At 41.5% G+C, this 72089-nt stretch overlaps 2 protein-coding genes and 1 non-coding gene across 4 annotated transcripts; 1 reads left to right on the forward strand and 2 right to left on the reverse strand.

Annotated features, from left to right (window-relative positions):
* Window positions 1-14461: 14461 nt before the first annotated feature.
* Window positions 14462-46523, forward strand: LOC128572719 (zinc finger protein 679-like). 2 transcript variants are annotated; one of them, XM_053572780.1, is made up of 4 exons: window positions 14462-14599; window positions 21638-21764; window positions 23106-23201; window positions 45479-46523. In XM_053572780.1, exons 1-4 carry the CDS (start codon window positions 14597-14599, stop codon window positions 45628-45630), a joined length of 378 nt encoding a protein of 125 aa, XP_053428755.1. In that variant the 5' UTR covers window positions 14462-14596; the 3' UTR covers window positions 45631-46523. The 2 variants fall into 2 exon arrangements, with proteins under 2 accessions (XP_053428755.1, XP_053428756.1); XM_053572781.1 differs by lacking the exon at window positions 45479-46523 and adding an exon at window positions 24468-24521.
* On the reverse strand, window positions 29305-31025 carry LOC128572718 (serine/threonine-protein kinase pim-1-like). The gene has a single exon (XM_053572779.1). It carries the CDS (start codon window positions 30776-30778, stop codon window positions 29840-29842), a length of 939 nt encoding a protein of 312 aa, XP_053428754.1. The 5' UTR covers window positions 30779-31025; the 3' UTR covers window positions 29305-29839.
* Window positions 46524-48696: 2173 nt separating the features above from the next.
* Window positions 48697-48800, reverse strand: LOC128573168 (U6 spliceosomal RNA). Its single transcript, XR_008376337.1, has one exon. It is a non-coding gene; the product is annotated as a U6 spliceosomal RNA (small nuclear RNA).
* Window positions 48801-72089: the final 23289 nt, after the last annotated feature.

The following is a 72089-nucleotide window of genomic DNA, read 5'->3' on the forward strand; positions in this document are numbered from 1 at the left end:
TTGGGTTTTAGGAGTTGTTTATATACATATTTTACTTATATACATATGTATTCTGAATATTATCTCTTATTATACATCTGATTTACAAGTATTTTTACTTATTTCTAAGGTGAGCTTTTGACTAGTGAATTTTTTCTTTGATATGTGAAAATGCTAGAATTTGATGAAATTTCACTGTTCTGTTTTTTGGATTTTTTTTTTTTTTTTTTTTTTGAAAAAGAGTCTCACTATGTCACCCTCAGTAGAATGCTGGGGCATTACAGCTCAGAGCAAGATAAAACTCTTGTGCTTAAGTGCTTCTCTTGCCTCAGCCTCCCAAGTAGCTGGGAGTACAGGTGCCTGCTGCAATGCCCAGCTATATTTTTGTTGTAGTTGTTTTTATTGTTTGGCAGGCCTGGGTCAGATTTGAACGTGCCAGTCTGGTGTATGTGTGTGGTACCCTAGCCACTGAGCTACAGGCACTAAGCCTGCCAAGATGAATGTTACGATCTAGTTTTCTATTTGTCCGTCTAACAGTTTTATTAGTTATATTTCTTCTGTTATACATATTTAATCTATTTAACTTTTTTTGTAAGTGATGCAAGGTGTGAGTTGAAATGTTTTGTTATGTAAATATGCAGTTCTCTCCTCTCCTCTCCTCTCCTCTCCTCTCCTCTCCTCTCCTCTCCTCCCCTCTCCTCCCCTCTTCTCCCCTCCCCTCTCCTCTCCTCCCCTCTCCTCCCCTCCCCTCCCCTCCCCTCCTCTCCTCTCCTCTCCTCTTTTATTTTTGAGGCAGAGTCTCACTTTGTCACCCCCAGTCAAGTGCCCTTGCTCACAGCAACATTATACTCTTTGGCGAGTCAATTGCCTCAGCCTCCCAAGTAGCTGGTAATACAGGCACCCTGGCTATTTTTAGAGATGGGCTCTCCCTCTAGCTCAGGCTGGTCTGGCACCTGTGAGCTGAGGCAGTCTCCCCCCTCAGCCTCCCAAAGTGCTGGGATTACAGGCGTGAGCCACCATACCTGCCCTCGCATTGTTTCTTGAAGAAACTCTTCTCCATTATGTGTTCATGACTACCTTATCGAAGATACATAAGAATTTATCTGTGGTCACCCTATCATTTTCCATCATGTACTTACCTGTCTTTGTGCCCGTACCACATTGGTTTTATTTTTGTAGCTCTGCAATATATTTTGAAATGCTGACATATATTGTTTTTTTTTTTTTACATTTGTTTAATAATTATATGATTGTCTATTTATTTTTGCTTTTCTTGAGACAGAGTCTCACTTGGTTGACCTCCTTAGTGTGTTCTGGCTCACAGCAACCTCAGACTCTTGGGGTCAAGTGATTCTCTTGCCTCAGCCTCCCAAGTAGCTGGGACTACAGGCACCCACCACAAAGCCCAGATATTTTTTGGAGAGGAGATCTCACTCTTGGTCAGGCTCATCTCAAACTCTCCTGAGCTCAAGCAATCCACTTGTTTCAGCCTCTAAGAGTGGTAGGATTATAGCCCTGAGCCACCGTGGTCAGCCATATTTTGCTACTTTTGACTAGAGAGTTCTGTCATGCTTGTTTTGTCTAAGTAATACAGAATGTTCAGGTTGTCTGTTTTCTTATTAATCTTTCTCTTTTTCTTTCTTTCTTTTTTTAGAGACAGAGTCTCACTTTATCGCCTTCGGTAGAGTGCCATAGCATCATGGCTGATAGCAACCTCCAACTCCTGGGCTTAGGTGATTCACTTTTTTTTTTTCTGTGGCCCTGGGTAGAGTGTTCTGGTGTCACAGCTCACAGCAACCTCCAATTCCTGGGCTTAAGTGATTCTCTTGCCTCAGCCTCCCAAATAGCTGGGACTACAGGTGCCTGCCATAATGCCCAGCTATTTTTTGGTTGCAGTCGTCATTGTTATTTGGCAGGCCCAGGCTGGATTCGAACCCACCGGCTCTGGTGTGTGTGGCTGGTGCCTTAGCCACTTGAGTTACAGGCGCCGAGCCATTAGCTGATTTTCTTGGCTCAGCCTCCCCAGTAGCTGGGACTACAGGTGCCCTCCAGAAGGCCGGGCTATTTTTTTGTTGCAGTTTGGCTGGGGTGGGTTCAAACATGCCACCCTTGGTATATGGGGCCCATGCCCTACTAACTGAGCTACAGGAGCCTATTAATCTTTTTCTAATCTTTTGATTGACTATTGAAACGGTAACTTAGGTAAGAATATATGGCATACCTCCTGGGTGAGGGACACAACTACAAGCGCAACTTGACCTAACATATACAAGCATTGTAACCTAATTGTTTGTTCCCTCTTATTTTTTTTATTTTATTTTTTTTTTTGTAGAGACAGAATCTCACTGTGTTCCCTCTTATTAATCTGAAATTTTTAAAAAGGGAAGAAAAGTTGGGTATTAAATTAAACGATGTTGCTGTTTATTCTTTTACTTCTGTTATGATTTATTTCATATATTTGGAAGCAATGAGGTTATATATATGTTGTAGTTGATTGCATCTAATAGTAGCTTTTTCACCTATTGTTATCACTTTTTTCAAGATATGTAATATAATCCACCTAAATGAGATGGGGAGTCTCACTTTTACAAGATGTATAATATAATATGCTTAAATGAGGTTTGTGAGTATATAAAGATGTTGAGGATTCTGGGTAAAGGGGCCTCTTTTATTACTACATTTTTCTCCTGGCTGTTTAGGCCACAGGTGTATATTGTCTCATATAATTATAGCTACTCCACCAAATTTCAGTTATTATTTGCTTGGCATATGGGTTTTTTGTCTTTTTACTTTAGCCTATTTTAGTCCTGAAATCTAAAGGAGTCTTCTCTAGGCCTAATATTGTAGAAACTCATTTATTGTAAGTCTATTCAGCCATATCGTCTTTTTAGATTAATGAGTTAATTACATTAAATATAAATGAGTTAAAGTTACTATTACTTTATTTCTTCGAGATGTGTTATTCTCATTTCTTTTCTTGCTACCTTTATTTCTGTTTTATTGATTTTTGTAATTAATTAGTCTGATTTCCTTCTTAGTTTAATGAATCATATAGATATTTTCTTTCTGCACACCTTGAAGAATGGAAATTATAAAAAGTTATTTAAAAATATAACAATATAATTCAGTCTCATATGAAGCTAACTTCAATCGAATGCAAAAATTATAACTTTATAGTCTTTATTTTGTTATTCTATATGCTTTTTTCTATTTTTTATATAGACATGTGTTTATTAGTTTTCCACTTTTTGCCTTCACAGAATTAAATAGGCTTAAAGTTTAATAACAATAACAATGTTTAAGATAAGGACTAGAAACAAAAACCTTGTAAAGAATGAACGAAGATAAATACATTCAGAAAAGAAATCAGACAATTGCTGCATCAAAATATTAAGCAATAATAATAATAATGCAAAGAAAGTAACATTCACATTGTCAGATAAGAGTATGTCTATTTTAGAATGCTTTGACTCTGAGGTTCAGTATGGAGTTATCAGTTAACTTCTTATTTTTTTCCAAAGTCTCAAAAAATTAGATAACTAATATTTATAAATAAAAGTAAAAGATAATTTCAAAAAACAGATCATGCCAAATCTTATAGACAATAGAAAAGGAAGAAATACTTCAAAATTATTCTACTTAATCTGGATACACCTGATTAAAATTGGAGAAAATATGTTATTATGAAGGGGAAATTACAAACATATTTCACTTATAAATGAAGATGCAATATCCTAAACAACATATTAACAAGTTGAATTAAAAATTAATTTTTAAGTAATGTACTTTTGGTCAAAATTAAATCCAATTTATCTGAGAATTAGTCAGTATTTTTTTTTTCTTCTTTTCCTTTCTCTCACCCCCTCCCTCCTTCTCTGTCTGGTCTCCTCTTCCTACATGCCCCACCATGTCATTAATTGTCCTGATATCAAAGTTGAATACATAGGATTCAAACTTCTCCATTTCTGCGATACTTCACTAAGGATAATGTGCTGCAAAATCTCAATTTTTGATGGCTGAATAATATTCCATGGTATACATATTCCATAGCTTACCAATGCATTCCTGGGTTGAAGGACATTTAGGCTATTTCCATATTTTAGCTATTGTAGATTGGGCTGTGATACACAGCCTAGGACAAATATCTTTATAATAAAAGGGTTTTTTTTTTTCTGGATAGATGCCCCGAGATTGCAGGATGAAATGGGAGGTCTAGGTTGAGTTCTTTGAGGTTTCTCCATACTTCCTTCTGAAAATGTTGTATTGGTTTACAGTCCCACCAGCAGTGTAAAAGTGATTCTTTCCCTCCACATCCATGCCAGCATCTGCAGTTTTAAGATTTTGTGATATAGGCAATTCTCGCTGGGGTTAGATGATATCTGAGGGTAGTTTTTTTTTTTTAGAGACAGAGTCTCACTGTACCGCCCTCGGTAGAGTGCCGTGGCGTCACATGGCTCACAGCAACCTCTAACTCTTGGGCTTACGCGATTCTCTTGCCTCAGCCTCCCAAGCAGCTGGGACTACAGGCGCCGGCCACAACGCCCGGCTATTTTTTGTTGTTGTTGTTGTTGCAGTTTGGCCGGGGCTGGGTTTGAACCTGCCACCCTCGGCATATGGGGCCGGCGCCCTACTCACTGAGCCACAGGCGCCACCCTCTGAGGGTAGTTTTAATTTGCATTTCTCTAATAATTAGGGATGATGAGCATTTTTTCATGTGTTTGCTAGCCATTCATCTGTGTTCTTTACAGAAGATTCTATTCATCTCTCTTCCCCATTGATGTATGGGATTGTTGGTTTTTTTCTTGTGGATTAATTGAAGTTCTGTATAGATCCTGGTTATTAAGCTTTTGTCTGATTCAAAATATGCAAATATCCTTTCCCATTGAGTAGGTTGTCTATTTGCTTTGATGGTTGTCTCCTTGGCTGTACAGAATCTTTTCAGTTTAATTAAATCCCATATATATATATATATATATATTTTTTTTTTTTTTTGGTCACAGAATCTCACTCTGTGTCCTTGAGTAGAGTGCTGTGGCATCATCATAGCTCTCAGAAACCTCAAAGTCTTGCACTCAAGAGATCCTCTTGCTTCAGCCTCTCCAATAGATGGAAGTACAAGTACCCACCACAATGCCTGGCTAGTTTATGTGTTTGTTTGTTTGGTTTGGTTTCTTTTCTTTTTGGGGGGGTGTCTTTTTTTTTTTTTGCAGTTTTTGGCCAGGGCTGGGTTTGAACACCCCACCTCCAGTATATGGGACCAGTGCCCTACTCCTTGAGCCATAGGCGCTGCTGTGTTTTGTTCTGTTTCATGAGACAGAGTCTAAATATGTTGCTGTAAGTAGACTGCTGTGGCATCAGAGGTCACAGCTACCTCAAACGCTTGGGCTTAAGCGATTCTCCTGCCTCAGCCTCCCAAGTAGCTGGGACTACAGGCACCCACAACAACGCCCGGCTATTTTTTGGTTGTAGTTGTTGTTGTAATTTGGCAGGCCCGGGCTGAGTTCAAACCTCCCACCTCTGATGTATGTGGCTGGCACCCCAGCCACTGAGCTATAAGTGCCCTACCTTTGTTTTATTTTCTTGAGACAGAGTCTCACTTTTGTCACCCTTGGTAGAGTGTGGTGGCATCATAACTCACAGCCACCTCCAACTCTGGGCTCAAGCGATTCTCTTGCTTCAGCCTCCCAAGTAGATAATACTATAGGCGACCACCCCAATGCCCTGCTATTTTTAGAGACAGAGTGTGGGTCTAGCTCATGCTGGTCTCCAACCTCTGAGCTCAGGCAATCCACAGGATTCGGCCTTCCAGAGTACTAGGATTGCAGGCTTGAGCCACCTTGCCTGGCCCTGTTTTTAGCAGAGATGGGGGTCTCACTTTTCTCAGGCTGGTCTTGAACTTCTGAGCTTAAGCAGTCTATCCTCCTCAGCCTCCCAGAGTTCTAGGAATACAGACATTGGCCACCAAGTCCAGCCTTTACTTTGTTATAGATGTGACAAATTATATCATTTTAGATTGTGCATGTGTTAATAGGGACATTTCAATAGTTCTGAAATAATATACTTGAAGGCACATGATTTATAAAAACTTAATTAGATAATAGTATGCAGCCCATGTGTTTTATAATGATTGGTTTTGTATGTTTTAGTTTATTGCATCAAATAGTAGCTTTTTCATCTTCTGTTATCAACTTTTAACTGAATGATAATATCATTTATTTCTTTTCTTTATTTATTCTTTTTGTAGATACAGAGTCTCACTTTATGGCCCTCGGTAGAGTGCCGTGGCCTCACACAGCTCACAGCAACCTCCAACTCCTGGGCTTAAGCAATTCTCTTGCCTCAGGCTCCCGAGTAGCTGGGACTACAGGCACCCGCCACAACACCTGGCTATTTTTTGGTTGCAGTTTGGCCGGGGCTGGGTTGGAACCCACCACCCTTGGTATATGGGGCTGGCGCCTTACCGACTGAGCCACAGGCGCCACCAATATCATTTATTTCTAATTGTTCATTTCATACACCAGTTTCACACCATTTATTACATTATCCATGTTTTCCTTTATTTGCAAAACTTTTCTTTGCTTCTGAAAGCTAAATTACAGCCTTTCTTTTTTGTGTAAGGAGAGCACCAATATATCGATCACATTAAAATGATGTTTTTCTAGTGTTAAGCCCCAATACTTAATATTTTCTTATCAAACCTTTTTATCAATGATTTTCATGCATTTAAAATGTTATTGCCTTAACTGAATACTAAAGATTCAGAATTATTGCTTCTCATAGATTTACATGTTATCCTTGTAAATGTCAGTTAGGGGCTGGGTGTGGTGGCTTGTGACTGTAAACCTAGCACTCTGGGAGCAGAGGTGTGTGTATCACATGAGTTCGGAAATTCTAGACCAGCCTAAATGAGAGTGAGACCTCATCCCTGCTAACAAAATAGAAAAATGAGGTGGGTGGAGGGCAGGGGCAAGATGGCTGACTGGAGCCAGGTTTCCACAGAGGCTCCCATCCAGAAGGAGACTTAAAGGACAGAAGTTTAGCAAGTAAGCTGATGGTTTGGAGCTGAGCCAAGAGAGAAGGTTGAAGAATGCACATCAATTCTGCTGAGGCAAGCTGCAACCACAAGGAAACAAACAATAGGTACAAAATCCATCACCAAGCATATGGGAGTCTCCTCCCCCATGAGAACGGTTCACAGTATACTCTATACAAAAAAGTAGGCAGAGTTCAGATACCCTCCTGTTTTATCCCAGGGGAGAGACCCTCTAAAAACTGGAACTCTTTCCCTAGAGAGTATTTACGAATGTGCTGTGTCACTCTCCTGCCAGGCATAAAACTATAAAATTGTATATACTTTCTACCTGCAATTCTGAACTACCACCACTCCCCTCCACTCTCATGTAGAGGTCTGAAAGCCTGTGCCCTATTGAGTCCAAATTCTTGGGCATTTTCTAAAGAGGTGTGGACAGGACATGGGCTGTTGCTGGTCTATGCTGATTCTGTGGCATGGGAATAGGAGAATACGGTGGACTGAGGCTAAGGGAACCCTTCGGGAGAAGGAGAGGTTGTACTCCGCAGCACAGAGCAGCAGCACTGGTGGTGGGAAAAATAGAGCTCACACTGCTGGGGATATTTTGAAGAAACACTCACTGATTCACTGGGCAACCATAGGAAGCTGGACATCTTCTCCAGGGGCAGCCACTGGTGGAACAGATCCGGGACGGAAATACAGGCCCCGTGAGTAAAGGGTATGCATGAGGCTGCACCTGCCTTGGCAGGGTGCGGAGGGAATGGAGAAGAGAAGATGTGTGTGCAGAGATGGCATACTCCCAGGGCAAGGGTGAGCAGAAGGACTGCTTTCATGAGCCTAAGACACACCCGGCACTCAGGGGACCATAGCTAAGACAAAGGCAGGCAGGAAGAGGCAGATACTGAAAGCTGGGTGTGAGCTCTAACCACCACCAGCCCAACACAGACTGCAGAAGAGTCAGACACACCAGCTGTGGGCAGTGGCACAGACAGGGGCTGAGTCACACTTTCTGTGAACTCAAAGAGCGTCTGATCTGCAGGGTAATATAGCTGGGACAGAAACAAATTCTGCAAAATTGTTCTGTTCTGTTGCAACATCAATCAGGGGCGGGGCTGGAACTGAGTGAACCACCCCAGCCTCCCTTAAGCACCTGAGGTTGTCAGGCCTCAGATCCCCCTATTGGATGGCATCAAGTGTGTGGAGGCTTGGCTGAGGAGACATAGATCTCCCGGTGACTTGGGCATATGAAAACCCCTGGAGTATCTTCTCATTGGAGAGAAATGGGTCATAGCCCTGTGGGGATACCAATGACTTGGTGTGACAGAGTTGCAAGGTGGGGAAGGAGGCACCAACCTTCCCAGACTAATTCATTTGCTGAGTAGGTCTTTCTGACCTTATGGAGCACCAAAGCAAGTCATACTTGAGCTGCCAGCAGACCCCTGCTATCTAGTTGCCAGAGACCTTTTGAAATCTCCCATCTGAGACCGGTGCTGACTGTGACAATTGATTTGGACTTATTGAACTGGGCCAATCACCCCAGAACTATTCAAAGTAGTGCCCTTGGTGTGTGGTTTTGGGAAGATGTGATTTTCCTTTTTCAGTTCTAGCCTGTGGTGGGCAGGGTGACATAATTGTTTATATTTTTCCACAGCTGCGCCTTCAACCCAGAGAAACTTATTCACTAGGGTAGGACAGAGAACACATGAAAATAAGACAGAGCTTACTCCCACCAGACCAAGCAGGTCCCCAGTTTCTCAGGTCCTAGCACTGTACAGGTCTTTGACCAAGCTCTAGGCGAAAAGGTACAGACACCAGTCCCAGCTATTGGGCAAAGGGCTGGTTAAACACTACTCCTAGAGCCCCTAAACCAACTTCTCTTTTTCTGCTCATCTGGTCAAATGGTGTAAAATAATCATGGGGAAGAATCAGTGGAAAAACTCTGGGAACATGAATAACGAGAGTAGATCAACCCCTGCCCCCAAGGATAGATTTGGGTACACAACGGAAGATCCCATTCATAAACACATGGATGACATGTCAGAAATCGAATTCAGAATTTGGATTGCAAACAAGATTAATAGAATAGAGAAAAAGTTGGACTTAGAAATTCAAGGAGCATTTCAAAAGTTGTCTCAAGAATTCAACGAATTGAAAAACAAAATCACAAAGATTTTGACACATTGAGATAAGAACTTGCAGCCCTCAAAGATCTGAAAAATACAGTAGAATCCCTCAGTAACAGAATGGAGCAAGCAGAAAAAAGGATTTCTGACATTGAAGACAAAGATTTTGAATGCTCCCACATTCTCAAAGAGGAAGAGAAATGGAGAGCAAAAACGGATCATTCTCTCAGAGAGCTCCGGAATAATTCTAAGAAAACTGATACTTGCCTCATAGGAATCCCTGAAGGCAATGAAGTGGCTTTGCAAGGCCCAGAGGCTCTTCTTCATGAGGTTATGAAAGAGAACTTTCCAGACATGCCAAGAGATTCTGAAATTTAGATAGCAGTTTCAGAACTCCAGCACAACTCAACCTGACTAAGACATCCCCCAGGCACATCATAATTAACTTCACTAAAGTTAACATGAAGGAGAAAATTCTGAAAGCAGTCAGATATGGAAACCATAACCTACAAGGGGAAGAGTATTAGAATGACTGCAGATCTCTCTGCTGAAACCTTTTAAGCTAGAAGAGGGTGGTCATCGACTTTTAATCTCCTAAAACAAAATAACTTCCAACCCAGGATCCTGTATCCAGTGAAATTGAGTTTCATGTATGATGGAGAAATTAAATACTTTAATGACATTCACATGTTGAAGAAATTTGCCATAACTAAACCAGTTCTCCAGGATATTCTCAGACCTATCCTCCATAATGACCAGCACAATCCTCTACCACAAAAGTAAACTCACTCAGAAACTTTCAATCAAACTCCAACTCCACAGTGGCAAAAGGATTAAAAATGTCCACTGGATTTTCAAAAACTCAATACCCAAAATTCTACCACAGTTATCAACATTCTCCATTAATGTGAATGGCGTAAATTCTCCTCCAAAGAGGCACAGGTTGGCTGACTGCATACAAAAATTCAGGCCAGATATCTGCTCCATACAAGAATCTTATCTTACCTTAAAAGATAAACTCAGGGAGAAGAGATGGTCGTCTACATTTCAGGCAAATGGAAATCAGAAAAAAGCAGGTGTTGCAAATCTATTTGCAGATACAATAGGCTTAAAACCAACAAAAGTAAGGAAGGATAAGAATGATCACTTTATATTTGTTAAGGGTAATACTCAATATGATGAGATTTCAATTATTAATATTTATGCACCCAACCAAAATGCACCTCAATTTATAAGACAAACTCTAACAGACATGAGCAACTTGATTTCCTCCAGCTCCATAGTAGTCAGGGATTTTAACACTCCATTAGCAGTGTTGGATAGATCCTCCAATAAGAAGCTGAGCAAAGAAATTTTAGGTTTAAATGTAACTATTCAACACTTGGATTTAACAGATATCTACAGAACATTTAATCCTAACAAAACTGAATATTCATTCTTGTCGTCAGCCCATGGAACATACTCCAAAACCAATCACATCTTAGATCACAAGTCTAACTTTAGTGAATTTAAAGGAATAGAAATTATTCCCTGCATCTTCTCGACCACCGTGGAATAAAGGTTGAACTCAGTAACAATAGGAATCTGCATACTCATACAAAAACATGGAAGCTAAATAACCTCATCCTGAATGATAGCTGGGTCATAGTTGAGATTAAGTAGAAAACTACCAATTTTTGGAACAGAATGATAATGAAGACACGAATTGTCAGAACCTCTGGGATACTGCAAAGGCAGTCCTAAGAGGGAAATTTGTAGCACTGCAAGCTTTCCTCAAGAGAACAGAAAGAGAGGAAGAGACAATCTATGAAGCAAACATCATCTTGATCCCCAAACCAGGAAAAGACTAAACAAGAAAACCATAGACCAATAACACTAATGAATATCAATGCAAAAATATTCAACAAGGTCCTAACAAACAGAATCCAGCAACACATCAAACAAATTATACACCATGACCAAGTGGGTTTTATCCCAGGGTCTCAAGGCTGGTTCAATATACATAAATCTATAAATATAATTCAGCACATAAACAAATTAAAAAACAAAGACTATAGGATTCTCCCAATTGATGCAGAAGAAGCTTTTGATAATATCCAGCATCCCTTCATGATCAGAACACTTATGAAAATCGGTATAGAAGGGACATTTCTTAAACTGATAGAGGCCATCTACAGCAAACCCATAGCCAATATCGTATTGAATGGAGTTAAATTGAAATCATTTGCACTCAGATCAGGAACCAGGCAAGGTTCCCCATTGTCTCCACTCCTCTTTAACATTGTAATGGAAGTTTTAGCCATCGCAATTAGGGAAAAAAAGGTGATCAAGCCTATCCATATAGGGTCAGAAGAGATCAAACTTTCCCTCTGCGCAGATGATATGATAATATTTGTAGAAAACACCAGGGATTCTACTACAAAACTCTTGGAAGTGATCAAGGAATACAGCAGCATCTCAGGTTACAAAATCAACACTCATAAATCTGTAGCCTTTATATATACCATCAACAGTCAAGCTGAAGAAACAGTTAAGGACTCTATTCCATTCACACTAGTGCTAAAGAAAATGAAATATTTGGGAAGGACGTGAAAGATGTCTATAAAGAGAACTATGAAACTCCTAACTAAGGACGTGAACTATAAAGAGAACTATGAAACTCTTAAGAAAAGAAAGAGCTGAAGAAAACAAATGGAAAAACATACCCTGCTCATGGCTGGGAAGAATCAACATTCTTAAAATGTCCATATTATCCAATGCCATATACAATTTTAATGCAATCCCTATTACAGCTCCACTGTCATATTTTAAAGATCTTTCAAAAATAATACTTTGTTTTATATGTAGTCAGAAAAAACCTCAAATAGCCAAGACATTACTTAGAACTAAAAGCAAAGCAGGAGGAATCATGCTACCAGACCACAGACTATACTATAAATAGACAGTGATCAAAAGAACATGGTACTGGCACAGAAACAGAGAGGTGGCTGTCTGGAACAGAATAGAGAACCAAGAGATGAACCCAGCAACCTACCGTTATTTGATCTTTCACAAGCCAGTTAAAAACATTCAGTGGGTAAAAGACTCCCTATTAAACAAATGGTGCTGTGTGAACTGGCTGGCGACCTATAGAAGACTGAAACTGGACCCACACCTTTCACCATTAACCAAGATAGACTCTTACTGGATTAAAGATTTAAACTTAAGACATGAAACTATAAAAATCCCAGAAGAAAGTACAGGGAAAAGTCTTGAAGAAATTGGCTTGGGCGAATATTTTATGAGGAGGACCCCCCAGGCAATTGAAGCAGCATCAAAAATACACTACTGGGACCTGATCAAACTAAAAAGCTTCTGCACAGCCAAGAACACAGTAAGTAAAGCAAGCAGACAGCCCTCAGGATGGGAGAAGATATTTGCAAGTTGTGTCTCCAACAAAGGTTTAATAACCAGAATCCATATAGAACTCAAACGTGTTAGCAAGGAAAGAACAAGTGATCCCATCTCAAGTTGGGCAAGGGACTTGAAGAGAAACATCTCTTAAGAAAACAGGCCCACAGCCTACAGACATACGAAAAAATGCTCATCATCCTTAATCATCAGAGAAATGCAAATCAAAACTACTTTGAGATATCATCTAACTCCAATAAGATTAGCCCATATCACAAAATCCCAAAACCAGAAATGTTGGCATGGATGTGGAGAAAAGGGCACACTTCTACACTGCTGGTGGAAATGCAAACTAATATGTTCTTTTTGGAAAGGTGTTTGCAGAACACTTAGAGATCTAAAAATAGACCTGCCATTCGATCCTACAATTCCTCTATTAGGTATATACCTAGAAGACCAAAAATCACATGACAACAAAGATATTTGTACCAGAATGTTTATTCCAGCCCAATTCATAATTGCTAAATCATGGAAGAAGCCCAAGTGCCCATCCATCCATGAATTGATTAATAAATTGTGGTAATGTACACCATGGAATATCATGTAGCCTTAAAGAAAGATGGAGACTTTACCTCTTTCATGTTTACATTCATGGAGCTGGAACATATTCTTCTGAGTAAAGTATCTAAAGAATAGGAAAAAAGTGTCCAATGTACTCAGCCCTACTATGAAACTAATTTATAGCTTTCAAATGAAAGCTATAACCCAATTGTAGCCTAAGAACATGGAGAAAAGGGAAAGGGAGGGGAAGGGGGAAGATGGGAGTAGGGATGGTAATTAGTGGGACCACCACTACCGTGCATCTTACAAGGGTACATGTGAAACTTACTAAATGTAGAATATAAATGTTTTAACACAATAGCTAAGAAAAAGCTAGAAAGGCTGTTAACCTGTGTGATGAAAATATTTCAAATTGTATATAAAACCAGCGCAGGGTACCCCAAGATTTCATTAATGTACACAGCTATGATTTAATAAGAAACAATAATAATTACATAGGTCAGTGCCTGTAGCTTAGCAGTTAGGGCGCGGGCCACATACACAGGGGCTGGCGGTTCGAACCTAGCTGGGGCCTGCTAAACAGCCATGAAAACTACAACAAAAAATTAGTGTGCATTTTTGCAGGGATTGCCTACAAAATGGGAATCCCAGATACTAGGGAAGCTGAGGCAAGAGAATCACTTAAGCCCAAGGATCTGAGAGCAGAGAGCTGTGGCGCCAGGGCATTCTACCCAGGGCCACACAGTGACATTCTGTAGCAAAAAAAAATGAATTAATTAAATAAATGGTAATTACAACTAATTTCACCTACTTTTCTTTTTTGTGGCAACTGTAAAATTTGATATGACACAGGTGCTTCACATTTTATTTCTATTGGACATTGCTTTCTTAGAAGACTGTTTCTTCTTTTCAGAAGAAACTTCTGAAAAGACAAGATTACAAGAAAATTAGAAAAAAATCATCCTTTAATATAATTGTTAATATGTTGTTTCCATTTGTGAAAAAAATATTTGCAGTGTGTGTGCGTGTATGAGAGTTACAAATATGTCTGTATATGTACGTCTATATAAGTAAAATGTATAGAAAGGATATAATTTATATTCCATGTTAAATACAAATGTTGCCCAGGAAATACAGAGTCCCAGAGCAGGTATAAAGCCCTGTCTGTGCAGGGCTCCAGCCCAGAAACTGTTAGCGTTCTGGCCTCATTCAGACTCAGGTTTGGGCATATTTCCTGTCAGTCAGGACCAGAGGGGTGGACCCTGAGGCCCTATCCAATCAGGGATGCTCCAGTAGAAACCGTCCAACCAAAATGCACAACCGGAAAAAAGGAGGCAGCTTCCGGAACTGGCGTGGCTTTGGTCTCTTGTGCTGGGAAGTGAGCAGAGTTCGGTTTTCACTGTTGCATCTTCAGGAGGCCCTAGGCGTCTTTGCTGCAGCCTCTGCCCTCCTGTGATTTGCAGGTACTGGAACATTTGTAGAGAGGACCCCAGGACACCCCGGAATCTGGGAAATGGTGAGTATGTGGGATCGGGTGTAATGAGGGGGGAGGGCTGTGGTTGGAGAAGGAAGTGGCTGTGGCGGCACCACGCTATTTCGCTTTAGTTGGGGAGTCTAAAGACCAGAGTTTGTCACTGGGACCCTTTGGTGCTCAGATTCCTCTGGGCAAAGGTTGGGTTTCGGTAGGCTCTTCTTTATTGTAAGGAAATATTGCTTTGTAAAAACACAAAGTATAATATCTGCAAGCATCACAAACGAGGGCTTTCTTTCATAGGGAGGAGCAAACAAGTTTTGGGGAAAAAGTGGGAGATGGGGGCAGAAAAATAATCTGCTATATCAGAAAATGTTTCATCCTGAAGTCAACGTGTTCTTAGGAGAGGCATAAAGAGGGGTAACATGTTGAAGTCAGAATTGGCCAAAGTTGAGGATCCTAGGAGAAAGAAACTTTAGAAATATTTCATGAAGAAGCAATTTGTTGTGACTCCTGAAGAAAGAACCGTTTAGTTGATTGTTCATGAGCAATAAATGGGAATTTGCAGAGCCTGTGTCTGCCCTTGTCATAGGAGAAACAGGGAGTAGCACCTAAATTACAATGGGAAGGGTTGTTTCTTGCAGTGTGTTGCTCCTGAGAACACAGAGGGTGGGGAATTTCTTTAATCACATCTACTTACCAGGATGAGTTACACACCCTTTCATCTCGCACCACTTTCCCTTGCCCTATCCATGACTTTGGTCTACTTTGTATGAAATTGCTGAATGTAAGTAATGTGGTTTGCTGAGTTCTGTGAGTACGTGTATTAAATGATTATACTTGTAGAGAAATTTATTTGCGCTCCTGCTTTATAGGCAGTTGCTCAAAATCATCGAAGGGCCTGTGGGGCTTGCCCCTGGCATCTGCAGTGAGAGCAGTGTGGTGGGACTGATCCTTGAACTTGTGAGATCTATGTTAACTCTGTGTGGTGTCAAAATTAAATTTTGCAGATGGAGTTTGTATTGGAATATTGGTAGAATATTGTTCTGCAAACTGCATGTATTTGGTATGAGAAGTGTTGTCAAAGAAAAACATGGTAGAGGCCTGGGCTAGAGGGAGATTCTAACTGTCCCAAAAAGGAAGGGTGTGTTCTCCTGTACATATGCTGTCACAGCACAAACTGTGCAGTGATTCCACATCACCTCCTGGGTTGAGAGGGGACTGAGGTTTTGGAAGGGAAATTTACATTTTTGCATAGGATTATGTGAATGTCTGAATAAAAACACAGAGCAGAAGCTCTGGGGTCAGATTTCTTCCCCACATTCTGCTGCCACCATGTGATGATACGCAACATTTTAAGCACATGCACACTAGATAGTGATGTAGTCACAGCCCATCCACGCAGTGCTCCACCATCTGGAATCAAACTCATAGCTCCTTTACTCTTACCGTGTCTCAGCAACACTCCACACCAGTGCCCAGAAGACTCCTGCTTTCTCCCCACCCCAAGATCCTGTATGTGTAGCAATAACCCGGCCCTTCATTTCCGAGGCTTTTATTTCACCCAATGATAATCTCATCTGTCTCCATGGAACAGAAATAAGCGCTAGCATATCCCAGCCTGGACTGTTACGTCTAGCACTGGAACAGCAAAACAAGTGACTGAAGCAAAGATATGTACCTTTTGTTATTTTCTTCCCCATAAACCTTCTTTTGGGTACACAGTATGGCTTATGTTACTTCTCTGGTAACTTAACTCTGTCTCCTGGAATTATGGAGTTCAAGAAAGTGGCCCAACACCTGTCTGTTGCAAGAGTAAATACAAAATAGAAATGCCAGACTGACTACTCCAAGTTGAATATGAAGAGAAAGATTTTACTCTCTTCCTTTTGCTTAAAGATTTTAATTTAGAATATTTTCTGTGTAAATGTTTACTCTGCCTCTTTGAAATATATGTAAATAATTCTACCAGATAAGTAGACTTTTGTCTTCTTTGATATTTCAGGACTGTCTTTTTCTAGGACAAAGGTGTTATGATTTTGGCCCTATCCAATGATTTTGAATGATTTTGAATTATAAATACTTGAAAAGATTTCAACCTTTGCCAAAGTTTCTGATGTGGTGTAAGACCTGCCTTTAGAAGGCACCTGGCTCCATCTCTTCCATCATGTAGACATAAACTTCCTTTCTTCTTCTTAATATCATCAACTAGCAAACACAAATGTGCTTTCCAATTAAAAGGTGAATTTAGGGTGAACTATATAGAGAAATGGTGCTGTCAGGGCTTGGCACCCCTACCTTAGTGAGTAGGGCTACACTGAGGCTGGCGGGTTTGAGCCTCGCCCAGGCCTGCTAAACAACAATGACAACGGCTACAACAACAACAAAATAGCTGGGCGTTATGGAAGGCACTTGTAGTCCCAGGTACTTGGGAGGCTGAGGCAAGAGAATCAGTTGCTTAAGCCCAAGAGTTTGAGGTTGCTGTGAGCTGTGATTCCATAGCACTCTACCAAGGGCGACATAGTGAGACTCTGTTTTGAGAGTGTTCTGACTCTCTCTCAAAAAAAAAAAAAATTGTAATGAATATTTTGTAAAGTTCCATTTAGCTTCCTTTTCCCATTTTCGCTATGTATAGTGACTTTAGGGATGACTTTGAGTACAACTTGTGGATTTCTATAGAAGTATCTTTGTAGGGCCACAGTCAGCCATTTTATCTCTGTCTTTCAGTTATCCTAATGTCTTTAGACCTAAAACCGACCCAGAGACTATGGGGCCCAAAATCTCAACTTGAATCACAGATGTACATTGAGTACACCTGAGAAATTTCCACTTTTCTCATTTTTCTTTTTCCCTAATTCCCATGAATGTACAGAGGGAACAGGCTACATAACCATGTTTCCAAGAAGTTCTAAATTCTGAATCCAGGTTTTACCTCAGACACTGCTGCCTTCTGTAGCATCTGGAAACTTTGAGGGGCCAGCAGACAATGCCAAGTTTAAAGATTGTGATTTTTGGTCTTCCTTGAACCAAAGGTATTTGTGTTAAAATTGTGTTGAGCAGATGGGTGGCGCCTATGGCTCAGTGAGTAGGGCGCCGGCCCCATATGCCAAGGGTGGCGGGTTCAAACCCAGCCCCGGCCAAACTGCAACAACAAAACACATAGCCGGGCGTTGTGGCGGGCGCCTGTAGTCCCAGCTGCTCGGGAGGCTGAGGCAAGAGAATCGTGTAAGCCCAAGAGTTAGAGGTTGCTGTGAGCCGTGTGACGCCACGGCACTCTACCTGAGGGTGGTACAGTGAGACTCTGTCTCTACAAAAAAAAAAAAATTGTGTTGAGCAGAAAGGACTCTGCTGTGTTTGCTTTCTCTAGCTGAGTGCTGCTCTCGTCTAGAAGGAGTAACCCCAACTTCAAGTAATACATGAAATTGTTAAGCCACTTCATAGACACTTAAAACCTGTGAAATCGGCAGCACCCCGTAGCTCGGTGAGTCTGGTGCTGGCCACATACACCAAGGCTGGTGTGTTTGAACCCAGCGTTGGCCAGCTAAACAACACTGACAAGTGCAACAACAACAACAACAGAAAAAATGGCCGGGAGTTGTGGCAGGTGCCTGTAGTCCCAGCTATTTGACAAGCTGAGGCAGGAGAATCACTTAAATCCAAGAGTTTGAGGTTGCTGTGAGCTGTGACGCTTCAGCACTCAACTGAGTGTGACTGAGTGTGACTCAACTTAGTGAGACTCTGTCTCAAAAAACAAAAACAAACAAATGAAAAAAACGTAACATGAGAAGATGGCAGACTAATGTTGCAAGGACCACCTCATTTTCCTTAGCTGAGCAAAAGGTAATGAAAGGGGAAAGGAGCTTGGGAGAACTATGTGTAGGGGCTTTCTATGTGTAGGTCACCCTGTCTTGTTACAGTAGTTTCTTGCCATTTGGCAGTCTGGCTGACATCAGCTAGACCACAACAGAAATGGTCACTAACTGCTCAGCATTTTCCTTTGTGGGGAGTTCTGCAATCTTAGTTCTATAGTTAATGGCCCAAAGAGAAAAATGAGAAAATAGAGCTCCTCAGGTGTACTCAATGTACAGAAATTCATAAGCAAGGATATACATAGCGGTTATAATAAACAAATGGTTACTGGCTTCAAGACAGAGTAACTTCTGGTCTTGCAGGATCACATACTTAGAGTGGCCAGGAGTACCCATATGGGTACTCACATATGAAAGCCTGGGAGGCAATGCTTAGCCAAGTGGTTCTCTGCTCAGGCTTTCCTGTTAGGGTTTCAGGGCCAGGTTGATGAAGTCCCATCAACAGTGATTCTGCCTTCCCAAAGATTGTAGTAGTCTTTGTTGTGTAATCTATGTGGTTTTAATTGTCTTCATGTGATGCTTAGGTTAGGCTAGTGTCAAGCATGAGGGCTTCCAGATACATTTATTTATTTATTTATTCATTCCTTTCTTTCTTTATTTTTTGAGACAGAGTCTTATTATGTCGCCCTCAGTAGAGTGCAGTGGCGTCACAGCTCACAGCAACCTCAAACTCTTGGCTCAAGCTATTCCCTTACCTCAGCTTCCCAAGTAGCTGGGACTTCAGGACCCACCACAATGCCCGGCTATTTTTTTTGTTGCAGTTGTCATTGTTCAGCCGGTGAACCCGCCAGCCTTGGTCTATGTGGCCACCACCATAACATTGTGCTACGGGTGCAAGCCATCCAGATGTAATTGTGAAAGTTGAATTTAGTCTTTTTTCCAGAAGGAGGTCACAGGGCCTGCTCATCTTGAGTTTTAATATGGATAAGACAGCATGACCCACATTCGCATTGCCATAGTGGACATTACTGGCAGGGTAGGGTACCTAAGGTCATGAAATAAGAAACTCACACTTTGCACTGTATTCAGAACCCCCTTGTTCCAGACTGTCTCCATTGATAAAGAACAGGAAAGGGTCAGTATTTTTCCCTACTTCATCCTTCTGCCTGTGGATATCGTAGTAGCAGGCGAAGGCTGCAAGCTGATTGTTTTTTTTTGAGACAGAGCCTCAAGCTGTTGCCTTGGGTAGAGTGCTGTGGCATCACAACTCACATCAACCTCCAACTCCTGGGCTCAAGAGATTCTCCTGCCTCTGCCTCCCAAGTAGCTGAGACTACAGGTGCCTGTAACAATGCCCGGCTATTTTTTGGTTGCAACTGTCATTGTTGTTTGGTGGGCCCGAGCTGGATTGAACCAGCCAGCCCATGTGTACGTGCCTGACACCTTAGCTGCTTGAGCTACAGGCGCCAAGTCCAGGCTGATGTTTTTAAAGGCATACTGTACAGGTGCAGCTGTAATATATCCAGATAATCTCATCTGAGAAGGAAATGAAAAAGAGTAAAAGAGAAAGAAACGATTGCTTCTCAGGTAAATGTGTCCCAGGTCCACTTCTTCTACTGCAGTGTCATGTATTTAGAACTTGCAAACCTTTTCTTCTCTACTTGTGATGTTCTTGCCTAATGAGTTTGTTTTAAATACTCTTTTGCCCTATTCTTACAATATTCAAGAGGCTCTGAACACTTCTCCTCCCTTACCTATATAGCATAGTTATATTGGCATTCTCTCCATCCGGCTTCTCATGTTCCCTGAAAACTTTTAACTGTAGATTTATGTTCTACCAAAAAAAAGAAAAATACATATATACATTTATATATTTATACACACACATATACATATATATGTATATATAATGTATTATAATACTGAAAATGTTTTCCTTGTGCCTATTTAAAATGGGAAGATGTGGATACCTAAGATTTCCATTGTGGATAAGTCTGTATTAGATTTTAGCAAAAAAGGGAATATGTGCTGTTTCGGTTCCATCTGGAAGCTCCATTAGTTAGTTCTATGCAGAATAAGGTGAAGTACATGGGGATAGGAGTAGTGGCTTACACTTGTAATCCTAGCACTCTGGGAGGCCACGGCAGGTGGATTGCCTGAAATCAGGAGTTCGAGTCCAGTCTGAGCAACAGTAAGACCCATCCATAAATAATCGTCGGGTGTTGTGGATACCTATAGTCCCAGCTACGGAGGAGGCTGAGGCAAGAGAATCTCTTGATCCCAAGCATGTGAGGTTATTGTGAGGTATGACAGCATGACACTCTACATAGGGTGACAAAATGAGACTGTTTCAAGAAAAAAGCAAAAATGAAGTGCATGCACTTTTTTTTATTTATTTATTTTTTTTTTTTGTAGAGACAGAGTTTCACTTTATGGCCCTCAGTAGAGTGCCATGGCATCACACAGCTCACAGCAACCTCCAACTCCTGGGCTTAAGCGATTCTCTTGCCTCGGCCTCCCAAGTAGCTGGGACTACAGGCACCCGCCACAGCGCCCGGCTATTTTTTTGTTGCAGTTCAGCCGGGGCCGGGTTTGAACCCGCCACCCTAGGTATATGGGCTGGCGCCCTACCCACTGAGCCACAGGTGCTGCCCCGAAGTGCATGCACTTTTACAGAGATGGCATTAACTACCTAAAGTAATTGTTCAGTGGTTAAGGCGCTGGCCATATGCATTGTGGCTGGTGGGTTGGAACCCAGCCTGAGCCTACTAAACAAACAACAACAGAAATAGTCAGGCATTGTGGGGGGCACCTGTCGTCCCAGCTGGGAGAAGTCAAGAGAATGTCTTGAGTCAAGAGAATGTCTTGAGTCCAAGAGTCTGAGGTTGTTGGGAGCTATGAGTCCACAGCACTCTACCAAGGGCAACATAGTGAGATTCTGTCTCAAAAAAGAAAGAAAGAAAGAGAGAGAGAGGGAGGGAGGGAGGAAGGAAATATGCACAGCTTATAATGTATGATGTAAGTAAGGCACAGAAATGCACATGCCTATATTGGTGGCTCTATTTTTGCACTGTAACCTAAAAAAGCACAGTATTTACACTGGGGTTGTGGGTGTTATCCCATCTTCTTTCCTCAGCGTTAGAGAGCACATGAGGGAACATCTCTCTGCTGTACTTATTACATAATACCATTCAGTCATGTAAATCAAGAAAGCTCTTACCCATTCATTTATGTAAAAATGAAATTCAATCTTTTTCTTTTTTTTTTTTTTCAGAAACTGTTGACCTTCAGAGATGTGTCTATAGAATTCTCTATGGATGAGTGGGACTGCCTGGACCCTGCTCAGCAGAATTTGTATCTGGATGTCATGTTAGAGACCTACAGACACCTGGTCTTCCTTGGTGAGGATAACTTACATACACAGTTCCTAATGTACACTAAGCATTTCATATTGCTACTTTGTAGATGAGTTTTGTGGAATTTCTTCTTTGACTGTGTTTCAGATTGTTGTTTCTAAGGAAAACTTAAGTTCTTGGTATAGAAATGAAAAGACTTCAGATGTTTATCTTGGCACTAATCTTAGCCTTTCTTGAGCTGTTACATGTCCTTCACTACAGTGAAGTTCATTTACTATTTTTGATAGTAACTTCAAAAATTTATAGGCTTAGAATTGTTGCCCGTACCTTTAAGTCTAGTTTCTAACACCAAAGTCTATTTTAGTACTGGGTAGTGGAGCATTTTAAATAATTTTTTTTTTTTTTTTTGAGACAAAGTCTCACCGTGTCGCCCTCAGTAGAGTGTCATGGCATCACAGCTCACAGCAACCTCCAACTCTTGGGCTTAAGTGATTCTCGTGCCTCACCCTCCCAAGTAGCTGGGATTACAGGCGCCTGCCACAATGCCTGGCTGTTTTTTTATTGTAGTTGTCATTGTTGTTTTAGCTGGCCTGGGCCAGATTTCAACCTGCCTACCTTGGTGTATGTGGCTTGCGCCCTACCCACTGAGCTACAGGCATCACCCCTTTTAGTGCTTTCTAAATATTCTAAAGTTTCTGTTAGAAACTTCCATTTTTTTCTTCTTTTTTTTTTTTAGAGACAGAGTCTTACTTTATGGCCCTCGGTAGAGTGCCATGGCATCACACATGTCAGAATAACCTCCAACTCCTGGGCTTAGGAGGTTCTCTTGCCTCAGCCTTCCGAGTAGCTGGGACTATGGGAGCCCACCACAAAACTCAGCTATTTTTTTGTTGCAGTTTGGCTGGGGCCAGCCAGGTTTGAACATGCCAACCTCAGCATTTCAGGCTGGTGCCTTACTGACTGAGCCACAGGCACCTCTCACAAACTTCTTTTTTTGAGACAGTCTTACGCTGTCACCCTCGGGACAGTGTCGTGGTGTCACAGCTCACAGCAACCTCAAACCCTTGGGCTTAAGTGATTCTCTTGCCTTAGCCTCTCGAGTACCTGGGACTACTGGCGCCCCCCAACCCCCCATCCGCTTTCCTGGCTATTTTTCTGTTGCAGTTGTCATTGTTGTTTAGCAGAGCCAGAGATGGGTTCAAACCCGCCTGCCTCAGTGTATGTGGCCAGTGCCCTCCCCACTGAGTTATAGGTGCCGCCAAAACCTCTACTTTTAGATTATGCTTTTAGGGTCTCTAAAATGTTGTGTTCTCTACTTTTGGAAGGTACTAGATTAGTAATTGGAGAAGCCCAACAAGAGTCATGTCATTTTTTCTAATAAAACAGGGCTTGCTGTCTCTAAGCCAGACCTCATCACCTGTCTGGAGCAAAGCAATGAACCCTGGAAGGTGAAGACACACCAGACAGTAGTCAAGCACCCAGGTAGGTTGGAGTGAATGGAGCAGATTACACTGCTCAAAGGTCCAAAGTTCAGGGAGAAAACCAAATAATACAGTGTGATTAAGGAAGCTCAGCTTCATTGGAAATGATTTTCGGGAAGCCTGGATTTATTTCTCATGTGCTTATATAAGGGCACCTGTGTTCTGCTTTTCATTTCTTATGTTCATTTTCTCATTGAGACAAAGAAAGTCTCATTGTGTTGCCTTCAGCTCACGTGCCATGGCATCAGCCTAGCACAGAGCAATCTTAATCATCTTGGTTCAAGTGATTTTTCAGTCTATGCCTCTCAAGTAGCTGAGACTACAGGTTTCTCCACAAGGCCTGAGTAATGTTTTTACTGTTTTTTAGTAGAATCAGAGTCTTTCTCTTGTTCAGGCTTGTTTCAAACTCCCAAACTCAGGCACCTTTCCTCTCAGAGTGCTAGGTTTGCATGTGTTAGCCACCATGCCTGGCCCTGTTCTTTTTAAATGTTTTAATTTTTTTGTTTTTTTTGTTTTTTGAGACAGGGTTTCACTTTCTCCCCCTGGGGAGAGTTACGTTGTGTCTTAGCTCATAGCAACCTCTAACTCATGGGCTCAAGCAATCCTCTTGCCTCAGGCTCTCAAGTAGCTGGGACTACTGATTCCTGCCACAATGCCGACTATTTTTTTTTCAAGAGACCTGGTTTTGCTCTTGCTCAGCTTAGACTCCTACTGGTAGGTAAGCTCAAGCAATCCACCTGCCTTGCCCTCCCAGAGTGCTAGGATTATAGGTGCCTGACCTTTCTTTTTAATTTTATATATTTTTTTGAGATAGAGTCTCACTTTTTCACCCTCAGTAGGGTGCTGTGGTGTCCCAGCTCAGAGCAACCTCAAACTGTTGGGCTCAAGTGATTCTTTTGCCTCAGCCTCCAAAGTAGCTGGGACTGTAGGCATCCACCACAATGCCCAGCTATTTTTGTTGTTGGTGGTGGTGTAGTTGTCACAGTTGTTTGGCAGGCCTGGGCCGGTTTCAAACCCACCAGCCTTGCAGTGTATGTGGCTAATATGCCCTAAGCACTGAGCAATGGGCGCCAAGCCTCTTTTTAATTTTTAGAAGGAGTTTAGTTTTTAGTGATGTTCTCTCTAGTTTATAGTGAGAACAAAGATCTTTATGGCTTACAGAGGACTGCAAAATCTGACTTGTGTTTTATTGTTTTTGAGGACCTAAAAATATTTGTGTAGTTTTGAGGATCTCTGAAAATTTTCTTTTTTATTTTCTTGAATCTAGGCGTGGTGGCTTACTTCTACAATCCTAGCATTCTTGGAGGATGAGGTGAGACGATCATTTGAGTATAGGAATATAAGACAAGCTTGAAAAAAAGTGGAATCCTTTCACTACTAAAAGTTAATAATGAATAAGCATTGTGGTGGTTGCCTTTAGTCGCAGCTACTTGGGGTGCTGAGGCAAGAGGATTACTTGAACCTAGGAATTAAGTTTGGTGTGAGTTAGGCTAATGGTGATGGCACTTTAACCTTGGCAATAGAATGAAACTGTGCCTCAAAACGATTTTTTTTTTTTTTTTTTTTTGTAGAGACAAAGTCTCACTGTACCGCCCTCGGTAGAGTGCCATGACGTCACACAGCTCACAGCTACCTCTAACTCTTGGGCTTACGCGATTCTCTTGCCTCAGCCTCCCAAGCAGCTGGGACTACAGGTGCCCGCCACAACACCCAGCTATTTTTGTTGTTGTTGTTGTTGTTGCAGTTTGGCCAGGGCTGGGTTTGAACCCACCACCCTCGGCATATGGGGCCGGCGCCCTACTCACTGAGCCATAGGAGCCGCCCTCTCAAAACAATTTTTTATCTTCAACATTCTATTCAAAATGTGAGAATGAGCATTCGATAGTAATATTTGGTTCAGGAATCTTAGGGCAGCTCAAATAGATGGCATATGTCTTGTGCTTTTATAGTTTTTGATTCAGTGAATGTTTCAAATAAGATACTACAGTAAGTATACTCAGTAAATTTTATGAGAACACTTTAGAATCTCCCCCAATATAAGAAAATCCCTTAGTTATTTAACTTTAACATTTTGTTTTTATATGAACTGTGATAAATAGTTTAATTTCTATGTACTCTTAATTTCTCATCTTTTAATATAGTTAAAGGTATCTACTCTGTACATTTATTATGTATACTATGTCGTTGCGGAGTTACAGTATTCCTGAGCATATTAAACTCTCTCTTGTTAGGAAAGCATTCTGATAAACTTTTTTGAGACAGTGTTTCTCTCTATTACCCTGGAGTTGTTTTGAGTAGCATTGTAGATCACAGCAACCTCAAACTCTTGGGTACAAGTAATCCTCTCTTCTTAGCCTCCCCAGTAGGTGGGACTACAGGCACCTCCTACAGTGCCTGGCTAGTTTTCCTATTTTTAGTAGGGAAGGGGTCTTGTTCTTTCTCAGGCTGGTGTCAAATGCTTGAGCTCAGGTGATCCACCTGCCTTGGCCTCTTAAAGTGCTAAGGTTACAGATGTGCACCACCAGGCCGATCATAAATAACTCTTATTTTATAATTATATCTTGCTTAGAATATGCTTATCAGGACTGTATTATTCATACACACACACACACACACACAAACACAGAAGAACTTTTATAAGTTGACCACTCAAGGGATGGTAAAAATCTTGTCAACATAATTAGGTGGTTAGCATAAGGAGCTTGGCCTAGTGTACTGATATGTACATGTAGTGCATGCCCACTCTGTGTACATTAGGTCAACATGAGGAGGTGGTCAATGTAGGGAGGTGGTCAATATGGACGTTCTAGTGTCTGTATATACATATACATACACACAAATAGATATGTAAACATACATACACACACACAAAAGTGTGTGGGGTCTGCAGGCCTGTGTCCATGGTCATGAGTGTGCATCTCCCTCCAGGTCTCTGGATGGGTAGGACTCCTCTCAGATCATGGCTGGGAGAAGTTGGCGATGCCCTCATAATCACTTCAGAATTCTCAGTGGTACAAATTTACTTTTAGTGTTCATTCTGAGTATGAAGTAATATTTCATTGTGATTTTGCTTTGCATTTCTTTAATAATTAGTAATTTTGAGCACCCTTTCAAATGCTTTTTGGCCATTTATATATCTTCTTTGAAAAATGTCAGTTCAAACCTTTGTCAAGTTTTTTTTTTTTTTTTTTTTGAGACAGTCTCACTTTGTCACCTTAAGAACTCCATGGCATCATAGCTCACAGCAACCTCAAACTTCTGGGCTCAAGCAATTCTTTTGCCACAGCCTCCTAAGTAACTGGGACTACAGGCACCCACCACAGTGTCCTGCTCATCCAGCTATTTTTAGAGACTGGGTCTCTCTCTCTTACTCATACTCATGCTGGTCTGGAACCTGTGAGCTCAGACAGTCCACCTGTCTTGGCCTCCCACAGTGCTGGGATTACGTACATTAGTCACCATGCCTGACCTTCCTTTGTCAATTTTTAAATCAAGGTATTCATTATTTTCTGTTGTGTTTTAGGAGTTGTTTATATACACATATTACTTATATACATATGTATTCTGAGTATTATCTCCTATTATACATCTGATTTATAAATATGTTCACTTATTTCTAAGCTTAGCTTTTGACTCTATTGAATATTTTCTTTGATATGTGGAAATGCTAGAATTTGATGAAATCTCACTGTTCTGTTTTTTTTTTTTTGTTTTTTTTTACTTTCTTTTTTTTTGAGAAAGTGTCTCAGTATGTCACCTCAGTAGAGTGCTGTGGCTTTACAGCTCAGAGAAACCTCAAACTCTTGGGCTTAAATGATTCTCTTGCCTCAGCCTCCCACATAGCCGGGACTACAGGTGCCCGCCACAATCCCCATCTATTTTTTTGTTGCAGTGTAATTGTTGCTTGGCAGGTCTGGGCCAGATTTGAACCTGCCAGCCCCGCGTATATGGCTGGCGCCCTAGTCTCTGAGCTACAGGCACTAAGCCTGTTCTGTTTTTTGTTGCTTATGCATTTATTGTCATATCAAAAAAACTAATTCCAAAATGAATTTCATGATTGAGTTTCCTATTTGTCCCTCTAACAGTTTTGTTAGGTATATTTCTTCTGTTAGCATATTTAATCTATTTAAAATTGTTTTTTAAGTGATGCAAGATATAAGTGAAAGTCTATTTTGTTATGTAAATATGCAGTTTTCCACTTCTTTTCTTTTCTTTTCTTTTCCTTTCCTTCCTTTTTTTTTTCCCCCTGAGGCAGAGTCTTACTTTGTCACCCCCAGTCCAGTGCCCTGGCTCATAGCAACATCATACTCTTGGGCTAGTCAATTGCCTCCTAGGTAGGAGGCAATACAGGCACCCACCATGACCCCTGGATATTTTTAGAGATTGGGTCTCGCTCTAGCTCAGGCTGGTCTGGAATCTGTGAGCTGAGGCAGTCTTCCCCCCCTCCCAAAGTGCTGGGATTACAGCCTTGAGCCACTGTACCTGTCCTCACATTGTTTCTTGAAGAAACTCTTCTCCATTGTGTGTTCATGACCACCTTATCAAAGATCATATGATCACATACATAAGAATTTATTTGTGGTCACCCTATCATTTTCTATCATGTACTTACCTGTCTTTATGCCAGTACCACATTGGTTTTATATTTGCAGCTTTGTAATATATTTTGAAATCCTGAATATGTTGTGTGTTTTTTTTTAATATTTGTGTACTAATTATATGACTGTCTATTTATTTTTGCTTTTCTTGAGACAGAGTATCACTTGGTTGACCTCCTTAGTGTGCTCTGGCTCACAGAAACCTCAGACTCTTGGGGTCAAGTGATTCTCTTGCCTCAGCCTCCCAAGTAGCTGGGACTACAGGCACCCACCACAAAGCCCAGATATGTTTTGGAGAGGAGATCTCACTCTTGGTCAGGCTCATCTCAAACTCTCCTGAGCTCTAGCAATCCACTTGCTTCAGCCTCCAAGAGTGGTAGAATTACAGCCCTGAGCCACCGTGGTCAGCCATATTTTGCTACTTTTGACTAGAGAGTTCTGTCATGCTTGTTAGGTCTAAATAATACAGAATGTTCAAGTTGTTTGTTTTCTTATTAATCTTTTTCTAGTCTTTTCATTGATGATTGAAAACGGTATCTCAGGTAAGGGTATAAGGTATACCTCCTGGGTGAGGGACACAATGACAAGTGCAACTTTACCGAACAAATGCAGAAAGTGTAACCTCGGTGTTAGTACCCTCTTATTAATCTGAAATTTTAAAAAAGGTAAAAAAGTTGGGTATTAAATTAAAAATGACCATGTTGCTGTTTATTCTTTTTTTTTTTTTAAGACAAAAGGTTTTTATTCAAAAAACACCAAGTATAAAAAAAAATAAGATCTCTTTTATTCCCCTGTACAGTATTTCACTCAGATAAAACCAGCAGGCTACATGCTGCTCAAAACACAGCCCCAGAGAGGATCCAGAAGGCACCCACCCAGAACTTTTTCTTATCTATGCTATATACAGTCAGCAAAGCCCCTCTCCCACCACTCTTGGAGCCCAGACCCACTCAGGTAAGCAGGTGAGGGGCCCCATGAAAGTTGGGGAGCTGCAGCGCTGTCCCGCCTGAGTCCCGTCACCCCGTGAACAGAGCAAGCATTGCAGCCCTCCCCAAAAGGTCCCCAAGTCAGAGGAGGAAAGGAGGAAAGAAAACTAGGGCAGCAGCTGTGGAAGCCTGGAGCAAGAAGGGAACCAAATAAATAAATAAATAAATACATAACATCGACCTCCAGGTTAGAATGTGCATTTTTCAAAACGAAAAACAAAAAAACATGTAAAATAACTTAAAAGGCAAAATTTTTAAAAAATTAGATCAACTACAATCCTTTTGTATACTACCATGCCACTGTACACACATTTACAGCTTTTCTGTTGATTTACATTGTTTGTGCATTTTGTGTGTGTGAGGTCTTGGCTTTGAAACAGTTAAGTAAAAACCAAAAAGGAAGACCAGTTCACTGGGAGTTTTAGTAAAGGAGGCAGAAAAAGGGCAGGTGGCTCAGCATTTGGCCCTGTAGCCTCTTCCATGGCACCTTTCATATAAAGGAGAGGGTCGGGGGGACAGGGATGAAAAATAGGGAACCAAACCCAGGCAGATTTTTGGAGAAGCAGCAGGTAAAAGAGGCAAGTTCAAGTATTTCTCCCAGCACAGCCGGAGTCCCCACAGAAGGTACTCAGAAGAGTCGGAAGAGGTGACAGGGACTTAAAATGGTGCTAGTCCTATCCCATCCCAACTTGTTTCCCCCCCTTACCCGACCCGTCACGGCATTCAGCAGAACTTGTGATGAAGGAAACAGTTTTGTGGCAGGGTTCTGACCCACCCCCACCCCCAGAATTTTTGGGAGTCCAGCAATGCTGGACACCTATGAGGAGAGAGTATCTACAGGAGAGGTTGAGGCCTAGGGCTCCTGGAGTGTCTCTCTTCCCCGCTGCTGGGAGGCAGCCTCCAGGGGCCTGGGGTCTGGAATGAGTTATAAATGTTGTTCCTGTATCAAGCACTGTCCTGCTTGGCGAGAAGTGTCACTGGTACTCGGGAAGCTGGAGACAGAAGCTTCCCCTCCCTTAAGCATCTGACAAGGAGGGGAGGACCTGACAGAAAGGCTATTTGCTGGGCCCAGGCAATAGGCTGTGGAGATGAATCTCAGCAGTTTCCTGGGGCAGAAGGACATCTTGCATCCAGGGATGATTCTGGATTTCCTTGAAGGTTGGCCTATCTAACGGTCTCAGAGCCAAACACCATCTAATGAGATGCTGACACTCTGAAGAAACCCTCTGCCTGAAGAACACTTGGCCCCTGATGATCTCTTCGTCGTGCTTAAAAGGGATATCTCCACACACCATATAGTACAGCAGTATCCCTAGGGACCAGACAGCTGCCGACCTGCCATGGTAGCGATGGTAGCGGATCCACTCTGGAGGACTATACACTCGGGTCCCATCAAAGTCCGTGTAGACGGTGTCCTTGAGCAGCGCCCCCGACCCAAAATCGATGATCTTGAGCTCGCCGCGATTGAGGTGGATAAGGATGTTCTCGTCCTTGATGTCGCGGTGGAGCACCCCGCAGTTGTGGCAGTGCCACACCGCCTCCAACACCTGCCAGAAGCAGCTTCGGGCCAGCTCCTCTTGTAGGTTCCCCCTTTCGGTGATAAAGTCGAAGAGGTCTTGCACCGGCTCGGGCCTCTCCAGGATCAGGACGAAACTGTCGGGCCTCTCAAACCAGTCCAAAAGCCTAATGACGCCGGAGAAGCCCGAGCTCACCTTCTTCAGCAGGACCACTTCCATAGGCACTCGGGTGCCATTGGGCAGCTCTCCCCAGTCGGAAATCCAGTCCTTCTCCACCTGCTTGATGGCCACCGGCAAGTTGTCGGAGACACGGATGCCTGAGTACACTGAGCCGAAGCCGCCGCTGCCCAGTAGCGGGCCCACCTGGTACTGGGACTCCAGGGGCTCCTCCTTGCCGGGCGCCAGCTTGGTGGCGTGCAGGTCGTTGCTGGGCGCAGCGCGCAGGTGGGCAAGCAAGTTGATTTTGGACAAGAGCATCCCAACCTCCAGGGTGTCGGCGCAGGGACCGTGCCCGGAGGAGCCGCAGCAGTAGCAGGGATTGGGGTTGTGCCGGTGGCTGTGTCTATGGCTGGCGCTGTGGCGGCGGCTGGCGCGGAAGGCCGAGGGCGAGTCGGAGGACAACTGGGGGCACTGCCGGGACAGGCTGCAGCAGGGTGAGCGGCTCGTGAAGATCGTGCGGCAGCACCGTGGGACAGAGAGCTGGTGGCTGTTGCTCTTGCTGTTGCTGCTGCTGCTTCTGCGGGTCCCGCCGCCGCCGACGACTCCTCTCAGGCCTCCTCCGCCACCGCGGCCGTTGCTGTTTATTCTTTTACTTCTGTCATGATTTATTTCATATATTTGCAAGCAATGTCATTATATATGTGCTTTAGTTTATTGCATCAAACAGTAGCTTTTTAAGCTTCTGTTATCACTTTTCTCAAAATATGTAATATAATACACCTAAATGAGATGGGGGGGGTCTCACTTTTACAAGATGTATAATATAATATACCTAAATGAGATTTGTGAGTATATATAGATATTGAGGATTCTGGGTGAAGGGGCCTCTTATTACTACATTTTTCTCCTGGCTGTTTGCGCCACAAGTATATTGTCTCATAGAATTATAGCTACTCCACCAACTTTAAGTTACTATTTGCTTGGCATATGGATTTTTTTGTCTTTTTACTTTTTTTTTTTTTTTGTAGAGACAGAGTCTCACTTTATAGCCCTCGGTAGAGTGCCGTGGCCTCACACAGCTCACAGCAACCTCCAACTCCTGGGCTTAAGCGATTCTCTTGCCTCAGCCTCCCGAGTAGCTGGGACTACAGGCGCCCGCCATAACGCCCGGCTAGTCTTTACTTTTTGCCTATTTTAGTCCTTAGATATATAAGGAGTCTTCTTTAGACCCAATATTGTAGACACTCATTTATTGTAAGTCTATTCAGGCATATCGTCTTATTAGATTAACAAGTTAATTACATTAAATATAAATGAGTTAAAGTTACTATTACTTTATTTCTTCTAGATATATTATCCTTATTTCTTTTCATGCTACCTTCATTTCTGTTTTATTGATTTTTGTAATTAATTAGTCTGATTTCCTACTTAGTTTACTTTACATGAATTGTATAGATATTTTCATTCTGAACACCTTGAAGAATGGAAATTATAAAAAGTTCTTAAAGATATAACAATATAATTCAGTCTCTTATCAAGCTAACTTCAATTGAATGCAAAAATTATAACTTTATAGTCTTTAGTCTGATATATATATATATATACTTTTTTTTTTTTGTCACAGAGTCTCACTTTGTGTCCTTGAGTAGAGTGCTGTGGCATCATCATAGCTCTCAGCAACCTCAAAGTCTTAGACTCAAGAGATCCTCTTGCTTCAGCCTCTCCAATAGATGGAACTACAAGCATCCACCACAATGTCTGCCTAGTTTTTGTGTGTGTTTGTTTTGTTTTGTTTTTTTGAGACAGAGTCTCACTGTGTCACCCTCGGTAGAGTGCTGTGGCATCACAGTTCACAGCAACCTCCAACTCTTGGGTTTAAGCAATTCTCTTGCCTCAGCCTCCCAAGTAACTGGGACCACAGGCACCCGCCACACCTGGCTATTTTTTGGTTGTAGTTGTCATTGTTGTTTGGCAGGCCTGGGTTGGCCTGCCCAGTTCCCGTGTATGTGGCTGGTACCCTAGCCACTGAGCTATAGGGGCTGATCCTTTGTTTTATTTTTTTTAAGACAGAGTCTCACATTTGTCACCTTTGGTAAAGTGTGGTGGCATCATAACTCACAGCCACCTCCAACTCTTGGGCTCAAGCGATTCTTTTGCCTCAGCCTCCCAAGTAGCTAGGACTATAGTCGCCCGCCACAATGCCCAGCTATTTTTAGAGACAGGGTATCAGTCTGGCTCAAGCTGGTCTCCAACCTCTGAGCTCAGGCAATCCACAAGCTTCGGCCTTCCAGATTGCTAGGATTGCAGGCATGAGCCACCTTGCCCCGCCCTGTTTTTAGCAGAGATAGGGTCTCACTTTTCTCAGGCTGGTCTTGAACTTCTGAGCTCAAGCATTCTACCCTATTCAGCCTCCCAGAGTGCTATAATTACAGGTTTTACCCACCATATCCAGCCTTTACTTTGTTATAGATGTGACAAATTATATCATTTTATATTGTGCATGTGTTAATAGGAACATTTCAGTAGTTCTGAAATAACATGCTTGAAGGTACATGATTTATAAAAGCTTAATTAGATAATTAGTATGCAGCCCATATTTTTTATAATAATTGGTTTTGTATGATTTAGTTTATTGTATCAAATAGTAGCTTTTTCATCTTCTGTTATCAACTTTTAACTGAATGACAATATCATTTATTTCTAATTGTTCATTTCATAACCAATTCACACCATTTATTACAATATCCATGTTTTGCTTTATTTGCAAAACTTTACAGAATCTAAGACTTGTCTTTGCTTCTGAAAGCTGAATTACAGCCTTTCTCTTTTGTGTAAGGAGAGCACCAATATATCAATCACATTAAAATGATGTTTTTCTAGTGTTGTAGTAACCGAACCGGCAAGAAGACCCCTAAAGTCCCCTAACTGTTTCAGCCTGAGTCCCTGTCCATCTCAAACCCCCCCCTTATTAGTTTAATTCTGAGAACAGGTTACAAGGAAGTTCTCTCTGAGTTCCCTGGCTCCCTTGCCAAACAATGGTAAAAGCTCACTCAAGCAGAGTTTCCCAGGTTCTGTAACCCCCCTGAACTTACCCCAACCCCCTAACAGTGGCTAAACAATAGTGGAAAACTTACTCAAGCAAAATTTTCCAAGCCAAGTTTGTCCCCATGCCAGCTGCCACGATGTAACCCCCTGACTGGTTGTAACCCCGCCCTCGTGCCAACTGCCAGGCTGTAGCCCCTCTGAGCCAACTCTTTAACCCCACCCTGAGCTAACGAACCGCCATGTTCTGCTTCTGTTTTTACTTGGCTTGCCACGTAGCACAAAAAGGGTATAAAAATCACCCTGCTCCTCTCTTCAGGGCTATTTGCCCTTTGGGCGGCGACCTGCCTGCACAGGTGAGGTCCCCTGTATAGGTGAATAAATCACCATCTGATTTATACCTGAAGTGGGGTCCAAGTTTTTCTTCCAGATGGCAAATGAGTACAACAGTGTTAAGCCCCAATACTTAATATTTTCTTATTAAAGCTTTTTATCAGTGATTTTCGTGTGTTTAAAATGTTATTGCCCTAACTGTATACTAAAGATTCAGAATTTGTGCTTCTCATCAATGTACAGTTATCCTTGAAAATGGCAGTTAGGGCCTGGGTGTGGTGGCTTGTGACTGTAATCCTAGCACTCTGGGAGGGGAGGTGCGTGGATCACATGAGTCCAGGAATGCTAGACCAGCCTAAACAAGAGTGAGACCTCATCCCTGCTAATAAAATAGAAAACTGGAGTGGGTGCCAGTAGTCTGAGTTACTGGGGATTCTGGGGCAAAAGGCTCAGGGGTTTGAGGTTGCTGTGAACTGTGATGCCACAGTACTCTAGCCTGGGGCAACAGAATGAGACTGTCTCAGAAAAAAAATGGAGTGAGGGGAGACAAGATGGCGGACTGAAGCCAGCTTTCAACAAAGGCTCCCGTCCAGAAGGAGAGTTAAGGGACAGGAATTTAGTAAGTATCCTGGTGGACGGCTGAAGAACGCACATCAACACCGCTGAGGCAAGTTGTGATCACAAGGACGCAAACAAAAGGTACAAAATCCACCACCAAGCGGACGGGAGTCCCCCTCCCCCATGAGACCAGCTCAAGAGCCCCACAATTGAACAAGCGGGCAGAAATTAAAGGCCCTCCCACTACACTCCACGGGAGAGACCTTCTAAAAACTGGACCTACCTCCCCCACTGGGGTGCCGTGGCATTCTCCTGCCGGACATAGGGCTGAATAAAACTTTGGGAATCCTTTGCCAGCAACCCTGAATCCCCGGCGCTCCCCTCCCGCCCACTGAGGTCTGGAGGCCTGTCCCCCAGGACTTTGGATCCTTGGGTGATTTCTCAAGGGGAGTGGACAGTCCCCGAGTTGCGACTGGTCAGCATTGACTCTGAGGCGCGCAAGTGAGGAGAGGGCACCGGGCTGAGGGGGAGTCACGCCTCGTGGCATTTCCCTGCGGTGCAGTGCACCAAACCTCCCCGGGCATACGGGGCCCAAGACTGAGTAAGACTCTGGCCTCCGCGCTGAGAGCTGAGAACCCCTACTCTCACTCGGGGTCTGAGGGCCTATCCCCCAGGAGTTCGGCTCCTTGGGTGATTTCTCGAGGGGAGTGCACAGTGCCTGAGCTGCGTCAGGTCAGCGCTGACTCTGGGATACGTGAACGAGGAGAGGGCACTCTGCTGAGGGGAAATCAAGCCTTGGCAGCACTTCCCTGCGGTGCAGTGCAGGAGCCCTCCCCGGACCGTAGTATTGCGTAAAACTGAAAGAAACTCTAGCTTCCCACCCCCACTCCCAATCGGGGTCTGGGGGCCCATCCCCCAAGAGTTCTGATTCTTGGGGGATCTCTTAAGGGGTGTGGACCCAGCACAAACTGCGGCCGCTCAGTGCTGACTCTGGGGCACGGGACAGAGGAGAAAAGGGTCGCCTGAGTGCCTACACCAGAGCAGCAGTTCCCTGGAGGTAGATCAACAGCCGTTTTTTCTTTAACGGCAGAACGCTCACTTCTGGATATTCTGAGGCCACACCCCCTGTCTCCCTGGGCAACCAGAGGAGGGCACCGGTGACACGGCTCACAAACCCGGGAAGCTTCCAGGGCGGAGCCGACCCAGAGAGGTGTTCAGACGCAATTCTCCAGCAGCAAAGACGTTTGAACTCAAAACAGCCCGTCTTCTGTAGGTGACGACAGGAACAGAGACAGAACCTCACAAAGTTGTCTGTTCTGTTCTGTTCTGTTAGCAGCATCCATCAGGGACGGGGCTAAGCCTGAGTGAACACCTCCTTCCCATCACCTGCATCAAACACTCAAAGATGTCAGGCCCCATCTCCTCCTGCTAGATAGCGGCAGTCTGCAGGGGCCTGGCAGACTTCCTTGCGATTCAGGCAGGTGCAAACCCCTGGAGTGTCTGTTCACTGCAGGCAACTGGGTTAGCCATCTGCAGAGATACCAGTGACGGGGTCCAACGGAGGGGCAAAGTGGGGAAGGAGACGTCAACCTTCCCAGACTGCTCTGTTTGCTGGGTGGCTCCTCCTGACTCCACGCTGCACTGGGGTGAGCTGTGTCAGAGGAGTCACCAGGCCCCTGTGATCCAGTTCCCAGAGACCTCTTGAACCCTTCCACCCGAGACAAGTGCCGATTGAGACAGTTGATTCGGACCTTTTGAACTGGGCTAATAGACTGAGGACTCTTCAGGCGGTGCCCTGGGTGTGCGATTGTAGGAAGGTTTGATTCTCCTTTTCCAACTGGGGCCAGAGGTGGGCAGGCGGGGTGACTTAATTGCTGATTTTTCCACACAGCTGAGACTTCAAGCCAGAGTAGAAGTTGCAATAGGATCGAACAGAAACCAGCTGAAAACAAGACAGAACCACTTTGCTCCACCACACCAGACAGGGCCCCAGTTTCTCAGGCCACAACACTGTACGGGCCCTCGATAAAACCCCAGGGGAAAAACCAAAGGGAGTAAACCATGGGGCGGAATCAGCGGAAAAACTCTGGTAACATGAATAACCAGAATAGATCAACCCCCCCAAGAAAAGATACGGCAGATGTGATTGAAGATCCCATTCATAAACAACTGGCTGAGATGTCAGAAGTTGAATTCAGAATTTGGTTTGCAGACAAGATCAATAAAATGGAATTAGGAATTCGAGGAGAAATTCAAAAATTGTCTCAAGAATTTAACGAATTTAAAGACAAAACCACCAAAGACTTAGACACACTGAAACAAGAACTTACAGCCCTCAAAGATATGAAAAATACAGTAGAATCCCTCAGTAACAGAATGGAGCAAGCAGAAGAAAGGATTTCTGACATTGAAGATAAAGTCTTCGAACGCTCCCAATCTCTCAAAGAGGAAGAGAAATGGAGAGCAAAAACGGATCACTCACTCAGAGAGCTCTCAGATAATTCGAAAAAAAACAACATAAGGGTTATAGGAATTTTGGAGAATGATGAAGTGGCTGCCAAGGACACAGAGGCCCTTCTACATGAAATTATGAAAGAAAATTTTCCAGACATGCCTAGAGAATCTGAAATTCAGATAGCAGACAGCTTCAGAACCCCAGCACGATTCAACCCCAATAAGCCATCTCCCAGACATGTCATAATTAGCTTCACTAAAGTTAACATGAAAGAGAAGATTCTCAAAGCAGCCCGGCGAAAGAAAACTATAACGTACAAAGGTAAGAATATTAGAATAACTGCAGATCTCTCTGCTGAAACTTTTCAAGCAAGAAGAGGCTGGTCATCAACTTTTAATCTCCTAAAGCAAAAAAACTTTCAACCCAGGATCTTGTATCCAGCTAAACTGAGTTTCATCTATGATGGAGAAATTAAATACTTCAATGACATTCATATGTTGAAAAAATTTGCCATAAGTAAACCAGCTCTTCAGGATGTTCTCAGACCTATCCTCCACAATGACCAACCCAATCCTATACCACAAAAGTAAACTCACTCAGAAACTTCGGATCAAACTCCAACTTCCACACTGGCGAAAGGATTAAAAATGTCCACTGGACCTTTGAAAAACTCGATACCCAAAATTCCACCAGACTTATCAATACTCTCCATCAATGTGAATGTCTTAAACTGTCCTCTAAAGAGGCATAGGTTAGCTGACTGGATACAAAAACTCAAGCCAGATATTTGTTGCATACAAGAGTCACATCTCAAAAGACAAATACAGACTCAGGGTGAAAGGATGGTCATCCATATTTCAGGCAAATGGTAATCAGAAAAAAGCAGGTGTTGCAATTTTATTTGCAGATACAGTAGGCTTTAAACCATCAAAAGTAAGGAAGGACAAGAATGGTCACTTCATATTTGTTAAGGGTAATACTCAATATGACGAGATCTCAATTATTAATATCTATGCACCCAACCAGAATGCACCTCAATTTATAAGAGAAACTCTAACAGACATGAGTAACTTGATTTCCTCCAGCTCCATAATCGTTGGAGATTTCAACACTCCCTTGGCAGTGTTGGATCAATCCTCCAGAAAGAAGCTGAGCAAAGAAATCTTAGATTTAAACCTAACCATCCAATATTTAGATTTAGCAGACATCTACAGAACATTTCATCCCAACAAAACTGAATACACATACTTCTCATCAGCCCACGGAACTTACTCCAAAATTGATCACATTTTAGGTCACAAGTCTAACCTCAGTAAATTTAAAGGAATAGAAATTATTCCATGCATCTTCTCGGACCATCATGGAATAAAACTTGAATTGAGTAACAACAGGAATCTGCATACCCATACAAAAACATGGAAGTTAAATAACCTTATGCTGAATGATAGCTGGGTCAGAGATGAGATTAAGAAAGAAATCACCAATTTTTTGGAACAAAACGACAATGAAGACACAAACTATCAGAACCTCTGGGACAGAATTCTACCAAACCTTTAAAGAGGAATTAGTCCCTATATTACTCAACCTGTTCCAAAATCTAGAAAAAGAAGGAAGACTACCCAACACGTTCTATGAAGCAAATATCACCCTGATCCCCAAACCAGGAAAAGACCCAACAAGAAAAGAAAATTATAGACCAATATCACTAATGAATATCATGCAAAAATATTCAACAAGATCCTAACAAACAGAATCCAGCAACACATCAAACAAATTATACATCATGACCAAGTTGGTTTTATCCCAGGGTCTCAAGGCTGGTTCAATATACGTAAATCTATAAATGTAATTCAGCACATAAACAAATTAAAAAACAAAGACCATATGATTCTCTCAATTGATGCAGAAAAAGCTTTTGATAATATCCAGCATCCCTTCATGATCAGAACACTCAAGAAAATTGGTCTAGAAGGGACTTTTCTTAAACTGATAGAGGCTATCTACAGCAAACCCACAGCCAATATCATATTGAATGGAGTTAAATTGGAATCATTTCCACTCAGATCAGGAACCAGACAAGGCTGCCCATTGTCTCCATTGCTTTTCAACATTGTAATGGAAGTTTTAGCCACCGCAATTAGGGAAGAAAAGGCGATCAAGGGTATCCATATAGGGTCAGAAGAGATCAAACTCTCGCTCTTCGCAGATGATATGATTGTGTATCTGGAAAACACTAGGGACTCTACTACAAAACTCCTAGAAGTGATCAAGGAATACAGCAGCGTCTCAGGTTACAAAATCAACATTCATAAATCGGTAGCCTTTATATACACCAACAACAGTCAAATTGAAAAAGCAGTTAAGGACTCTATCCCATTCACAGCAGTGCCAAAGAAGATGAAATATTTGGGAATTTACCTAACAAAAGATGTGAAAGATCTCTATAAAGAGAACTATGAAACTCTAAGAAAAGAAATAGCTGAAAATGTTAACAAATGGAAAAACATACCATGCTCATGGCTAGGAAGAATCAACATTATCAAAATGTCCATACTACCCAAAGCAATATATAATTTCAACGCACTCCCTATTAAAGCTCCACTGTCATATTTTAAAGATCTTGAAAAAACATTACTTCGTTTTATATGGAATCAGAAAAAACCTCGAATAGCCAAGACATTACTCAGAAATAAAAACAAAACAGGAGGAATCACACTACCAGACCTCAGACTTTACTAGAAATCGATAGTGATCAGAACAGCATTGTATTGGCACAAAAACAGAGAAGTAGATATCTGGAACAGAATAGAGAACCAAGAGATGAATCCAGCTACTTACCGCTATTTGATTTTTGACAAGCCAATTAAAAACATTCAGTGGGGAAAAGATTCCCTATTTAACAAATGGTGCTGGGTGAACTGGCTGGCAACCTGCAGAAGACTGAAATTGGACCCACACCTTTCACCATTAACTAAGATAGACTCTCATTGGATTAAAGATTTAAACTTAAGACATGAAACTATAAAAATACTAGAGGAGAATGCAGGGAAAACCCTTGAAGAAATTGGTCTGGGTGAGTATTTCATGAGGAGAACCCCCCGGGCAATTGAAGCAGCTTCAAAAATACACTACTGGGACTTGATCAAACTAAAAAGCTTCTGCACAGCTAAGAACACAGTAAGCAGAGCAAGCAGACAGCCCTCAGAATGGGAGAAGATATTTGCAGGGTATATCTCTGACAAAGGTTTAATAACCAGAATCCACAGAGAACTCAAACGCATCAGCAAGAAAAAAACAAGGGATCCCATCGCAGGCTGGGCAAGGGATTTGAAGAGAAACTTCTCTGAAGAAGACAGGCGCACGGCCTTCAGACATATGAAAAAATGCTCATCATCTTTAATCATCAGAGAAATGCAAATCAAAACTACTTTGAGATATCATCTAACTCCAATGAGACTACCCTATATCACAAAATGTCAAGACCAGAGATGTTGGCGTGGATGCGGAGAAAAGGGAACACTTCTGCACTGCTGGTGGGAATGCAAATTAATACATTCCTTTTGGAAAGATATATGGAGAACACTCAGAGATCTAAAAATAGATCTGCCATTCAATCCTGTAATTCCTCTGCTGTGCATATACCCAGAAGACCAAAAATCACAACATAACAAAGATATTTGTACCAGAATGTTTATTGCAGCCCAATTCATAATAGCTAAGTCATGGAAAAAGCCCAAGTGCCCATCGATCCACAAATGGATTAATAAATTGTGGTATATGTATACCATGGAATACTATGCAGCCTTAAAGAAAGATGGAGACTTTACCTCTTTCATGTTTACATGGATGGAGCTGGAACATATTCTTCTTAGTAAAGTATCCCAAGAATGGAAGAAAAAATACCCAATGTACACAGCCCCACTATGAAACTAATTTGGGACTGTCACATGAAAGCTATAACCCAGCTACAACTTAACAATAGGGGGAAGTGGGAAAGGGGGGGGTGGGTAGAGGGAGGGGAATCGGTGGGATCACACCTGTGGTGCATATTACAGGGGTATTTGCGAAACTTGGTAAATGTAGAATGTAAATGTTTTGGTACAGTAACTGAGATAACGCCGGAAAGGCAATGTTAACCACTGTGATAAAAATGTGTCAAAGGGTTTATGAAGTGAGTGTATGATGCCCCATAATCATATCATTGTATACAGTTATGATTTAATAAAAAAAATAAAAATAAAATAAAAATATCATCTACAACTCTAAAAAAAAAAAGAAAAGAAGAAAAAAATGATTGCTATTTACATTACTTTAGTAATGTAACATGTCTTTTTAGAATTTTGTGGGTTAAATTTTCCTTTAATTTTGTTTTGTATTTTATATAGTTCTTCTTACTTTTTTAAAGTACTTCACCTCACCTCAGTCAATTTCTTTTAGGTTTTAGCTATACAGCATGTTCCAAAATTTGCCATACACACACATGTAGGGAAAATAGGAAATTGTAATCAAATGTACCATTATTTACAAAATATTCATTACATAATTTTACAAAATGTTTCTCTTGGGCCTCTGTAGTCCCAGCTACTCGGGAGGCTGAGGCAAGAGAATCGCTTAAGCCCAGGAGTTGGAGGTTGCTGTGAGCTGTGTGAGGCCATGGCACTCTACTGAGGGCCATAAAAAGTGAGACTCTGTCTCTACAAAAAAAAAAGAAATGTTTCTCTTAAGTGTTGATATAGAAATATTAAAAATCTAATATATGAGCTTCTTATTTGTGTACATTTGGGACACTTTGTACATTTTATACAATATTCAGCTCTGTATACTTGAAAACATTGAGAAGAAAAGTTAAATGTAACTCAACTCTATGCCTATTGGTAATTTCATCTTCTTTGTGTTTGTTTCCCTATACGTTACCCATATTTGGTTTATGAACAGTATATTTCCTCGTGGTTGCTGGGCCATCTGACTTGTTTTTTTTGTTTCTTTGTTTTTTGTTTTTTGAGACAGAGTCTCACTAAGTCTGTAGCGTCACAGCTCACAGGCACATCAAACTTTGGGCTTAAGTGATTCTCTTGCCTCACCCTCCCAGTAGTTGGGACTACAGGCACCTGCTACACTGGCCGCCTATTTTTTGTTTTAGTTGTCACTGTTGTTAACTGGCCCAGACCGGATTTGAACCTGCCAGACTTGGTGTATGTGGCTGGTGCTGCAACCACTGCGCTGCGGGCCCTGAGCCCATCTGACTTTTTGTGTCTCATTGTTTTGTGTAGTAACATGCTGTGATTCTTATTATTTGAGTGTGTGTCTATAGCTATTTTTATGGTAGTTAACAAGGCAATTACACATTTTTTAATATATTGCAAACTGTCAACAACCAAATTTTTTTTCAAAAATTCTCCTTTCAACTTATTGATGTCACCAATTTCATATTGTTACATTGAAAACCTGTACCCATTGACAAAGATTTCCTGTTAAGATTCTGTTTGGGGGACTTGGCCCCTGTAGCTCAAGCAGCTAGGGTGCCAGCCACATACACCGGAGCTGGCAGGTTCGAATCCAGCCGTGCCTGCCAAACGACGACAACTACAACCAACAAATAGCCGGGTGTTGTGATGGGTACCTGTGGTCCCAGCTACTTGGGAGGCTGAGGCAAGAGAATGGCTTAAGCCCAAGAGTGGAGGAGGTTGCTGTGAGGTGGGACACCATGGCACTCTGCCCTGGGCGACAGCTTGAGACTGTGTCTCAAAAAAAAAAAATTCTGTCTTTGGTTTCGGTGCCCATAGCTCAGTGGTTAAGGTGCTGGCCAGATACATTGGGGGTGGCAAGTTCCAACCCAGCCTGGGCTTGGGTTTTGTTTTGTTTTGTTTTGTTTTGAGACAGAGTCTCGCTAAGTCTGTTGTCACTAAACAACGACAATTACAACAAAAAAAGGATGCTGTGGCGGGTGCCTATGGTTCCAGCTACTTGGGAGGCTGAGGAAAGAGAATGACTTAAGCCCAAGAGTTTGAGGTTGCTGTGAGCTGTAATGCCACTGCACTCTATCGAGGGTGACAAACACCCTTTTTGAGATTGTCTCAAAAAAAAAAAAAGTTTCTGTTTTTGTCTTTAAATTTTAAAGCATGATTAAAAGTGTTTTCTGCACTATCATGAAACTACAGAATTTTACTTAAGTGTACTTAGTTGTTTTGTTCAGATTTAGTTATTTTTAGCTAATTTAGCATTGTTCTCTAGCATAATTTCAATTTCAATGAAAGGAGCTTCCTTTGACATTTCTTGTTTGGCAGTTTTCATCATTTATCTTTTTTTTTTCTTCATGAGACAGAGGCTCAAGCTGTCGCCCTGGGTAGAGTGCTGTGGCATCGCAGCTCACAGCAACCTCCAACTCCTGGGCTCAAGCGATTCTCCTGCCTCCGCCTCTCAAGTAGCTGGGACTAGAGGCACCTGCCACAATGCCTGGCTATTTTTTGGTTGCAGCCGTCATTGTTGTTTGGTAGACCCGGGCTGGATTCAAACCCACCAGCTCAGGTGTATGTGGCTGGCGCCTTAGCCGCTTGAGCCACAGGTGCTGAGCCTTCATCATTTATCTTGATAAATGTTTATTTTTTCTTCATTTTCAAGGAAAGTTTTGCTGGATATAGCATATGTGTTTTGAAATTTTTGTTCTTTTAGCACTTCGACTATATCATCCAATTCTTTTTTGATCCAGAAGGTGTGTGTCTATAAATCCACTAGTAATCTCATAAGAGAGTGCTTAGAAATGACAAATCTATTTCCCTTTGTGGCTTTCAAGATTCTCTTGTGTGTCCTTCGAATCTTTGATCTGCATGTGTCTTTTTCTGAGTCTCTTTGTGTTTCTCCTAACTAAAGGGTGGTGAGCTTCTTAAGATTCTGTATCATTTTTCTTAAATTTGAAAATTTCTCAGTCTTTTCCATTGTATTATTCAACTTCAGAATTTTTGTTTTTTTAAAGATTTTATATCTTTTTTCTTTAACTTTTCTTTCAATTATCTTATTTTGAATTGTTTTCATTTTCTTTTTTTTCCTATTTATATATTCGTTTATTAATTATTATTTTTTTTATTGAGACAGAGTCTCACTTTGTGGCCCTGGGTAGAGAGCTGTGGCATCATAGCTCACAGCAACATTGATTCTCTCGCCTCAGCCTCCAAGGAGCTGGGACTACAGGCGCCCATCACAATGCCTGACTTTTTTTTTTTGTAGAGGGGAGGCTCACTCTGGCTCAGGCTGGTCTTGAACCTCTGAGCTCAGGGCAATCCACCCTCCTCGGCCTCCCAGAGTGCTAGGATTATAGGTGGTGAGCCACCACGCCCAGCCTAAAGCTTTTATTTCTTATTGATACCTCCATTTCTGTGATTTTACTTAGTTGTTTGTATCCTTCCCATTTTACACATTTATCATCCTTAAGGTAAAATTCGTAGGTAATTTAGACATCTCTGTTTTTTATAGTTGATTACCTGTTATTTATTTTGTTTCTTTGGGTTATGCTACCTTAATATTTTGTACATGCTGTAATCTTTCACTGATTTTTGAGGATCATAAAAGGTACCTGTAAGAAAATCCATGATACGGCTTTATCTTACAGGATTCTGACACAAATTGTACTAAAGACTTGAGGAACTTCATATACATTCTGAAAGTGTTTTGCCTGTGGAATAGTGTGGATATTTTCTAGCTGAAGCATTTCCCTCACATTTTCTCTTAAGAGCTTATAATCGCTTGCTGTACAACCTGAACCTGTCTTGTTGTATTGGAGTCTCTGGTGCTGTAACAATATTTTACTTTTTGTTTCAGTATCCCCAATCTGTTTTATAAACTATAGTACCATTCCCTTCAGCACTCACACTCATGGGAGACATAACCTACCTTTAGAAAAGCCCTGAAAAGCCAGTACAATTAATGCAGGTGTCACTATTTTTCTTTTGAGGAAAACGTTTACTTTCGTATACACCATGCTGTTATTTTTCTTTTGAGGAAAACGTTTACTTTCGTATACACCATGCTGTTTTCAGATGGGGGAATGTCTGTGGTCCTTATGTAGAACCAATTTTTTTTATTATTTTTTTCCTTATTTTATATATATGTATTTCTGAAGCACAGTTTCTGTCACCCTGGATAGAGTGCTGTGGTATCACAGTTAACAGCAACCTCAATTACCTGGGCTCAAGAGATACTCTTGCATCAGCTTCCTGACTTGCTGAGACTGCAGGTCTCTGCCACATTCCCAAGTAATGTTTTCTATTTTTGGTACAGACAGGGTTTCACTCTGGCTAGGAATGCTGTCCAATGCCTATATTCAAGCAATCCACCCACTCAAACTCCCAGAGTGCTAGGTTAAAAACATCAACCACTGCACCCAACCTGTATATGCCTCTTCACATTGTGCTCAGCTGGTGGGCTGAAAATTCTTACTTGGATTTTATAATTCCCAAAATGCAGTATATATTTCTTACATATATGTATTTCAAAACTTAATAGGACATGTGTGCTATACTATGACTTCTTGCTACTATGCTTGGCATAATTTTACAGAAAAAAGTTTGTACTGTATATTAATTCAATTGTGATGAAAACTCAGTGACATAATTTTCTATTTTTTAAATTTCTTTCAGTGACATCTAATTGTTCTTCCCAGGACAATTCACAAGTGCTAGATGCAAACATTGTGTTGCCAAAGATAATCCTGAGAAGATATCAAAACAATGACCCTGAGAATTTAAACTCAATAAACTACTGGGATCGGGGGTATGAGTGCAAACAGTAGAATGCATGTTATGATGATCTGGATGAATGTTCAACAGCTATGCATGGTAAAATCTACCAATGCAGTAAACGTTACCAAGTTGTGAGAAAATTATCAAGTCTAAATACATATAAGATGATATATACTGAAGAGAAAACATTTGAGTGTAAAAAACATGGGAAAGCCTTAAACCTATGCTCAAACTTTGGAAAATATAAAATAACTCATTTAGTGGAAAAGCAGTACAAAGGTAAAGAATGTTGCAAAGTCTTTAAATCTTGCTCAAGCTTGTCTAAGCACAGGGGACATCATACTGGAGAGAAAATCTACCTTTGAGAAAATGATGACAAATGTCTTAGCCACAGCTCAAAATATTCTAACCATAAGACAATTTATGATGGAGAGAAACCCTACAAATGTGAAGAATGTGGCAAAGCATTTAACCATTACTCAAGCCTTTCTGTACATGAAAGAATTCATTCTGGGGAGAAACCATACAAATGTCAAGAATGTGGAAAAGACTTTAAGCAGTCCTCAGACCTTTCTCGACATACAAGAATTCATTCTGGAGAGAAAACATACAGATGTCAAGAATGTGGAAAAGACTTTAAGCAGTCCTCACACCTTTCTCAACATACAAGAATTCATTCTGGAGAGAAACCATACAGATGTCAAGAATGTGGAAAAGACTTTAAGCAGTCCTCACACCTTTCTCAACATACAAGAATTCATTCTGGAGAGAAACCATACAGATGTCAAGAAAGTGACAAATCCTTTAAGGATTACTCAGCCTTTTCTGTACATAAAAGAATTCATTCTGGGCGGCGCCTGTGGCTCAGTCGGTAAGGCGCTGGCCACATATACTGAGGGTGGCGGGTTCAAACCCGGCCCTAGCCAAACTGCAACCAAAAAAATAGCCGGGCGTTGTGGCGGGCGCCTGTAGTCCAGCTTCTCAGGAGGCTGAGGCAAGAGAATCGCTTAAGCCCAGGAGTTGGAGGTTGCTGTGAGCTGTGTGAGGCCACGGCACTCTACCGAGGGCCATAAAGTGAGACTCTGTCTCTACAAAAAAAAAAAAAAAATTCATTCTGTGGAGAAACCCTACAAATGTGACGAATGTGGCAAATCCTTTAAACAGTACTCAACCCTTTCTGGACATAAAAGAATTCATTCTGGAGAGAAACCTTATGAATGTGAAGAATGTGGCAAATCCTTTAAGTATTACTCAGCCCTTTCTGTTCATAAAAGATTTCATTCTGGGGAGAAACCTTACAAATGTGACGAATGTGGCAAATCCTTTAAACAGTGCTCAAACCTTTCTGTACATTAAAGAATTCATTCTGGAGAGAAACCTTATGAATGTGAAGAATGTGGCAAATCCTTTAAGTATTACTCAGCCCTTTCTGTTCATAAAAGAATTCATTCTGGGGAGAAACCTTACAAATGTGACGAATGTGGCAAATCCTTTAAACAGTGCTCAAACCTTTCTGTACATTAAAGAATTCATTCTGGAGAGATACCATACAAATGTGAAGTATGTCAGAAAGCCTTTCACCATTACTCAAGCCTTTCTGTACATAAAAGAATTCATTCTGGAGAGAAACCCTTCCAATGTGAAGAATGGTAAATCCTTTAACCAATACTCAACCCTTTCTGTACAGGAAAGAATTCATTCTGGAGAGAAACCCTTCCAATGTGAAGAATGTGGTAAAATCCTTTAACCAATACTCAACCCTTTCTGTACAGGAAAGAATTCATTCTGGAGAGAAACCCTTCAAATGTGAAGATGTGGAAAAGCCTTTAGCCATTACTCAACTCTTTCTGGACAGAAAAGAACTCATTCTGGGGAGAAACCATACAAATGTCACGAATGTGGAAAAGCCTTTAATCTTTACTCAACCCTTCTGGACATAAAATAATTCATTCTGGAGAGAAACCATACAAATGTCAAGAGTGTGGAAAAGCCTTTAACTGGGCCTCACACCTTTCTCAACATAAAAGAATTCATTCTGAAGAAAAACCATACAAATGTCAAGAATGTGGCAAATTCTTTAGCCATTACTCAACCCTTTCTGTGCATAAAAGAATTCATTCTGGAGAGAAACCATACAAATGTGAAGTATGTTGCAAAGCCTTTACCAATTCCTTAACCCTTTCAGTACATAAAAGAATTCATTCTGGGGAGAAACCATACAATGTGAAGAATGTAGAAAAGCCTTTAACCTATATTCATGTCTTTCTGTACATAAAAGAATTCATTCTGGAGAGAAACCCTACAAATGTGAAAATGTGGCAAAGCTTTTAACCAGTACTCACACCTTTCTGTACATAAAGGAATTCATTCTGGAGACAAACCCTACAAATGTGAAGAATGCGGAAAAGCCTTTAACCAGTACTCAACCCTTTGTGTACATGAAAGAATTCATTCTGGGGAGAAACCCTTCAAATGTGAACAATGTGGCCCATATTTTAACCAGTACTCACACCTTTCTGTACATAAAGGAATTCATTCTGGAGAGAAACCTTACAAACGTGAAGAATGTGGAAAAGCCTTTAAACATTACTCAACCCTTTCTGTACATAAAAGAATTCATTCTGGAGAGAAACCTCATGAATGTCAACAATGTGGCAAATATTTTAACCAGCACTCAAATCTTTCTAAACAAAAATATTCATTCTGGAGAAAACTTATAAATATGAATAGTGTGGCAAACCCTTTAACTCAGGTTAAATCGGCCGTCCATAAAGAAAAAAAAAAATCATGCAACATAGAAATCCTACAAATATGAAGAATGTGATAGTACTTTTACTTGGTGTTCATAACTTACTAAGTATAAAATAATTTTCACTGAAGGGAAATTCTACAAATGTGAACAGTGTGGCAATGCACTCAAACCAGAGGTCAAAACTTACTATACATAGGAAAATTCATATTGGAGAGAAATCTTACAAATATAAATAATATGACAAAGTTTTTTTTTTTTTCAATTGTTGGGGATTGATTGAGGGTACAAGAAACCAAGTTACAGTGATTGCATTTGTTATGTAAAGTCCCTCTTATAAATGTGTCTTGTCCCCACATGGTGTGTCAAAAATATTGAATGCTTCACGAATTTGCACGTCATCCTTGCTCAGGGGCCATGCTAATCTCTGTATCATTCCAATTTTATTATATGTACTGCTGAAGCTAGCACTATGATAAAGGTTTTAAGTCATCATTGGCCCTTATTAAACATAAGAGAAATCATGCCAGAGAAAAATCATCACAATATGAAGGTGTGTTGAAGCTTTATGCCAGTAGTCACAGTTTTCTGTACACAGGAGAATTCATGTTTAAGAGAAATGCTATAAAGTGAAGAATGTGAAAGTAATTTCTGCTCAAACCATTCTATATGTGACAAATTTAGGACAGAGAAAACCCCTACAAATGTGAAGCCAGTGTCATTGTATAACCAGTATTCACACATTTTAGCACATAACAATTCATAGATAAATTCTATATATGTGAAGAATATGACAATGTCTTTAAATATTTCTCATGCTTTTCTAATCATAATTCATAAGGAAGAAATACTACAAATGTCAATCATGTGCTAAAGTTGTGTTTATTCTGTTAGGGTGAAGGAGAGACAGGCAGATGATTCTAGGCTATCCCTTGTCCATAATAAGAGGAGAAAAATTACCAGAGTGGGCTACCAAGAAAGAAAAGCATTTCGAGAAGGCTTCCAAAGAGTGAATTGATGTTTGATATACAAAAATGAGTCTTAGAAGTGGAGAGGCCTCAATGTGGAGGTATGGCCAAGGGCACAAAAGGGGATCTTTGCAGCATGCCTATAAGTGACAGTACCCTCAAGTGACCCATTTTCATTAACACAGTAAAATTGTCACCACTTTTATCACAGTTTACAAATAGTATGACCGTCGGGCGGCGCCTGTGGCTCAGTCGGTAAGGCACCGGCCCCATATACTGAGGGTGGCGGGTTCAAACCCGGCCCCAGCCAAACTGCAACCAAAAATAGCCGCGGGTGCCTGTGGTCCCAGCTACTCGGGAGGCTGAGGCAAGAGAATCGCTTAAGCCCAGGAGTTGGAGGTTGCTGTGAGCTGTGTGAGGCCATGGCACTCTACCAAGGGCCATAAAGTGAGACTCTGTCTCTACAAAAAAAAAAAAAAAATAGTATGACAGTGAAGGACACAGTGATGCCATTTTGGGCTTTTAGGCTTTCATCTTGCATTTGGAGAAAACCTGAAAGCTCCTAGTTTCATTTCTTAGTAAACCACACCACTCCCTATCTCACGAGATGCGTCCCTATCTCCTGGAGTGTGTCAGTCCCTCCCCTCCACCCCCCTCCCCCAGCCCATTAAGATTGGCAGGACCCTATCAGCTTTGCTTCCCACATCCCTCACCTCATACCCCCCCTCATAAAAACACCGCATGCAGTGAGCAGGAGGCTCTCGATCCCAGCTGTGTCTGGAAGTGCCAGCAGCCCAGGCTCGAGCTTGAATAAAAAGCCCTCGTGTGATTGCATCGGTGTCTGGCTCTCTCGTGTGGTCATTGGGGACCCTGATTCTTGGGTGGAACAACGGCTTCTGGAAATTGCCTTACAGGGATAGAAATGGGAGGACTCTCCATTTAGGACTCTCCATTTTCCCTTTCGAGGAAAAATAGTATTTTACCCCCCCCATCACCTAATATAGATTTGGAAAATCAGCATAAAGGGAAAAAGTGTCTCTAAACTCAGGGTCTTCTCCACTTGAGAAGGTAGATGTCTCTGGAGTGTACTGTCTTTTAATAAACATTGACCTTTTGCACACTTGTATCTACTTGTTTTGCTCATTTGTTCCACTGTCTTGGTACCAATAACCATTCTTTGGCACCTGGAACCAAAAACCAGTGAACCTGACATCTGTTCCCTATATGTGACATTTTAGTGCCAAACTCTGGGTAGGAAGTACACATTTTCAGCAAGATAAGCTAAGGGAACAATAGACATTCTCAATTCACGCTGCCTGCTGCACATTACTTATTAAACAGCTCTCACTCTGCTTTTCAGGTAATATAGCTCCTTACCCCTGCTCCATTTCTTTTTTTTGTTTTGTTTGGCACATGCACATCATCCCCCAGTTGGACTTTATGTTCAAAAGGTTATAAAGAGGCCTCAGGCTCCACAAGCAGAACATTAAAGCAGATTTTTTAAGGTCTTGGTAAGAAGAATAAGAATGAAGAGACAGAAAACCAGGCCAGCATCAGGCCCCAAGAGCAGAAGGAAGCTTTTGAAATGGTTGCCGCCACTAGGGAAGAATGTTGTTGGGACAGAGTTACTGTAGAGGGTCAAGCAAGAAGACACCAGGCCCAACCCCTTCCTTCACTATGATTATGGGTTCCTGGACTAAGAAGTGACTCAGGAAGGGGTCTCTGCTGGGATCATCCCCTCACTACTAGTGAGATGCCCTGGAAATGATATTGCTTTGTCCTGGAGACTGGGACAAATCATACCCACCTTCCAGCCCCTGTGAAATCCCTGAACCAGCTCTGACTCCCTGGAAGTCTTCCAGTCTGATGGACACACTCCAGCTTCAGAACAATGTGCAGTTTCAGATGCTGGGAAGGCTAATTTTTGGGTAGCTGTTTCTCTCTGTCACAGTAAAGAAGCTGATGTTTATAACATTAGAGCCACTCCTCTGCTCTCCCTGAATGCTCACGGCTTCTGAACCCATGACCCTTTCCTATATCTCTCTTAAAAATGGAAGGTAAAATACAGACACACTGTGTACTCTAAAGTCCCTCTGCTCCCTGGTCCATTATGCCTTGTTTATTCCTTTAAGTGTTTTCCAGCTGGCCTGCCCCATTGTTTGATGAAGTTTTCTTTTTTTTTTTTTTAGACAAAGTCCCAAGCTGTTGTCCTGGGTAAAGTGCTGTAGCGTGACAGCTCACAGCGACCTCCAACTCTTGGGCTTAAGCGATTCTCTTGCCTCAGCCTCCAAAGTAGCTGGGACCACAGGTGCCTGCCACAATGCCCAGGTATTTTTTGGATGCAGTTGTTGGCGGGACTGGGCTGGATTTGAACCCATTAGCTCCTGTGTATGTGGCTGGTGCACTAGCTGCTTGAGCTACAGGTAAGGAGCCTGTTTGATGAAGTCTTAATTTTAGGTTAGAGACCTAAATTCTTTAAAAGCACAGGCCTTTAAATAAAAAAGACTTTACTGGGATCACATTTCCATTCAAAATAGATAAAACGTAAACCAAGGGTGGCGCCTGTGGCTCAGTCGGTGGGGCGCCGGCCCCATATACCAAGGGTGGCGGGTTCAAACCCGGCCCCGGCCAAACTGCAACCAAAAAATAGCCGGGCGTTGTGGCGGGCGCCTGTAGTCCCAGCTACTTGGGAGGCTGAGGCAAGAGAATCGCTTAAGCCCAGGAGTTGGAGGTTGCTGTGAGCTGTGTGAGGCCATGGCACTCTACCAAGGGCCATAAAGTGAGACTCTGTCTCTACAAAAAAAAAAAAACGTAAACCAAGAAGTAACCAGGATGTAGGAGAGAGATGTGAAGAAACTCATGAATATGAAGAAACATGGGTGATGAGGAACACCAAAAGGAAAGAGAATGATTTTGTGTAAGACAAAACCTAATATAACAATGTTTGTCCTAAAATAAGTCATGGGTTCAGAAGCAAAATTTCAGACAAACATTGGGCTTCAGTATGTCAAAAATGGTCTCTGTAAGAGATAATATTTGCAAAGGGAAATTTATAAAAAATTTTGTATGTGTTGCCTTGGCGCCTGTGGCTCAAGTGGCTAAGGCGCCAGCCACATACACCTGAGTTGGTGGGTTCAAATCTAGCCTGGACCCGCCAAACAACAATGACGGTTGCAATAAAAAAATAGCCGGGTGTTGTGGGGGGCGCCTGTAGTCCCAGCTACTTGGGAGGCAGAGGCAAGAGACTCACTTGAGCCCAGGAGTTGGAGGTTGCTGTGAGCTGTGATGCCATAGCACTCTACCCAGGGCAACGGCTTGACGCTCTGTCTTTAAAAAAAAAAAAAAAAATTTGTATGTAAACTGGTTGACCTAACTGAAAAGAGAATCTTCAACATTTGAAGACTTTGTTTTGAGACTTCATTTAAAACCTCTTCAGATTGCTTGTGTATATATTGAAAGTGACAAACATCGATTATTCAGCATCAATCTGCCATAATAGCATTAAAATAAACCTGTCTTTCTGTATTTTCTTCTGCCTGTCTTTCTTCTGCCTGTATTTGCTTAGTTATGGGTGTTGAGATCCAGATTACTAAACTGTTATCTCTACTCAAGGTCATCAGTTACTCCTTTGAAACTGAAGCAAAGAAAAACAGGAGCCAACTGTATCCTTTAAAACACCAGCCTCTTTTTCTTACTGCCTGATGTTTTCACTCCTTCCTCTGTGTCTTTAATTCACTCCTCACACTTCTTGGGTTTTTATTGCTGAGATAAGATGGCAGAATGTGTTTGTGTAACAACTGCCACTCTTGAAGAACAACATATTTTTCTTTCACCAGTGTGGACTCTGGCCACACTGGAACATTTCTTGTTGTGGGACAAACTGGGGACCCCTAACCCTTCTTGCTGCCCTTTTTCTGTTGTGACTTTCTCAATCAAATAAGGTTTTAAATTTCATTTTTCACCTGCTGCATCACTGGTAGCTCTTTTATAAACCTATGACCTTGCTCTGCTCTTGGCTGTTAGAAAGGTCTAATTAGCCACCCCTTAACATGAAGCAAATGGCCTGTGTTAAACTTCTTCACAGACTCCCTGAAGAAATCCAGGAAGAGACCCCAGATTCCTCTCAGGCTGAATCAATGGGCAGCTCTTTCCCTGTGGTCACTAGTAAAACTCAGGTCAGATAGGGAGGTCATCTAAGCATGAGGACTTAGTGAGGCTGAGGCTAAACAGAGTTACCCAGGCACAAGTAAGTATGAAACTCAGGAATTGAGGGTCAACATGGATGCACGCTTGGTAAGGGATGCCACCTGCCACTGGAATCTGACCTTGTGATTCTGGGTGAGAAAATTCAGGTCCCAGCCAACTCTGGCAACCTGAGATGGGCACAACATTGTCCACAGGTAATACTTGGTTCATGACTATGATGCCTTTATGGACAGCAACAATTTGGTACAATGGCTCTAGGGATGCCCAGTCCAATGGGTAGTGTACCCTCTCTTCTTTACCTGTGGAAAGCTATGGACCAGGCTTTCTAATAAATACTGGGGCTACATATTCATTGCTTAATACTTCACTCTCCCCTCTGACTAAACAATCTGGTTCTGTAGCAGGAGGGACAGGACAGATGGAACACAAATTCTTTTTTTTTTTTTTTTTTTGTAGAGACAGTCTCACTTTATGGCCCTCGGTAGAGTGCTGTGGCATCACACAGCTCACAGCAACCTCCAACTCCTGGGCTTAAGCGATTCTCTTGCCTCAGCCTCCCAAGTAGCTGGGACTACAGGCGCCCGCCACAACGCCCAGCTATTTTTTGGTTGCAGTTCAGCTGGGGCCGGGTTTGAACCCGCCACCCTTGGTATATGGGGCCGGTGCCTTACCGACTGAGCCACAGGCGCCGCCCGGAACACAAATTCTTAAACCGCTTACGTGCTAGATTAGAGAAAATGTTTTGCCTCACCTTAGATACCTGATTTTCTTGCTCTGTTTTTGGGGAAAGACTTATTATCTAAATTAAATACACAGGCTCGGTGACTGTAGCTTAAGCTGCTAAGGTGCCAGCCACATACACCAGAGTTGGTGAGTTCGAATCCAGCTTGAGTCTGCCAAATAACAATGACAACTACACCCCCAAAATAGCTAGGCATTGCGATGGGCACCTGTAGTCCCAGCTACTTGGGAGGTGGAGGCAAGGGAATCGCTGTAGCCCAGGAGTTGGTGGTTGCTGTGAACTGTGATGCCATGGCACTCAACCCAGGGCGACAGCTTGAGGTTCCCTCTCAAAAATAAATAAATTAATTAATTAGTTGATTAATTACTCAGATTACCATTTCTCTAGAAAACAATGGCCTTCCAATGAATGTAATCAATGAACACACCTGGTAGGTGTTAGTCTAGTGTGGAGGATGAGGACAAATGGCCAGAAGAAATCAGCATCCAGGTAAACTTCTCCATCTGGGAAGAGGTCCCCCTGGGAAACATCAGGACCCCCTCAGTGGAGATTCATTTAATACCAGAAGCTCAACCACCACAAACATTTTCATACCCTCTGAAACACAAAGCATTACTAGACATAGCCCCTTCGGCAAATTTATGAGATATGGGCGTGTAAGGCGCTTACAATCTTCATATAACACCCCTATTCTTATTGAAAAGCCTAGAATAGATGAATACTTATTCATATACTTATTCTACACCTAAGAGTTGTAAATGAACTAGTATTTTACATTCATCTGATGATACCTAATGCTTTAATTTTTTTTTTGTAGAGACAAGAGTCTTACTTTATTACCCTTGGTAGAGTGCCATGGTGTCACACAGCTCACAGCAACCTCTAACTCCTGGGCTTAGGCGATTCTCTTGCCTCAGCCTCCCAAGTAGCTGGGACTACAGGCACCCCGCTATTTTTTTGTTGCAATTTGGCTGTGGCTGGTTTTGAACCTGCCACCCTTGGTATATGGGGCTGGTGCCCTACCCATTGAGCCACAGGTGCCACCCAACACTTAAATTCTTTTGATTATTGTCCCTTTAATGTACAATTTGTGTTATACTCGGTGTCTCTCTGCCTATATCCCCAGGGGTACACATTTGATTTTTGAGTTAATTTTCTATTTGATGATAGGTAACTTGCATAAATAAGAGCTTGGGGGAGGAGAGAAGTAATACTTGGCTCCCTCTGTCTTGGCAGTTACTAGGTTTACAATGCGAGCTGCAGCAGTGGTGGATTCTGATTAGTTTTCGCCAAGAATGTTTCTTATCCTATAGAGATAATCATCTCACATTTTGTAGCAGTGATTTCTTTGTGTTAATTTTTTCGTTTGGTTTTGACAAGATTGTGCTGTGAAATAACAAATGCTACAAGTACAGATGAATGTCAATCTATTACCCAAATAACAAATGGTAACAACCCTTTTTTTGAGACAGGGTCACTGTCGCCCCGGTAGACTACTGTGGCATCACAGCTCACAGCAACCTCTAACTGTTGGGCTTAAGCATTTCTCTTAACTCAGACTCCCTAGTAGCAGGGACTACAGGTGCCCTCCTCATTGCCTGGCTAGGTAACAACAATTTTCAATCTTTTCAATCTTGTTTTTTTTTTTTATATAAAGACATCCTTAATTTATAATGTACCTTATATACATTGTTTTGAAATTATTTTGTGAATTATTATATTATAGCTAAGTCACTCATACAGTACTTCAAAGACAGACACAACATCTTAATTACCATGTATTTTCAACCTAAGGTGACCAAAGACCTTCTATTTGCACAGCCTATGGGGCCAAAAGGCATTTTTTATCCCCAATTCTTTCTTAAAAAATAAAAAAGAAGCAAAAATATATAGTTCCAAAACAGCAATTAACGTGTTCAGAAAATATTACTTAAGTGTGGTTCCCATTGCTCAGTGGGTAGGGTGCCAGCCACATACACCGAGGCTGGTGGGTTAGAACTCAGCCTGAGTCAGCTAAACAACATTGACAACTGCAACAAAAAAATAGAGGGCATTGTGGTGGGCACCTGTAGTCCCAGCTACTCGGGAGGCTGAGGCAGGAGAATCACCAAAGCCCAGGAGTTGGAGGTTGCTGTGAGCCGTGTGACACCACGGCACTCTACCGAGGGCAATAAAGTGCAACTCTGTCTCTACAAAAAAAAAAAAAAAAAGAAAGAAAGAACTGAAGGTTAAACTAAAATAGGTTTATGGTAACTTTGTGTATAATACATATGGTTTACATAATTAATAAACCTATGCACACACATATAAATGACCTTTCTAAAGGAAAGTAATACACTGAATCTAATATTTAATTACAGATGTGTGTCAATTTAAACAATATTCTTTATTTTGATTAGTTCTCTAATTAACCTTGACAATATTCCAACCATGAAGACATTGGCTTCTCTCCTGAGGCCACAGTCTTCTATTTGTAAAATCCTCCAAATCCATTTTCCAAGTATTAAAATAGGGAATAAAAGATTAAGTTTCAAGATACTTACTGTCTTCAGTTTAGAAGGAGAATTCTAGACTATACACAAATGACTTAGGTGTACAGTAAGAGAAAACATGCAATAAATTATTTATAGTAATAAACACTTTAATCTCATGTGATATTACAGCACACAGGTTTAATGACAGGAATTATAATTTATGATATAACTTATGACAAAAATACTCTGGCATATTCACTTGTTTCTCACTGCCATTCTTGTGTTATTTACAATCTTTTTAAAGATGGTTCCATGCTAAGATGATAGATGAGGTCATGGCCAGAGGTTCCAACGAAAGAAGTTTCCAGATCACTGAAGAGAATTTGATTCAGTTCTTGCACATCATGTTGCCTCATCTCATTGCTGGTTTACCTACAGCCATCAGTGAGGTCTGTGGATGCAGCTTCCTGGTCCAGGACCAGAAGCTGAGCAGATAAGGGCTATCAGCGTAAAGGTATGACTCAAACCTTTGCATCAGGCTTATCCTTATCTTTGAACAAACCAAGCTGTTCTGGACCAACAGAAAACAAAGCTCTGAATTCAGGTGTGAAATGAAGTGTCTGAAGAAGGCAATTGAGATGACCAGCTCCACCCTGATTTCTGATTCTGTTTACATTGGTGAATTCTCTAGGAGCAGGTGGCTCCCAAACTTTAGTCTTTATTTTTTTCCATTGTCCATACTGATTATTTGGCACACTGGAATAATCCTCTTCAAATAGGTCCCCTAACATTGTATAACTAAATACTACCTGGTTAAAGCCCAGCCTCAGTCCCAGCCAGAATACACAGTGGATGAAACGGCTCCAACTGGGCACTGCCATATTGACGCGGGTGGGTCTTCAACGTGTGATTTTCTTAATTTTCAATCTTTTTCTAATTATAAAGAAATTTTTTTTTGAGATCTGAGAAATACATTTGTGAACTTGCCACTGTGCACTTACAGTGGCAACCCTGTGCAAACAATTCAGCAAGGTTGCATAATCTTAGTATGTCAGTGTCTCACAGTTGTGTTCTCATTGACATGTGCTGGTGTCTCCTGGGTGATGCTTATTTTTGTTTTTGTGTGTTCTTGCAATAATCTCAGAGCTTGATTCAGAGCAATGAACAAACTTTTGAAAATTTCTTCTTAAACTTGGCAAGAGCAAAAGTGAAATCAGGAGTCTATTAGTCTAAGATTATGGTCATAAGGCCATGAAGAAAATGGCAGTTTAATAAACTAAAGGGTTTTTTTGAGGGTTTTTTTTTTTTTGCAGTTTTTGGTCGGGGCTGGGTTTGAACCTGCCACCTCTGGCATATGGGGCCAGCGCCCTACTCCTTTGAGCCATAGACACCGCCAAACTAAAATGTTTTTTAATGTAACAAATACTTAGGAAATATAATTTGAGAAAAAAAATGTATGGGATCAATTATAAATACTACTATCCAAAAGGTTATTGGTTTTAATATTAGGGCAAAGATGCTAAAATTTGATTTAGGATTATATTTATGATAATATCAAGAGAAAGATTTCAATAAACTCAGAATTACTAAACAGAAAAAAACAAAAGGAAATGGCAGTTTACAAATGGATTGAACATTTTTCTGAGAGGAGAGAAAGCATCACTGACGAAGATGAGGGCAGCCAGTAATGAGCAGAAGCAATGAAAACATTTGCAAAAATTCATTAAGGGGGTGTCAAAATCTTTACCTGACTGTGACAAGCATAGCAGACCATGGAAACATCAACAGAGAAACAGGACAATCTTAACTGAACATCTTGCCTACTAACTCATGGCAGTGCACCAGTTTACATCACATTGTGAGGGAGTACTTAGCTAGTGAAGAAATAATTGTATTGGAACACTCTTCCTATTCACCTGATATGGCCCCCAATGACATTTCTGTTAACTGAAGATAAAGAAAAAAACATTTTTTTTTGAGACAGTCTCAGTTTGTCACCCTCTGTAGAGTTTTATGGCATCATAGCTCACAGCAACCTCAAGCTCTTGGGCTCAAGCAATTCCCTTGCCTCAGCCTTCCAACTAGCTGGGACTATATGTGCCTACCACAATGCCTGGCTATTTTTAGAGACAGTTTCTCACTCTCGCTCAGGCTGGTCTCAAACCCATGAGACAATCAGACAATCTACCTGCCTCAGCCTCCCAGCGTGCTAAGGATTGTAGGTGTCACAAGCAAAAAAATATTTTATAAAGAATTTTACTGACATTCTGAATGTCAGGGATAATACAATAGCAGCTATTACAGACATTCAAAGAAAACTAAAGACTTCCAAAATTGAATTGAAGGGTAGATTAGGCACTGGCATCAATGTACATAGCTTTCCAAGTGGAGTAGTTTGAATGTAACCATAGTGATATTCAGGAATGAGGTATGTAGCAGAGTCCTAATACTATAAAGAAGTCAAGTTATATCAATCTATGTGAGAAGAAAATCTCCCCTTTCCTCCAATGTCACTTAATTCATAGGAGAAACTATTAACAGTATTTATTCTTCTGGATACTTCCTATGAATTTATAAATACACACTTTATTAAGGATAAATTATATCATTCTCCATTGTTCTTTTATTTACTGTTTTCCAAGCTATGGTTAACTGACATGTACATATATCAGTTTGAGATCAGCTCTGAGGCCTGTTTCAGAACTAGTCTCTATTGTAGATCAACAGTTCTTAGTGGTAAACTTCAAATCCCAAACATAATTGAAACATGTCAATTAAAAATTTTAGTGCACATGTAGGAAATTGTCTTTGAAGACATGTTCTGGTTTTAAATGGATTTCCACTTTATCATCATTAAATTGTTTTCATTTACTAGAATGACAAAATGATGGCTCGGCTCCCGTAGCACAGTGGTTAGGATGCTAGCCACATGCACTGAGCTGCTGGGTTCCAGCCCAGCTCAGGCCAGCTAAACAATAACCAAATGACAAATGCAAACAAACAAAAAAAAAAAAGCCAGGCTTCATGGCAGGTTCACTTAGGAGGCTGAGGCAAGAAAATCGCTTAAGCCAAGAATTTGGAGGTTGCCGTGACCCCCCCCCACCCCGCATTCTACCAAGGGCCGCATAGTGTGGCTGTCTCAAAAAAAAAAAAAAATGATAAAGTGCTAATCTTAAAACTACAGTGAGAGTTGTGGGTTTGGGAAGCTCAAGGTTGGGATAAACAATTAAAGACAAATCAGACCTATAACTCACACATGCAATTAAAATGAATTTTATTGGTTAAATGAACAATTCCCTAAAATTTTACATACTCAAAACCTGTAATGTTTTCTCACGCTCTATATTATGGAAACTTATTACATTTGATAAAATTTAGTACATATGATAAAATTTAAATTGAATACATTTATATGATACAATGTTTGATGATTCCAGTATAAAATGCCAATAAAATATGTAAATAAAATATAGCAAATGTGGCCAAGCTTGGTGGCTCATGCCTGTAATCATAGTTCTCAGGGAGGCTATGGCAGGAATAATTCTTTAGCTCAGGTATTCCAGACCACCCAGAGCAAGAGTGAGACCCTGACTTTATTAAAAATAGAAAAACTGGGCGGCGCCTGTGGCTCAGTGAGTAGGGCGCCGACCCCATATGCCGAGGGTGGTGGGTTCAAACCCAGCCCTGGCCAAACTGCAACAAAAAAATAGCCGGGCATTGTGGTGGGCGCCTGTAGTCCCAGCTGCTCGGGAGGCTGAGGCAAGAGAATTGCGTAAGCCCAAGAGTTAGAGGTTGCTGTGAGCTGTGTGATGCCACGGCACTCTACCCGAGGGCGGTACAGTGAGACTCTGTCTCTACAAAAAAAAAAATAGAAAAACTACCCAAGGGTGGTGGTGCACACCTCTAGTTCCAGCTCCTCAGGAAGCTGAGGGAAGAAGCTTGCTCTACTACATCAACTGTTTGAGGTGGAACTGTGATGGCACTCTAGCTAAGGTGATAAAGTGAGAGTCTATCTCAAAAAAATAAAAATAAAAATACAGCAAATGACACACAAATGGCAATATGTATATTAGATTTAACATCCTGTGGGCGGTGCCTATAGCTCAAAGGAGTAGGGCGCGGGACCCATATACCAGAGGTGGCGAGTTCAAACCCAGCCCTGGCCAAAAACTGCAAAAAAAACAAAAAACAGATTTAACATCCTGTAATAAAATAAGATCAATCTAAATAAACAGAAGTTGAAAGTTCAGCAAATAATATTATGCAGGCAGGGGACTTCTTTTTTTCTTTTTGTTAGTGACCAATATCAAAAGTATAGAGAAAATACATATTATCAATAAGCATTTAATATACCTTGTCTGAGATTTTACACAAAGAAAATGTAAAATACATGACAATACTGTGATTTTACCATGGTTTCTTTTTTTTTTTTTTTTTTTGTAGAGACAGAGTCTCACTTTATGGCCCTCGGTAGAGTGCCGTGGCCTCACACAGCTCACAGCAACCTCCAACTCCTGGGCTTAAGCGATTCTCTTGCCTCAGCCTCCCAAGTAGCAGGGACTACAGGCGCCCGCCACAACACCCAGCTATTTTTTGGTTGCAGTTTGGCTGGGGCCGGGTTTGAACCCGCCACCCTCGGTATATGGGGCCGGTGCCCTACCGACTGAGCCACATGCGCCGCCTTACCATGGTTTCTTAAGACAGAAAAAAACGTAAACATTTCTCCCTAGAAAGTGCTATCAAAAGTTAGTGGATAACAGTCCTCCATGTACTGGGACTAAAAGAGTGAAGATCTCCATCATTTTCTGAATGAGAGAAGGATAACAATATATACTCACTTTTCTGCTTGTAATATACAGACACAAAAGAATAATGAAACCCTCATATGTTTATAATTATAAGGAATGGCATGACTGTCATAAAACATCCAAAAATATAAACCCTGTTACATGATAATAAAATTTGTCAGTCATCATAGCCCTCAAGGAAACTCAGAGTTCAACTTTCTCATTATATTGCTCAAATTCTTTTTTTTTTTTTTTTTTTGTTGTTGTTGTTGTTTTAGGCCAGGGCTGGGCTTGAACCTGCCACCTCCGGCATATGGGACTGGTGCCCTACCCCTTTGAGCCACAGGCGCCGCCCTATTGCTCAAATTCTTATACTAAGACCTCCACTAGTCCTGTCATTTTTTTTAGTGTGTGTCCAAAATTGTGAAGTTGGTCATCTGGAAAAATATGAGAAGAAGGACTTCATCCTGCAACCCAGAGCTGCATCCTCTGCTAAAGAAGATCAGGGAAGTGCAGCTCAAGTCTCATCTGATCCATTGACAGGCTGTGACCTCCTGTCCAGGGATGGGGTGTGCCCATGTACTTCCAAGGAGAAGCTGAGTGTTTCTCCATCCAGGGCTGGATCTGGATCCCTAGGATCAGGCTGATCCCTAGGAACAGCCTCAGCAGAGAAGACAATGTCATAAATCTGCACTGCTGAGCTCACAGGCTCTTGCACAAGGTGAGCTAAGAGCACTGCTCCCAGATTAGGAGAATATGTATCTGCTGTGACCTTACCCAGGCTATGTCTTGATAAAGGGCCTCAGACATAGCATTGAGGGAGGTCACCATTTTTTTGGCAGCACAGCAGGTGATCTTTTGGGAACTTCAATCTTGGTGATTTGGAACTGTAATCAGGGCTACTTACTGTACCCAGTGTGGGCCCTTACCAGCCCCTTACCACAGGCATCACAGTTTTTCTACATGTCACCTCTGTGCAATGTCAGAGACCTTTGGTTTCTTTTCCAAAGTCAAACTGTGCTCCTCTTATAGACAATACTCTGTGCAGGAATCATGAGAGTGAGAGACTCACCAGAACAGTTTCCAAGGTTGCTCATTCTAGAAGTTTCCCATGCATCTTCAGGTGAACTTCACTTGCCTCTCTTCATCCTCCCTAACCCCATCACACTTCCCAAGGCTGACGGCCCCCGTGCATTCTGAATGCAGGATGCTAAAACCTTCTCACCACTGAGAAACCCACTTGCTGCCAAAGCCCTGTATAAATTACCTGTTTGTCTGTTTCTTGTGCCAAACAAGCAAAATTCTACCTGCTGCGTTATCTTGGAAGCTGCTCATGGAAATTATTTTCCTTGTCCAGGAATTCCGCCATCTGAGCTAAACTCAGATTCTGTAGATAAAATGAGTGTTTGAGTGAGTATCCCTAAGTGAAAAACTTAGATGTCCTAGTGCATGATGGATAATCAGGAGCTGAAGTTGTTGCCAAAAATTGTTTTTTCTTTTTCCAGAGTCCAGAATCTGAGAGGTCCCGGCTGTCAAAGAGCTCCCAGTTCCCTTGCTAGGAATACTGTGTTAATCCTTCCCCTGTCACGTCTCACATGTAAGGATCAAATCTTATCTGGTCTAGCAGTGCTGTTTTTGGCTTTGAATTCATTTATTTGGAATTCTCTTTTTCATGTGTATTGAGCTCTAATTCTGGTGCAAAAGTGAGATTAGAAGACTTGTCTGTCTTGAAGCCAGGAGCCCATAGTCTGTGTCTGGAGGATATTTGTGGGTTATTTTCTTAACCGACTCTGTTCAGCTGTATCAAAGTAAACAGGAAAAATACTCATCCAGGGGATCACTGCTGCATTGCCGAAAGCCCATTGATGGCCATAAGTTATTTCCTATTTCCAATCTCAGAAAGAAAGACTAAAAGACACACACTCAGGATCCCTGACTCTCACCCTCCTTTCAACCTGCATATGAAGAGTCCAAGCCTCACCTTCTCTTTGGATGTGGTTCTTACTGGAATAATAATAGTGTCTTACTGATTCCTTTTTATGTTTATCTGGGCCTTTTTCTGCAAAGCAGGTCTCTTGAAATGGGAGCAGGTTAGTGGAGCATTGCATACAGGTGCAGAAGATATCTGGGTCTTCACCTCCCAATTTATTGAAGAAGCTCAAGTGAGAAGTCCCCTCTATTACATGTCCAGATTCAGGCTCTTCTGGATTGGTCTATTATAAACAGGTGTAGTGAAGACAATTTTCCTTTCTACTACTCATCGTGACTCAGTAAGAAAGTTTAACAATCTGGGGACCTAAATACATAAAGGGGAGATTTCGTATGGGGTCTTGTAACAGCATTATAAAGCAGGGCATGAAAGCCAGGAAACACGAGGGAAAAAATGCAATGGACTCCTTCCCATCAGATTCCTGGCTCAATTCTCTCATAGAAGTATTTAAGATCTTGCCCAGATTTCAAGATGTGGAATTAAGCAGCCGATTGACACATGTATATATATTGCATGTGAAGACAGTACTTAGTGTTAAAAATTGTCTATATTGATGTTACAATTTTCAAATGCTTAGAAAAGACCAATATTATATTATATTGGATATGCACATGTATAGTAAAATAAACATAGAGCAAAAAGGTAAAAACAAAATGTCCTTACTCATCTAGAAAGTGGCTGAGTTGATTAGATTAAATGATGTTGCTGTGACTTGATTAGAACCAGAGCTGACCACAGTGACCGCTGATTCTAGAGGCAGCAAAAAAGTCCAGCTGGAGAGGGAACTTCCCCTCTATCTCACCTCAGCTATCCTGGGAGTTCAACTGTGTCTGTAGAATTTATTCAGCATCCACAATCTCAGCAGATAAATTCAGCTGGATCATTATCATCACTCTGACACCTTTCGATAATTTTTTCTTGTATTTTCATTTAAAATGTTTTGTGGATAAAAGTATTCATCATGAGTTTCCAGTCTTCTAATGAGCCACTTGCCTGTGTCTTGGCAAATAATAATAATGATAATAATAATAATAAAATCAAATTTAAAATACAATCTGTCCTACCTTGAATATTTAAAAGGTGATAGTGATTGATGCAGATTCACTCACATTCCTAGTTTCAACTCAGAAAAAAATGTGAAAGAATGGTAAGGTAAAGATCAGGAGTTGCCCACTCAAGTGTTTGAGGGACTCTGTCCCACACAGGTGGGCTCAAATGATGGAAAGAAACAGAATATGTAACCAAAGTTCAGTAGGTAGGGCACCTGCTACATACACTGAGGATGGCAGGTTTGAATCCAGCCCAGGCCAGCTAAAACGCCAATGACAACTGCAAAAAAAAAAAAAAATAGCCAGGCATTGTGGTGGGCACCTATAGTCCCAACTACTTGAGAGGCTGAGGCAAGAAACTCACTTAGGCCCAAGAGTTTGAGGTTTCTGCGAGCTGTAACACCACTGCACACTAGCTAGGGTGACAGCCTAAGACTCTGTCTCAGGAACAACTGCCCACAGCTCAGTGAGTAGGGTGCCAGCTACATACATTGAGGCTGGTGGGTTTGAACCTGGCCTGGGCCAGCTAAAACAACAATGACAACTGCAACAAAAAACTAGCCAGGCATTGTGGCAGACACCTGTAGTTCCAGCTACTTGGGAGGCCAAGGCAAGAGAATTACTTAAGCCCAAGAGTTGGAGGCTACCGTGAGCTGTGACATCACAGCTCTACCAGGGGCAACAAAATGAGATTCTGTCAGAAAAAAACCCCAAAAAACCCTAAATTACAGTTCATCTCCTTCTTCAAAAATGGTAAAGAGGAAAGCAAATTTTAAAGATGAGGAAAGGAAAAGAAAATGACTCTGGGCAACCTATTTGGTTGCTTTGTTTTATTCACGTAAATGGAAAGGTTCAGAGGCAGGGCAGATCTTCTAAGACTTCAGATGGTTGTGATTAACTTGGTGCAGAGGTTTTTACTAGAGAAAATGTTTAACCTGCCTCTGTGGGGTTAAAGTGCCTGCTCAAACCACTGCCAGAGTATTAAAATGTCTCTAGAAGGCCAAAGTGTGCCTGTCATATTATGTCTCCTCTCAATGATGTTTCTTTCAATCATTTAAGTGTTTGAAAAGAATAAAAACTCAATGGTTAAGAAGAAGGACGAGGAAGATGAGAAGGAAGAGGAGGAGGAAGAGGAAAAGGGAAACATGGCTCCATTATTAACAAAGTCTTGTTCATAATTGGGTATTAGAAACAACATTCCAGCAAACCCCTCCCTGGAAGGCCTCCTCACCAACTACAGTGGCTAAATCAACAGCCCAAACACAGAAGTTATGGGGAATTTGGCATAAAGACCCTACAGCAGTGTAATGAGACTGGGGAAAATGGATGAAAACCTTCTTCTCTATAACTTGAACAGAAACTCAGATCCAGTCAAGTTTAGAAATACGTAGTGCCTAGCCAGGCATTGTGGTGGGTGCCTGTAGTCCCAGCTACTTGGGACACTGAGGCAAGAGAATTGCTTAAGACTAAGAGTTGGAGGTTGCTGTGAGCTGTTACTCCACAGCGCTCTACCAAGGGTGACAAAAAAAAAAAAAAAAGAGAAGAAGAAGAAAAGAAAAGAAATAGGTAGTTTCAGTAGAGGCTCTGAGTCTTACTAAACCTGCTATTTCTGCCTGTGCCTTGTGGAACAAAGGAACCCAGTGGGTGAAAAATCACTAGCCCTGTTAAATCTGGATAAGAAACATAATGTGGAGGGCGGGGGGGCACACACCTCAGTGGACTCTTCTATCACATAGAGGGATACTTCTGTGGTTGGAAAGAGGAATACTGCTGCCCATGAGGGGAACCCACCAAGGCAATAGTGGGTGAGGCCTTATAGCCCTTGGGGGACTCTCTAGTTCTCTGTCTGGGTCAGTTTTTCAGCCCAGATCTCTAGTTCTCAGCCTGGGTCAGAGCTCCAGCATGATCCTGCTTCTGGCCAGATCAATAGTTTTCCCCCATGGGTGGAGCAAAGAGAAGAGGGAAGATGACCAGATGTGGATCTCTGGCTGCCAGTCAGCCATCTCCTTAAATACTATTTGTGACTACTCTCTTATATGGAGTATGCCTGCTGAACTGTTGCTGCCTCACTAGGAAGCAGTTTACAAGGACTAGAGCCTCTATGAAAAGAAGGCCTAATTTTCCTATACACTAAAGCTCAGTGATAATACAATTCCACCATGGCAAGCAACAACCACCACAGGACAACTTGAGGTATCTCCCAGTTTGGCTTCTGTTGCACAAAAAAAATACCCCTTATAGCTGAGGTGGTCTCTGGGGGCTAGTCAGAAATCCCCAAGGGAGATACTGCTAAGAACACTTCCCCTGCCTTTTTCAGTACCTTAAATAAATCGGTAAAAGAGCCCCCAAATAAGCCAATGCTGAAGATTTCCCACATCTCTGCAGGCATAAAAACTATGTGAGTCTACACATCAGTCTCTTTAGCTAAAGTGTCACAAATGCAAAGTGGTTTCAGGATCTTTTCAGATAATTCTGATATGCAAGTAAATCCTTTCCTATGTGAATACAGCATTTTGACCTCTCCTGGAGAAGTGTAAAATGGTCGAGTAAACATTGACATTCAGTGAAAACACAGATGTGAAGAGAAACTTGTATTTTTCTCAAAAGTTTCCTGAAAGTTGAACTCACAACTGGGGCAGATTAATAAGAGTGACACTTGTGTCCAAAGGCCATTCTTCTTCCAAAGGGAAGAGTTACGAGCATGGTTATCCAGTGTCCCAATATCTTTTATCTGCCTTTTAGAAAGGTGAGGGGAAATGTGAAGTTCATGTGAATGAATGGATGAAAGGGGGGGAAGTATGTAGCCTTCTGAATTAACTTGAGACACAGGTAGCAAGTTTTGAATGATTTGGGCCAGGTCTGCTAGCATTCTGAGGGTGGAAAGTAAGTGAATTGCCTCCGCTTTAATCTTTTAGGCAGGTGAGTTTAATTGTGTGTAGCTAAGAGGGAACTTCCCTTCTGAATACTTTCTGATCTGGAATGGCCTTCAATTCAAAATATGCTTTGTACCACGTAGTCATATTTGGGAGTGAAGTTTCCTTAGCTCTTGCAGAAGAAAGGAAGACTAAAGAAAAATTAGAAAGTGGAGTGCATTGCAGTTCACAGCAATATGCTCCTTGAAAAAGTCCAGGTAACTGACAGAGAAACAGGCACCTGTGAAGACCCTTACGGGAACTCTGGGAATTGTCCTCAGCTTCTTTCTATTACTACAGAGCAAGATTAAAATTCCTAGCTTTTCTTCAGTGACCTACAAAGCCATTAAATAGCTACCCAATTTCTGCCTAACTCTCAGAGGACCAAAGTATTTTATGGTATAAATTCATTACTCTAAGGATCTCAGAAATTAGAAGGAATATGCGAAAGCTGCTGTAGGCGTTGATGCTAATTCAGAAAACCTCATAAAGAAAGCCACATTGATCTTTTATTATTATTAATATTTTTTGAGACAAAGTCTGACATTGTCACCCTGATAGAGTGCCTGGAGACAGTTCACAGCAATCTCAAACTCTTGGACTCAAGCGATTCCCTTGCCTCAGCCTCTTAAGTAGCTGGGACTACAGAGGCCCGCCACAACACCTGGGTATTTTTAGAGATGTGGGGTCTCACTCTTGCTCAGGCTTGTCTCGAACATGTGAGCTCAGACAATTCACCCACCTCGGCCTCCCAGGAAAAAAGGAAATTAGAAAAAGGCAACAGTTCTGGTGAAATGGTGCAGACTGGCAGGTCAGCCTTATCCAGCTGGCAGAGATAACTACGGGAGACCAGCCTGTCTTCAGAGGTGAAGGCCTCAGGGAATTGGATCTCGTTTGGAACCTGAGCTTGATTACTGCCTGAGAGCCCCAGGTGCCCTGACAGGAGATAAGCTGCTCCTACTCATGAACTTCTCAAGTTCTGGTTCTTGGCTCCCATATCTGAAGTTATTAAGGGGGTGTTCAGGAGACCAGTTACCAAATTTTCTTTCAACTTTTAAAGAGGGGTAAATTGGCAATTATCTCATGTCTTTCTAGCCATGCCTAAAAGCCTTAACTCCACTCTTAGGGAGAGAAAAGACTGGTTAAAGCAGGACAGTAATTTCTGTGGATATGAGACAGGATCCTATGCCTTCCTGGATTGAAAACAGATGTGAACTCTAAACTATAGGCCAGTGAAGGACTAATGAAAGGAACAACCATATACCCAACCTGTTTTGTATCAGATTTAAAGATTTTACTTTTTACCTCTCTAGTTAAAACAGGCAGAATTTAAGACTTGGACTCATGACACTTGAGTCATACCCCAGCAGGATCTGACATGCCTTACTTCACATCTGGATGTTGAAAACAGGTTGGTGGCAAAGAAATGTATACAAGACACATACTTTTTGTAACACTTTTGTTTGTAACTTAGGGTCAGAGACAAGATATAATGCCCTTTCAGTGAGACAAAAAAGTTTGGATTTACTTTGATAAAAATGCTACCAATGTGCCTCATTTTTGTCTCGCAGGAGGAACTCCTACAGATCAGGTGTTTACATCTTGTTTAATGAGAATTTGTACTCCACTAGAATTGTTCAGAAACTTCACAGTGCTCCATCACAACCAAAATAATGTCACCTGTCAGGATTTGTATGGGTGGGGGCCAGTGAGACAGACCAAGAGGTTTGTTTTCTATCTTCCTTGAAACAGTTATACCTGGAGAAGAATGTGTCAAGTTCTCAGGATGCTCTGCCTCCTGTGTCAGTTGAACTAATAGTTTGCCCCAATGTCATAAGACAACAACCATATCTTATACCAATATTCACACATGACTCTTAAGGGATAGATTTTGCTGTGTGGGTAACAGTTTTTTCTTATGTTCCTGCTCATGTCATTGGAGGACAGTCTTCTCTAGGGAGATTACTATAATTCTTGCGCAGGGCACTGGAACTAAAAGATCCTGGCAAGCACACAATCTTAATTTCCCAGAAGGTTACTATAATGACCACATATTCAGCATGGGTGAGTATATTACCTTACCTTTATTTATAATGCCAGCTATGGTAAATGAATTAAATGAGTTGGGTGGACTAGCTCCTGCCATAGTAAAAGGCTTGAACATCACCTCACAAGCAATTAGCACCCTAAATATAGAACTTAGACAAGTCTGGGGGCAGCAAAGAAAGAAGAATCAAGATGAAGAAATTATGTGAGAAAGCTTTTAAACTATGCTTTGCAAAATTCAATAAGGTTATCACCTCAAAAAAGGGAATAACCTCTGAACAGTAGCCCAGAGCAAATACTTAATAATAATAATTAATGATAGTAATAATAATAATAAATTATCAGGTCATGCCTAGATAGATGATTAAAACATATCTCTCAAGTACTTAGCAAATTGAGAGTAAGAACACCGGTGGGACCAAGGAGAATGCAGAGCAAAATTGAGACAATCAAAAGATCTCTTATACAGGGGGAAATCTAGGCTCATTGTCTCACTATAATGTGACATGCCTGCCTCCCTATAGCAAACTCTCAACAAGACCAAAGTCTCCGGTTCTCTAAATAGCTGGCTCAACATGACTGTTTGGGCTTTAACCATAGAGAAAGTTAAAGAATATGGAGACAATGCTCTTTTCCTCAAAAGGCAGTGCTTTTCTTAATTCCTCCTTGTGTCCCCAGCCTTAAAGTGTTTTATTAGTACCGCACATAAACCTAGAGAGCCTCTCCTAGAAGAAGTCCAAGGTCATCTAGCTGATTAATCTAGTACCCATTAAATCTGGAACTATGTGGCCATACAATATTCTATATAAAGTAATTGAAGTGAAGGATTTCAGTGCAGAAAGAAATCTTATAGATCATCCTCTAATCTTCAAGCCAATCATGAAACTCCTCCAAAAGAGGAGTCATCTCTCTTTTTTTTTTAGTAGAGACAGAGTCTCACTTTATGGCCCTCGGTAGAGTGCCATGGCATCACACAGCTCACAGCAACCTCCAACTCCTGGGCTTAAGCAATTCTCTTGCCTCAGCCTCCCGAGCAGCTGGGACTATAGGCATCCGCCACAACGCCCAGCTATTTTTTGGTTGCAGTTCAGCCGGGGCCAGGTTTGAACCCGCCACCCTTGGTATATGGGGCCAGCACCTTACCGACTGAGCCACAGGCACTGCCCAAGAGGAGTCATCTCAATTCCTTTCTTCAGACACTTCATTTCACACCTGAATTCAGAGCTTTATTTTTCTCTTGATCCAGAAGAACTTGGCTTGTTCAAAGGATAAGCCTGATGCAAAGGTTTGAGTACTGGACAAGAAAAGCTGCATCCACAAGACCTCACTGATGGCTGCAGATAGACCAGCAATGAGATGAAGCAACATGATGTGCAAGAACTGAATCAAATTCTGTTCGTTGATCTAGAAGTTTCTTTAGTGGGAACCTCTGGCCATGAACTCATCAATCATCTGTAGCATGGAACTATGGTTAAACAGATTGTTTAAGACAAGAATGGCAGTAAGAAGCAAGTGAATATGTCAGAGTATTTTAGTCCTAAATTATATCATAAATTATAATTCCTGTAATTAAACCTGTGTGCCATAATATCACGAGATTAAAGTGTTTATTACTAGAAATAATTTATTGCACGTTTTCTCTTACTGTACACCTAAGTCATGTGTGTATAGTCTAGAATTCTCTTCTAAACTGAAAGCAGCAAGTATCTTGAAACTTCATCTTTCATTCAGTACTTTAATACTTAGAAAATGGATTTGGAGGATTCCAAAAATAGAAGACCTTGGCCTCATGAGAGAAGCCAATGTCTTCATAGTTGTAATATTGTCAACAAGGTTAATTTGAGAACTAACATAAATAAAGAGTATTGAGGAATGTTTAAATGGACACATATCTGTAATTAAATATTAGATTTAGTTTATTACTTTCCTTTAGAAAGGTCATTTATATGTGTGTGCTTAGGTTTATTAATTATATGTAAATGATATGTATTATACACAAAGTTATTGTAAACCTATGTTAATTAGTATAACCTTCAGTTCTTTCTAATGACACAGATGACCCATTTAATCTAGAAATTAAAATTGGAATTAGATATTGCAAATTTGCTCACGTAAATATAATAATCTCTGTTTTCTGTACAAATCTTATATAGCCAGGTTTCATCACTGAACAGTAATCCTCTAAGACTTGAAGAAAGGGGGCAGCACCTGGGGCTCAAAGGAGTAGGGCGCTGGCCCCATATGCCGGAGGTGGTGGGTTCAAACTCAGCCGCAACCAAAAACTGCAAAAAAAAAAAAAAAAAAAGAAACTTGAAGAAAGTTTCTGTGATTCACTGTATGAATAGAAAATTAAGTAATATTTTCTTTTCTTTTTTTTTTTTTGAGACAGAGTCTCACTATGTCACCCTCGGTAGGGTGCCTTGGGGTCACAGCTCACAGCAACCTCAAACTTTTGGGCTTAAGTGGTTCTGTTGCCTCAGCCTCCCTGGTACCTGGGACTACAGGCACCCACCACAACACCCAGCTATTTTTTTCTTGCAGTTGTAATTGTTGTTTAGGTGTCTCAGGCCAGGTTCTAACCCACCA

The sequence above is a fragment of the Nycticebus coucang genome, chromosome 20 (assembly GCF_027406575.1).
Source record: "Nycticebus coucang isolate mNycCou1 chromosome 20, mNycCou1.pri, whole genome shotgun sequence".
NCBI lineage: Eukaryota > Metazoa > Chordata > Mammalia > Primates > Lorisidae > Nycticebus > Nycticebus coucang.

Excerpts from the sequence above, each read along its gene's own strand:
- LOC128572719 (XM_053572780.1), top strand. Across the intron at positions 21,765-23,105 it reads CAGACACCTGGTCTTCCTTG|GGCTTGCTGTCTCTAAGCCA; the intron begins GTGAGGATAACT and ends CTAATAAAACAG. Across the intron at positions 23,202-45,478 it reads GACAGTAGTCAAGCACCCAG|TGACATCTAATTGTTCTTCC; the intron begins GTAGGTTGGAGT and ends AATTTCTTTCAG.
- LOC128572718 (XM_053572779.1), bottom strand. The coding sequence starts at position 30,778 with ATGCTCTTGTCCAAAATCAACTTGCTTGCCCACCTGCGCGCTGCGCCC.